We start from the raw sequence: 72089 nt of genomic DNA on the forward strand, positions 1-72089 counted from the left end.
ATTATAGATACCAAAACCTGTATTATAAACATTAAACTTACTAAGAGACTAGACTTGAAGTGTTCTCAACACTAGAAGAAATGATAATTATGTGACATGCTAGAAGTGTTATGCGACTTGATAGAGGTGTTAACTAACACACACTACTGTGGTAAACATAATTGCAACTGTAAATACATGAAAAAAATATCAAATCAGTATATTGTACACTTTAAACTTACACAACATTGTACATCAAATATAACTCAGTAAAAATAATAAAGTGGGTTTCTTGTAGATAACATAGTTTGGTCATGTTTTTTTTTTTGATTCACTTTGACAATGCTTTTAATTATTACATTTAGACCACTGACATTCAAAGTGATTACTGATAAAGTTGGATAAATATCTATTAGATTTGTTACTATTTTGTATTTGTTACACTGTCCTTTGTGTTCTTGCCTTCCACTGTTTTTCTGCTGTTTGTGGTTTTTATTTATTTATTTATTTTTTGTATTTTTAGGGCCGCTCCCGTGGCATATGGAGGTTCCCAGGCTAGGGGTCTAATCCAAGCTGTAGCCACCAGCCTACACCACAGCCACAGCAACGCAGGATCCCGAGCCGCATCTGCGACCTACACCGCAGCTCACGGCAACACCGGATCCTTAATCCACTGAGTGAGGCCAGGGATCAAACCCGCAACCTCGTGGTGCCTAGTCAGATTCATTAACACTGAGTCACGATGGGAACTCCTGTTTGTGGTTTTAATTGAGCATTTTCTGATTCCATTTTCTCTCCTTAGCATATCAGTTATACTTCTTTACTTTTTTTTAATGGCTGCTCTGGAGTTTGCAATATAGAACTAATCCAAGTCCAGTTTGAAATAACACTGTACCAGTTCTCAGGTAGCGCAAGCACCTTACAGTAACAAAATAATCCTAATTCTTTCTTCTTGTCCCTTGTACTGTTGCTGTCATTTCTTTCACTTATATATAAACATAAATGTATGTTTGAATACATTGTTGCTATTATTATTTTGAGAAACCTGTTATATGTTGGATTAATTAAGAATAAGAAAAATTCTCTTGTGGCACAGGGGGTTAAGGATCTGGCATTGTCACTGCTGTGGTGTAGGTTCTTCCCTGGCCCAGGAACTTCCGCATGCCACGAGTATGGCCAAAGAGAGAGAGAGAGAAAAGAAAGGAAAAGAAAAAATAAAGATTTATCTTACCTTCACTTATTCCTTCTCTGACCCTCTTTCTTTGTAAATGCATATCTGAATTTCTGACATCTATCATTTTGCTTCTCTCTAATGAACATTTAGCATTTCTTGCAGGGCAGGTCTACTGGCAACAAATTTCCTCAGTTTTTGTTTGCCTGGGAAAGTGTTTATTTCTCTTTCATTTTTGGATGGTAATTTCACAGAGAAGAGAATTCTAGGTTCGTGGGTATTTTTCTCTCAACACTAAATATGTTATTCTACTTTCTTCTTGTATGCATGGTTTCCAAAGTTTTTTTCCTCCTCTCTTAGGTAAGGTGGTTTTCTCTCCCGCCTCTGGCTTCTTTTAGAATTTTCTTTATCTTTGATTTTCTGTAGTTTCAAAATGTTATGTCTAGATTTCTTTTTCATTTATCTTGCTCAATGTTCTCTGACCTTCCTGGATCTTTTTTTTTTTTTTTAATCTAACATTAATTTGGGGAACCTCTTCATCATTGTTCTTTCAAATGTTTCTTCCATTCCTTTCTCTCTTCCTCTTCTGGCATTCCCATTACACATACGTTACACCTTTTTTGGTTGTCCCATAATCCTTGGTATTCTATTCCAGTTTTTCCATCTTTCCAGTTTTTCCATTTTTTTATCTTTGGTTTTCAGTTTTGGAAGTTTAGCGGTTTTCTTTTGCGATATCCTCAAAGATAGAGCTCATTTGCTTAGCCATAGCCAGTCTACTAATAAGCCCATCAAAGCCAGTCTTCATTTTTCTTAGTTATTTTCATCTCTAGCATTTTCTTTGGTCTATTCTTTGAAGGTCTACCTCTCTGCTTACATTGCCATCTGTTACTGAATGCTATCTATTTCATCCATTAGAACCCTTAGCATATTAAACATAATGGCTTAAAATTACTGGTCTGATAATTACAACATCCTTGCCATATCGAAGTTTGTTTCTAATGCTTGCTCTGTCCCTTCAAATTGTGGGGTTTGCCTTTTAGCACATCTTGTGATTTCTTCTTGATAGTTAAACATGATGTGCTGGGTAAAAGGAATTAGTTAAATAGGCCTGCAGGAATGTGTATGAGATGTGAGCAGAGAGGAAGCATATTGCATGTAGTCCTATGAGTAGGTCTCAGTCTTTTTTCAAGCCTATGCCCCTGGGCTGTGAACTTCATACGTCCTTCTTTGTCCCCCACCGTTGGGAGACAGGTTGGCTAGAGTGGGCTGGAGTTGAGTATTCTTCCTTTTTCCCCAGGTCCGTTTGATTCTGATAAAACTCTAGCAGATTAATCTCTGGTTAAATCCTTTCTCCTAAGGCAGACCTTTTTTTTAAGAAGAACAGAATGGTCTGGAGTATTTGAAAATGTTTTCCAAACACCTGGAAGCAGGAGGGGATTTTTCTCCAATATTCACTGGTAGAGCTTTAGGAGGTAAAACTCACAAAAGTATGGTACTCTTCTGATAAATGGGTATCTGGAGTTTTAAATGCCTCCGTGCCTCCAGCAACATGTCAATTACATTTCAGGTTCACCTAGCCCAGCATGGCTCTCTCAGAAATTTCTGCTCATGGGTTAGGAGTCTCCCTATTTGCTCGTTTGTCTCTCTAATTGGGGGGCAGGATCTAAAGAGAGTTGTTGATGTCTTAGTTTGTTCAGCTTTCTATATGTTGTTATTAGGATGGGGTGGTGATTTTCAACCTCTTACATGCTGGGCCAGAAACATTTTCCATAAACTTTGATAGATGCTTTTATTAAGTTAGAGAAGTTAACTTTTTTTCCTGAATTCCCTGAAGGATTTTTTTTTTCCTGAATAGGGGTTGAAGTTTATTGAATGCGTTTTCAATCTCTCTATATATAATCATATATTCTTTCTGGATCTGTTAATATGGAATACTGATGATGTTGACAGATCTTTTTCCTGTTAAATTGTCTTCGCCTTCCTGGAATAAACTCTATTTGACTATGGTAGGCAGAATTCTAAGATGTCCTCTGTGACTCCTACCCTGTCTTTGTGTAATCCCTCCCCTGAGGTGTGTGTGGAACCTGAAACCTGCCTCTAACCAACAGAACATAGCAACGTGAGGTAAATTTTCAGGTGCAATTAAAGTCCCTTGTCCGTCGACTTTAAGTTAATCAAAAGAGATTATCCTGAATGGACCTGACCTAATGAGACTATTCCTTTAAAAGAGGGTCTTAAGTAGTTAGAGAGATTCTCCAGGTGGCCTTGAAGAAACAAGCCATCCTAAGTTCCACAGCTGCAAGGAAATGAATTCTGCCAATAATCATGTGAGCTTGGAAGAAGTCCCCAAGACTCAAATGATACCCCAGTCCAGGCTGACAGCTTGATTGTACCCTTGGGAGCCCCTAAGCCAATGATTCATTTAAGCTATGTCTGAACTTCTGACCTACAGAAACTGTGTGATAATAAATGGGTGGTGTTTCAAACCAATAAGTTTTCTGATTATTTGCTACATAGCAATAGAAAACGAATACTTTGGTGTGTTTTTTAATATGCATGGTCACTAAGTTAATAACTTAGTTAACAAGTTTTTAGAACTTTAATATCTATGTTGATAAATGAGAATGGTCTATTAGTTTAATTTTTTGCACCATCCCTATCCAATTTTAGTATCGGGCTTTTATTAGCCTCCTAAAATGAGTCCAATAGCTTTCTTTCTGATAATCTGTGGGACAGTTTATAAAATACAGAGAATATGCTCGTGAGAGTTGATAAAACTTGCCTATAAAATCAACTAGGCATGACGAATTTTGAATGAGACATTCAATTTCTTGTTTAATTTTTAAAAATTTTATTGGTTAATTTATATCATCTCCTTTTTGAATTTTTATAATTTATAATTTTAAGAAACTATTTATTTCATGTTTCCAAATATATTTCTATATATTTTCTTATATTTAATGCTAGAAAATACTGTTATGTCATACTTTTTGTTTCTAATATTAGTTATTCGTGCCTTTCCCTTTTTTCAATGTTACCAGAGATAGGTCTAATTTACAGTTGTTTTAACTTTTTACTTTTGTTGATTCTACTGAATTGTTTTCCTCTTCATTTTTACTGCTCTTATCCTCTTTATTCCAACTTATTTTATAGTGTTCGTCCTTTTATTTTTTACTCTAGTATTTATTTTCATAAAAGTTATGTATGTATATATTTGGAAAACATACATTGTTTTATAACAAATAGCACATCTTTTGTCATGTCTCTCCTATTTCTGCTCTCTAGAAGCAACAATTTTCAATCTTTTTAGCTATTTTTTTTTTTTTTGTCTTTTTGCCTTTTCTAGGGCCACTCCCGCAGCATATGGAGGTCCCCAGGCTAGGGGTCCAATTGGAGCTGTAGCTGCCGGCCATCACAACAGCCACAGCAACTCCAGATCCGAACCACATCTGCGACCTACACCACAGCTCACGGCAACGCTGGATCCTTAACCCATTGAGTGAGGCCAGGGATCAAACTCACAACCTCATTGTTCCTAGTCAGATTCGTTAACCACTGAGCCACCACGGGAACTCCATTTTTAGCTATTCTTATGATTGATGTGTGTTAAAAACATGCTAGAGTTCCTGTTGTGGTTTAGTGGGTTAAACAAACAAACAAATGTGCTTAGGGAGTTCTCTTGTGGCACAGCAGGTTAAGGATCTGGCATTGTCACTGCTGTGACTAAGGTTGCTGCTATAGTGTGGGTTCCATCCCTGGCCTGGGAACTTCCACATGCTGCAGGCATGGGCAAAAAAAAAAAAAAAAAAAAAAAGAGAGAGAGAGAGAGAGAGAAAGGACAAAGATACATGTTTATATTGCTATTTCTTGCTTGTGAAGTTTTAAACACTTTCCATTAATTTCCCAATACAGATTGATATCTGGGTTTAGTTATTTTTCACCATTATTCTACCCCCATAATACTCTTCCATGCTCCATGTGTCCTATCCTTCCAGGGCAGTTATATGGTTACTTTGGTCAAGTCATAATCATTTAAACATAATCATAAACTGTTATTAGACTATATAAATGCTATTTGTCTTGGAATCTTATTTCTTGAGTAATTTTTTGTTTTCCTGGCGTTAATATCTTTTTATATTGTTTTGTTGGCCATGTGTCTTGCTCTCAAATTCTGATCTACTGTGTAAATAGCTTCATAATATATTAATATATATTAGAATCTATCAATTTAATTTCCCTGAAGAAGCCTCCTCTGGAAACTACTGGTTGTTCTCTCCCTGCTCTGCAGTTGTCCTTTGGAAATTTTACTCCAACAGTCAGATTGGATATTTCCTTCCCTCTTCCTTGTGTCAGTCCTCATTGCCTGAACCCCAAGTCTTCCTCTTTCTTGGTTTACTCCCTTAAAATGTTTGAGAAACTACACTTTTGGGGGAAAAAATGTCTTTATTCTACCCTCATACTTTTTAAATTTTATTTTTATTAGAGTATAGTCGATTTAGTACTGTATCAGTTTCTGCAGTACAGCATAGTGACCCAGTCATACATACATACATACATATATATACATATTCTTTTCCTCATACCATCTTCCATCATGTTCTAGCCCAAGAGATTGGACATAGTTCCCTGTGCTGTACAGTAGGACCTCGGTGCTAACCCATTCTGCTTGTTAAATCTTAAATTAGAATTATTTTCTCAGGATGATGTTGCTCCATTGGTTTTTTGAGCTTCTTGAGAAGAAGATCAGCACTGTTCTAATTTGTTCGCATTCTTGTTAAACTGTTTCCTTTTCTCCTCTCTGGAAGCTGTAGGGTCTTCAGTGTTGTGAAATTGTATGGAGACATGCTGGATTTGATCCATTTAATTGCGAAACTTGGGTCATTCAGTTATGGGAAATATTCTCTTTTCATTTCATTGGTAATTTCTTTATTTTCTCAGTTCTTTTGCCTCTAATTCTCTAATCTTTTTATCTCTCATTTTCTTAAATTTATCTTTTCACCATTTTATGGGGGATTTTTCTGACATCATAGTCTGATAATTTTTTTTTGGTTTTCTGTCTTTTTAGGGCCACACCTGCGGCATATGGAGGTTCCCAGGCTAGGGTTCTAATCGGAGCTACAGCTGCTGGCCTACACCACAGCCACAGCAACACTAGATCCGAGCCGCGTCTGGGACCTACACCACAGTTCACAGTGACACCAGATCCTTAACCCACTGAGCAAGGCCAGGGTTTGAACCTGCAACCTCATGGTTCCTAATCAGATTCATTAACCACTGCGCCCCAAAAGGAACTCCAATTAATTTTTATTTTAAATTAACTTCTTTATTTTTAATCTTTTAACTTTTAAATAAATACATTTTAAACTATAAATTTCCTTCTAAACGCTGTTTTAGCTACATATTACAAATTTTGAAATGGAGTACTTTCGTTGTCATTCAGTTCTAAATTTTTGTTCTGTGATTTCCACTGTGGTTATCATGTGTTTATCAGGAGTTAGTTCTGAGAGCATTTTTATTTATTTATTTATTTATTTTTGTCTTTTTGCCTTTTCTAGGGCTGCACCCGTGGCATATGGAGGTTCCCAGGCTAGGGGTCTAATCGGAGCTGTAGCCGCCAGCCTACACCAGAGCCACAGCCACGTGGGATCCGAGCCGCATCTGCGACCTACTCCACAGCTCATGGCAACGCCGGATCCTTAACCCAATGAGCAAGGCCAGGGATCAAACTCGCAACCTCATGGCTCCTAGTCGGATTCGTTAACCACTGAGCCACGACGGGAACTCCTGAGAGCATTTTTAAGTTTGCAAATGTTGTTTTTAACCATTTTTTGGGTACTTGATTTCTAATTCAATTTATTGTGACCAGAGAAGAATATGGTCGGTATGACAACAGATCTTTTATACTTTTTAGACATTCTAAAGTATGTGACTAATTTTTGCAAACATTCCATTATATTCAGAAATAATGTATTTTTATATTTATTGACTTCTAGTTAATTTTGTTATTCAAACTTTTTATATTCTTAACAATTTTTGGTCTGTTAGCATTATAAGCTTATGATAGAGATGTTCTCAAATCTCCCACTGTGATTATGGATTTTTGTTATAAATGTCTTCAGGCAACACTGTCAGTTGCACACACATGGGAACTATTATATCTTTCTGGTAGAATTTGAATTATATTATTACAAATTATCTATCTTTATTCCAACTAGTGCTTGTTGCTTCACATCTTAATTTGGTTTAATATAGTTTAGCATCTTTTAAGATTAGTACTTGCATGATATATATTTTTCCATTCCTTTATTTTCAACATTTCTGTGAGGAGTTTTGTAATGTATTCTTATATAGGTGAAGTTTTTAATATTCTGCTTTTTAAGTAAGAGTGTAGTCTGTTTCATTTGATTGCTAATGTATTTGGACTTATTTTGTACTTTCTATTAGCCATTTTTTCTTTGTTCCTTTTTTTTTCATGCCTTCTGTTCAATATATAAAATTTTTTCATTTGCTGATTTGGAGAGCATATATTACATTTTTTTATTTCTTTATTGTTACCTCCAAATTTTAAAATACATATTCTTTCTTAAGCTTTCTAACAAAGATCAAAGTTATTCAATATCTGTATCCTTACCCTAACCATGACAAGGTCCTTAGTCTACTTTTATTCCCAAAAGAACACATTTCCCTGATCTTGATTTTGTTTAGGCTTTAATTCTTTTTGGCCATACCCTCAGCAAGTGGAAGTTCTCAGGCCAGGGATAAAACTTGAGCCACAGCAGTGACAATGCCAGATCCTTAACCTGCTGAGCCACCACGGAACTCCCAAGCTTTAATTTTATATACATTTTAAATACAAAAGTATGTGTCATTATTTAAAAATAACAGTTAATTCAATTTATTCATGTATCATGTGTGGTGCAGCATACTTCCATTAGGAAGCCACATAATGTCTGGCTATCTCTCTTTTTATGCCATTAACAACCACTGGTAATCAATACCTATGTTCATTAATTAAATAAGGGTTACAAAAATGGTGATGTTTTATTTTTGTTATTCCTTCTTCATTTATTAGTTGGAACACTTTTATAGATAGAAACTTGTACTTTTCAACTATTTGTTTACCTTGGGATAGAGTGCATCTAAGAAAGACATAATTAATATAATTTACCCCCTTTATTTGTCAATTCAACATAGTAATTAATTCTCTAATATCATCTGAGAATGAATAAAAAACATTTAAAAATACCCTTATAAATGCATGAATTAAAATGCATGAATTTTAATTTTATGATGTTTGGACAGACCCATCTTTGATCAATGGGAGCCTATTCACATTTGTTTCTGGGTCCTAAAAACACTAGCCTAATATTCCCTGCCAACTTCTTGCTTTGTGATATCACATGGTGTTCAGGCTTATCTCAATTTTCTTGCCCAGGAGCTCCATTCCTTTTAGTGGAAAATTAGAGACCACAATCTTGGTTCGGGGGGGGGGGGGTTCTTTTTACTTCTGTTTTTTCGATTTTTGTCTCCAGGACTTTTTAATAGACAAAGCTAAGATATATTTCTTTTTTTTTAAAAAAATACATCAAGGAATTCCCATTGTGATTCAGAAGGTTAAGAATCTGACTAGTATCCATGAAGATGTGGGTTTGATGCCTGGCCTCATTCAGTGGGTTAAGGATCTGGCGTTGCCGTGAGCTGTGGCCTAGGCTGGCAGCTGCAGCTCTGATTCCACCCCTAGCCTGCAACTTCCCTATGCTGCAGGTGCAGCCCTGAAAAGAGAAGAGAAGAGAAGAGAAGAGAAAAGAGAGAGAAAGAGAAAGAAAGAAAGAAAGAAAGAAAGAAAGAAAGAAAGAAAGAAAGAAAGAAAGAAAGAAAGAAAGAAAGAAAGAAAGAAAAAAATATATTGAGTTCATAACGATGCTTTCGATTCAAAATCCAGGTTTTGGGTTTTACCTACCCTCACTGAACCTGCACCTGTATTTCCCTTCTCCCATGCCCCAAATCCTCATGATGGGAACCAAGTTCTCATTGTTTTATCTGACAATAAACATGCAATAGTCTCGGAGTAAGGATATCAACACTACTATCAACCGTATAATTACTGACTAGTTTTAGATTTTATTTTCCAGGATGTGGGTCATCACTGTGTTTTGTTTTGTTTTGTTTTATTTTGTTTTTTGACCTCACTAAGGACATATGGTCAAATTTCCATGTTCTAAAGTCAATTAGTTTAATGCCTCTCTGTGTGGGGACGCCACCAACCGTATACACATAAACATTCATTTACCATCTAGATTTCAGTTTTAGGAACTGCTTTTTCAAAATCTACTTTTGCTTTGTTAATGTGTAAAATTTTGACATAATTTCAAAGTCAAATATACAAAACTAGGTATATTCAATGAAACCTAGCTTTTATTTCGATCTCTGACCTTACTTTCCCTGTAAAGAACCATTTTTAAATGTTAAAATGTATCACTGCAAGTGCACATGTGCCCATAATTATGCACATATTTATAATTAATATTTCCTAAATAAAAACCAGCATCTGCACTGTTTCTACTTCTTGCTTTTCTTCTCTAAACTGCATACCCTAAGATTACTCCATAGGGATATTCCTTGTTCCTTTTTGCACCTGCATAGCCCTTTACTTTTTAATGCCACGTTTATTTAACCAGTTTCCTCTTAAACAGACATTTGGACCAGTTCCTGCTTTTCTGATCACTATAAATAATATTTCAGTGGATAGCCTTGTACATACACCTTTTAGGGTATTTTTGGACAAGGTATCTTTGAAATGGATACGTAGAAGTGAGATATCTGGGTCACAGGGTACTTGCATATGAAATTTTATCCCTCTGTAGGGATATTTCATTTTCTACTACCACCAGCTATGTTGCCTCATGGCCTCAGCCAACCTGGTAAGTGTGAAATGGTCTTTCTGCACTGTCTGTATTTCTTACATATTGGGTTAACCATCTTGTGTTAAGGTCCCTTTACTTTCTTTTTCTTCTGTGAATTGTACATGTGTCTATTTCAGTTTTCTCTGGGACATATGGTCTTTTTCTTCTCTACTTTTAGTATTCCTTTATCTTTTTCTAGTTTTCACTCCTTTTTTTTTTTTTTTTTTTTTTTTTACTTTACTCATGGTGGGTTCTTGTTCAACGTAATCCGATATATCAGTTTTTTCCCTTACTACTTCTGGATTTTTTTATTTTTTATTTTTGTCTTTTTAGGGCCGCACCCACAGCATATGGAGGTTCCCAGGCTAGGGGTCCAATCGGAGCTATAGCTGCCGGTTTATGCCATAGCCACAGCCCAACGCCAGGTCTAAGCCGCATCTGCGAACTACACCACAGCTCATGGCAATGCTGGATCCTTAACCCACTGAGCGAGGCCAGGGATCAAACCTGTGTCCTCATGGATGCTAGCCGGATTCCACTGAGCCAAGATGGGAACTCCTACTTCTGGATTTTAAAAACATAGTTTTAGGAGTTCCCATTGTGGCTCGGCAGAAACGAATCTGACTAGTAAACATAAGGATGCAGGTTTGATCCCTGGCCCTGCTCAGTGGGTTAAGGATCCAGCATCACAGTGAGCTGTGGTGTAGGTTGCAGATATGTCTTGGATCTGGCGTTGCTGTGGCTGTGGTGTAGGCTGGCAGCTGTAGCTCGGATTCAACTCCTAGCCTGGGAACTTCCATATGCCATGAGTGTGGCCCTAACAAGATAAAAATAAAAATAAAAAAATAAAACATAGCTTAAAGTTTTCCCACTCTCGGGTTATAGAGGAAGTCACCCTTGTTTTCCTCTAGTATTTATATGCTTATTTTCTGTATTCAACTCTCTGATCCATTTAGACCTAATGTATGGTATGAGGAGCAGATCCCATTCTAACATTGTCGGTGATGCTATCTAGGCAGCCCACACCAAGGAAATAAAAATTCCGCTCTTCCCCAATGGCTTGAGACAGCACTTCTGTTGTAAACCTAAATTTCATATGCAGTGGGGTGTTTTCTAGATTTTCTAATTCTTTTCCATTGATGTACCTGTCTATTCATGTACCAATAGAAAATGCTTTTATTTTAAAAGGTATCAAATAAGCTTTAATGTCTGGTCGTGCTAGACTGTTCACTATTATTTTTCTTTTCCAGGTTTTCCTGGCTATTCTTACTTATTTGTGAGTCTAAGTAAACTTTATGATCAAGCTGTCAAGCCTCAGTAAAATAACTGTTGGTATTTTTTTTTCCTTGTTGGTTGTTACAATGGACTGAATGTCTGTTAGCCTTAATTTCATATGCTGAACTCCTACCCCCAATATGAATATGGTTATGAGCATAGAGCCTTCATGAATGGGATCAATGCCTTTATAAAAAAAAAAAAAAAAGAGCTCAGAGAGATCCTTAGCTTGTTCCACCCATGTGGAAACACAGTGAGAAGACGTCCATCTAGGAAACAGGCCCTCTCCAGACACTGAACCTGCGGATGACTTTATCGTGCACTTCTCAGCCTCCAGAACTATGAGAAATAAATGCCTGTTGTTTCTAAGCCATTTACTAATAAATTTAAGGAGACCTGATACCCTTTCATGTTGATTCTTTCAATACAACAAAAAATAAAAATAAAAAGAATATGCTGTGTATTTACATTGATTCCAAGTTTATTTTTGGTGTTGTAAATTTTGCTTATATATTTTTTAAATATTTCTTATTAGGTTTATATTCTAGTATGTTATTTTTTACCATTGCAAAGTTCTTATCCCCCATGAGATCTTCTAACTGGTGTTTGTTTATATATATGAAGGGTCTCAGTATTTTTATACCTTAAATTTCCTTACCCTACCCCCTAAGTTTCAATTATAAGTTTAACTGATAAAAATTATAATCTGAGAGTTATTTTTCCCCCTCTGAGGATGTTACTCCTTTGTCATTAAGTGCAACTGGTGAGATGTCTTCTTTCAACAGAATTATTATCAATATGCAGATAATCTGTCTTTTGTAACTTTTACTGTGATCTTATCATCTTTGAAATTCTTCATCTTTATTATGAAATGTCCAGAAGGTGTCTTTGTTTAAACTGATTATATTAGATGCTGAATGTTTTTTATTCTCCACATTCAAGTTTTTCTTAGTTAAAAAACTCTCAATAATTATATCTTCAAATTATTGCAGCGTGCCATTCTATTTTCCTCTGAAAATCCTACTTTAAAAATGTGGCAGCATCTCATCTATCCTTTGTATCTTTTTCTTTATCTTCAGGAGTATTTCATAATTCACTAATTTGCTTTTTTGATCTAGTCTTTAGATTATTCTATTTAAAATTTTCTGATTCGAGGTCTAATCTCTAAGATTCTAATGGGTTTCTTTTCAAATAGCTATGTATTTTTGTTTCTTAATCCATCTAGTCAAAGTTATGCTTTCATTTCCGTTTTGACTAGTTTCAACACTTTTCCTATCAAATCTTTGTCAGATTATTATTATTCAAAAATAATTTCTTGAGTAGTAAGTTTCTGTTTCAACTGCTTACTTTTGTTGATTATCTTTCATAGCCTTAGATTACTTCTTGCATTTTGGACTTTTGATTTGTAACCTCATTTGTTTTCCCTTTCTCTTATTCGCCTCTGCATTCTTCTCTTTATTTTGGCAGCTCTGTAGCGCTTCTTCTTGGCCTTCTGGGCTCCCAGTCCAATAGTGGGTCTAACAGTGACATCTGGGGGCTCCTGTCTCACAATGGTCTCGGGGAAACTGACAGATCTGGCCAAGCAAGGGGCTTGGTTCCACCCCAGGTTCCAAGGATGTGTGTCTGACCTTTTGCCTTCCTGGGCCTGCAGATTTATTGTAACTAACTTCAGGCAACATTTGAGGTAATTTCTTCAGGCTCCTTCAAGGGGGTGAGTTGGCATCCACATCCTGGCCTCTGGCTTCACACTGTCAACCTGCCCCTGTTTCCCTGACTTATCTGAATCACTCCAGTCTCCTTGGCCATGCAAGAGCTACATCTATTCTTGGGCCCAGAATTCAGTAAGCGCATAGTCTCAGCCCATTTCTTGTTCATGGATATATGTCGCTTGTATTTGATCTCAACTACATCTTTTGTATCTCTACTTTTTATATCTTAGGAATTATTGCTAGGTATTTGGATCAGAGAGGATTTTCAAAGCAAGGATTCACTGAGGACTCCTGATTCTGCTTCTTTTCATCATTTACCCTAGATTGAACACTCACTGTGGCTGCATATGGTTGTCTGAACCCAGGTCACATGCCTGAATCAACGCTTTAAGGGAACCCAAAAAGTATCTGACACTTTCAGTTCCTATAAGGAGAGACAGCTCTGTCTTCCACCAAAACTCATAATGTGGTGATTTCCCAAACTTGAAAAGGGGATACAGATTTAGAGCTGCCAAAACAAAATAACTATCTGCTATGATACCCTGGAAACCAATGAAGAGATAGCCTCTCTCTGACCATTACACACATTTCTTAATTTCTGTACAAAACCACATAACTACTCAAACATCAACAAGCTGAAGTTTAATTTCCATGCACTTCAAAGCTGCAGGCCCTACAGATCAGCGTGACCGCACAAAGCAGAGCTTTTTGTTAAAAGTATGACTCAAATGCACAATGGCCTGATTTTATACTTTATAATAGCTTTTAATCTGCATTGGTTGGAACTCTAGAGGCCCATCTGTTCTAACAGAAGACTTTGTCAACTTTATATTTTTATGGCACTACTGTAATTGCAGGTTTTTGTGATATTTGTAGTGTTCGAGCTGAAAATAATGAGAAAAATAATCTATAAAAAGGTTTGGGATGCCATCGACTTTCTAGCAGTTACCATGCGATCACAGATGCCAGGGACATTTAATGATTTAATTATATGGAACTTGAGGCTCTCTTGCCACTTTCAAAGCTGGTGGACTTTTAGTATCAGAGATAATGGGAAAAAGAAAAAAGAATGGCGTTTCCAGATTCCTTTTCCCCTCACATCTGAGAAAATATATCCTTTGCCTTAGGCCCAGTGGAAAAGATGAACACTCCTTTAGTGCTGTAAGAATCTCCTTTTACTTCTGTATGAAAATGAAGGTGTCCTAGAAGCCTTCTCTTGCGCCTTTGTCAGTGACTCTGTGCATTTTCTTTCATATACGATGTGTGAATTCATATATGGACTTCTCCTCTTCCCTAAGACATGAAGCTGTCTCTGCAATGGTCAAAGCCTGCAGGTTTTCTGGCAAGATTTGAGAGTCAAATTCCCACATGATATTGGGTTTGCTCCCCATACTGATTCCCCTTAATGATGAAGGCATTTCTGACTCTATATGGACACTATATATGACCATTTTAAAGTATCTTCACCCTGGAAGATAACTACCTCGGACAGACGGTGTACAGTCTCCATAATATGCCGATTACTGCTTCAGACTATTCTTAGGGTATCCTTTTTGTCTTCTTGATCTTCATTTTAGGGACACCTTAGAACATGATCAAAAATTCTCTGTGCATTCACCAAATGAGAGACGTGTGGACTGACTGGAATTTGGTGATGTTTTAATCACCTTCTTTGAATAGCTACTCTCTTTTTTTTTTTTTAAATCATGTGATGTCTCTGCTTAGATACATTTTTACTACCTCAAGCTGGATATTGGTTAGGACTAAGTTCTCCTTCTCCTGAATACAACTGATAAGACTTTGACTGGAAGAGGTGAAGAAGGAGGAAGGAGACAAACAGGTCTGGGAGCCAAGCTTGGGAGTGAATGGAGAAATGTGTGTTTTCCGTCCAGGAAAAAAAGTTAAACATGCACCCATTTGCTAGTCTTGTCCTCTCAAGGAAAGGCCCTTGAATTAACTACTGCTGTACCTGTGATCTTTTTTTTTTTTTTTTGTCTTTTCTTGGGCTGCACCCATGGCATATGGAGGTTCCCAGGCTAGGGATCTAATCAGAGCTGCAGCTACTGGCCTGCACCACAGCCACAGCAATGCAGTATCAGAGCCGCGTCTGCAACCTACACCACAGCTCACAGCAAGGCCGGATCCTTTACCCAATGAGCAAGGCCAGGGATCGAACCCACGACCTCATGGTTCCTAGTCGGATTCGTTAACTACTGGGCCACGACAGGAACTCCTGTACCTGTGATCTTCTCCATGGTACACGACATGCTATAAATGTTCAGAAAAGGTTACACTTGGCTTCTCTTTTATACTCTGTTAAATTCAAAATGAAAATGAAAATATAACAAATATAACAAAATATGGTGGGTTTATATTAGACTATTCATTGTGATTGGTTAAGTGATAAAAATTGTATTGAAAGTAAACAGTTGAAGAACACAATTCAGAATTTTAAGACAGAGGAGTTCCCGTCGTGGCACAGTGGTTAACGAATCCGACTAGGAACCATGAGGTTGAGGGTTCGATCCCTGCCCTTGCTCAGTGGGTTACCGATCCAGCGTTGCCGTGAGCTGTGGTGTAGATTGCAGACTCGGCTCGGATCCTGCGTTGCTGTGGCTCTGGAGTAGGCTGGCAGCTACAGCTCCGATTAGACCCCTAGCCTGGGAACCTCCATATGCCGCGGAAGCGGCCCAAGAAATGGCAAAAAAAAAATAGTCATATATTTATTTATTTTTCTTTTTGGCTGTGCCTGCAGCATTCAGAAGTTCCTGGGCCAGGGAATCAAACCTGTGCCACTGCTGTAACCAGAGCCACAGGAGTGACGATGCCAGATCCTTAACCTGATACACCACCAGCGAACTCCTGGTCATGCATTTAAAATGGAATAAATATTTTAAATAATTTATTTAGTTAAACTCCCATATCTGTATGGACCTATTCCTTTTGAAATTATTAGGAGCAGAAATGAGTGCTTTTTATCTGAGAAAGATACATTGTCATCTGGCGTCAACAGACTACTTGTCAAAAAGACTATTGTACCACTGAAATATTATTCCTTGGCATCCAGTCTTTGAAGCAGTGATTACTACAAATTTACATCACACTTGAAGAAAATAACCTAAACACTACACTTGTCACTTTACCTAGTTTCCTCAGAATGAAAATTAAGCTATTTGGAGGGGGATCAGGAAAGAAATAGGTTTGCATGGTGAGATTCACCCCTTGTCTTGTGTTCCGGAGAAGATCCTGGCCATACAACAGTAAAAACGATATCTAAACGAATGAAGAAAATAGGCTAGACTCCAAATCAAGAGTTAATACTGACACAAACGTAACGGACAGGCCAGTGTAGACCTGAAAAGTGATTTTCCATACAACATAGAATGAAAACAAATGGTGACCCCCTTCCATCTCACCCTCATGGCATACTGCTGCTACCTGCCACAAACCAGAGACAAACTTGGAGAAGAACGGATACTTTTTCTAACCCAAGCCAAGGGTGGAGGTCTAGAGATGGCTGGATAAAAAGCTTTTCTTTAAGGAAGATATACAAAGGGTGAAGGAGGAGGTGATGGCTGAGGAGGAGTTTAATGAGGAATAAAATGTGACAGTTTGACAACCCCCTCCTGTAATTCCTGTATAGTCAAACCACCTCTCCCTCCCACCTCCAGCTCCTGGCAACCACGGATGTGTTCTTCATCCCTGTAGTTTTCCCTGTTTCGGAATGACGTATAAATGCAATTATACAATATGTAGCCTTTGTGTCTGGCTTCTTTCACACAGCATCGTTCCCCAGAGATTCATTCATTTTTTTTGTTGTTGCATATATCGATAGTTTACACCTTTCTACAAATGAGTACTATTCCACTGTATGGATGTACTACCGTATGGTTTAACCACGAACCCCTTGGAAGGACGTCTGGGTTGTTTCCAGTTTTGGTCTGATGTAAATAAAGCTGCTATTCATGTACAAGATTTTGCATGAGCATATGTTTTCCTTTTTCTGTGATAAATGACCAAGAGTGCAATTGCAGAGTTGTATGGCAAATACATGTTTGGTTTTATAAGAAATTGTCAGAATGTCTGTACCATTTTACATTCCCACCAGCAGCGTACAAAAGATCCAGTTGGTCCCCATCCTCGACAGCATTTGATATTAAGAGTATTTTTTACTTCAATCATTCTAGTAGGCATGTAATTGTACATTATTGTGATTTTAATTTGTCAAATATTTTTCTGCACCAACTGAAAACATTATGTGATTTTTTCCATCCTTAGTATGTTAATATAGTGGATAATATTGACGGGTTTTTTTTTTTTTTTGATCGAGCAACTTTAAAAAATAAACATTTTTAGGACAGTCTTAGGTTTACAGAAAAGCTGAGTAGAAGCACAAAAGGTTCTCAAGCACCCCCTACCTGCCCCCCAGTACACACAGCATCCCCCACTATCCACATCTCAAAAGCGATACATTTGTTATAATTCATGAACCTACCTTGACACACTGTAATTTCCCAAAGCCCATAGTTTATATTGGGGTTCACCTTTGATTTATATTCTATGGGTTTGAACAAATGTATAATGAAATGTATTCACCACAGCACTATCATACAGAGAATTTTCACACCCTAAAAATCATAGGCACTCTGTCTAATCATCTCTCCTTCTACCCTCAAGTCCTATCGTCTCCATAGTTCAGCCTTTTCCAGAATATCATATAGTTGGAATCATCCAGTATATAGCCTTTTCGGATTGGCTTCCTTCACATAACGATATGCATTTAAGCTCCTCTATATCTTAAGTGTCTTCAGAGCTCATTTCTTTTTATTGTCCAAAAATATTCCATTATACCAAGGTACCACAGTTTGTTCATATAGTCACCTATTGAAGGACATCTTGGTTGCTTCCAAGTTTGGAGATTGGGAATAAAGTTGCTATACACGTTTGTGTGCAGATTTTTGTGTCGATGTAAGTTTTCAACTCATTTCGATAAATACCAAGGAGTGTACTAATGGGATTGTATGTAAGAGAGTTTTTAGTTGATAAAAACTGCCAAACTGTCTTCCGAAGTGGCTGTACTATTTCGCATTCCCATCGGCAATGAATGAGAATTCCTGTTGCTCCACATCCTCACCACTGTTTGGTGTTGTCAGTGTTCTGGCTCTTGGACATTCTAATAGGTATGTAGTGGTAGCTCCTTGTTATTTGAATCTACAATTCTCGAATGACATATGATGTTGAGCATCTTTTCATACGGCTCGGTTGTCAAATGCGTATCTTCTTTGGTAAGGTATCTTTTGCCCTGATAGGTTGTTTGTTTTCTAATGGTGGAGTTTTCAGAGTTCTTTGTATACCTTGGATAAGAATTCTTCATCGTATTTATTCTCTGCAATAATATTCTACCCATCTGTGTCTTGTCTTCTCATTCTGCCACCACATTGATTTGTGAATATTGTCTTTTTTTTTTTTTTTTTCTATTTCTTGGGCCGCTCCCGCGGCATATGGAGGTTCCCAAGCTAGGGGTCGAATTGGAGCTGTGGCCACTGGCCTATGCCAGAGCCACAGCAACGCGGGATCCGAGCCGCGTCTGCAACCTACACCACAGCTCACGGCAACGCTGGATCGTTAACCCACTGAGCAAGGGCAGGGACCGAACCCGCAACCTCATGGTTCCTAGTCGGATTCGTTAACCACTGCGCCACGACGGGAACTCCTGATTTGTGAATATTAACCAATCTTTGCATTCCTGGGATAAATCCATCTTGATCATGGTGTATGATCCTCTTCATATGTTGTTGGATTCAGTAATATTTTGTTGAGAATTTTTACATCTGTTTTCATTAAAGACGTTAGTGCGTAATTTTCCTTTTCTGCAATGTCTTTGTCTGGTTTTGATACCAGGGTAATGGTGACCTCATAGAATGAATTTCAGAGTGTTCCCTCATCTTCAATTTTTCGGAAGATTTTGAGAAGGATAGGCATTAGTTTTTCTTTGTGTTTGGTAGAATTCCCCTCTGAAGCCATCTGCTCTAGGACTTTTGTCTGCTAGGAATTCATTATTATTATTACATATTTAATGTCACTACTAGTGATTGATCTGTTCAGATTGTCTTTTTTTCTTGATTCAGTCTTGGCAGGTTGTATGTTTCTAGATATTTATCCATTTCTTCTAGGTTGTAAATTTCTTGACTTAAAACTGCTTGTAGGAGTTCATGTCGTGGCTCAGTGGTTAATGAACCTGACTAGTACTGGTAAGGATGCAGGGTCAATCGCTGGCCTCACTCGGTGGGTTAAGGATCCTGAGCTGTGGTTAAGGTTGAAGACATGGCTTGGATCTGCTGTTGCTGTGGCTGTGGCATAGGCCAGCGGCTACAGCTCCAATTTGACCTCTAGCCAGGAACCACTATATGCCGGGGGTGTGGCCCTAAAAAGACAAACAAACAAACGAAAAACTGATCATAGTATTCTCTTATGATTTTTGTATCTCTCTGGTATTGGTTAGTATTTCTCCTCTTTCATTTCTTTCATTCATTTGCTTGCTTATCTGGGTCCTCTCTCTTTTCCATTTGGTGTGCCTAGCTAAAGGTTTATTAATTTTGCTTATCTTTTCAAAAAACAAGCTCTTGGTTTCATTGATCTTTTCTATTGTGTTTTTGATCTCTCTTTTATTTATTTTCTCTCTGATTTTTTAATTTCCTTTCTTCTGCTGACATTAGGTTTTCTTGTTTCTTCTTTTTCTAATTAATACAAATGACACATTTGTTTGTATATTTGAGATTTTTCTTGCTTCTTGAGGAAAGCCTGTATCACTATAAACTTGCCTCTTGGAACTGCTTTTGCTGCATCCCATAGATTTTGGAAAGTTGTGTTTCCATTATCATTCATCTCAAGGTATTTTCTGATTTCCTTTTTGATTTCTTCCTTGATACATTGGTTTTTTAGTACTTTTTAGTAGCATGTTGTTTATTTTCCACATTTGTACTTTTGCCTATTTTCTTTCTGTAATTAATTTCTAGTTTCACATCATTGTGGTGAGAAAAAATGCTTGATGTAATATCTACCCTCTTAAATTTGTTGAGAAATGTTTTAGCTTAGTATGTCATCTATTCTGGTGAAAGTTCCATGTGCATTTGCAATGAATATGTGTTCTGCTGTTTGTGGAAGAAATGTTCTGTAGATGTATCTATTTGGTACAACTTTTCTATTGTGTCATTTAAGACCATTGTTGCCTTTTTGATTTTCCGTCTGTGTGATCTGTACTTTGATGTCTGTGGAGTGTTACATTCTCCTTTTATTAATGTATTATTGTCAACTTCTCCATTTATGTCTGCTAATATTTGCTTTATATATTTTTGTGCTTCTGTACTGGGCGCATATATGTTAACAAATGTAACATCCTGTTCTTATATTGATATCTTTGTAATTATATAATGTCCTTCTTTGTCTCTTTTTATAGCCTTTGTTCTTGTCTGATATGAGTATTGCGATTCCTGCTTTCTTGTCATTTCTATTTGCATGAAATATCTTTTTCCATCCCCTCACTTTCAGTCTGTTTGTGTCTTTAGTTCTGAAGTGACTCTTTTGTAGGCAGCATACAGAAGAATCTTGGTTTTGTATCAGTCACCATATGCCTTTTGATTGGAGCATTCAATTCATTGCAGGTATGTATTTGTTGCCATTTTATTACTTGTTTTCCAGCTGTTTTTGTAGTCCTTCTCTGCACTTCTCTTTGTTTCTTCCCTTGTGATTTGATGATTTTCTTTAGCAATATGCTTGTGCTCCTTTCTTTTTAGTTTTTTGTGTATCTATTGCAGGTTTTTGATTTGTGATTACCATGGGGTTCATATATGTTGACCTATAACTCTATCTAATTATTTTAAATTGACATTCATTTAAGTTGAAATTCATTCTAAAAGATCTACATTTTTGACTCCCTCCCCCAATTTTGTTTTAGATGTCACATTTTACATCTTCATTATCTATCCTTTAACTGTTTATTGCAGTTATATAATTGCTTTTACAATTTTTTGTCTTTTAATCTTCACACTAGCTTATTTAAGTGGTTGATCCTCTGTTATTGCTGTATACTTACCTTTAGTATGGGGTTTTCCCTTTCCTATACATGCTTCTTCCTTTTCCACTTGGAAAAGACCCTTTAACATTTCTTTTAGGGTATGTTTTGTACTGATGAACTCTTTTCATTTTTGCTTGTCTATGAAATTCTTAGTTTCTCCTTCCATACTAAATGATCATCTTGTTGGGTAAAGTATCATAAGTTGCAGGTTATTCTCTTTCAGGACTTTGAATATATCATGCCACTCTCTTCTGCAAAGTTTTTGCAGAGAAATCAGCTGAAAGCCTTACATAGATTCCCACATATATGACTCTTTGTTTTTCTCTTGGTACCTTTAGAATTCTTTTTTTTAACTTTTGGCATTTTAATTTTGATGTGCTTGGTGTGGTTCTGTTTGAGTTTTATCTTGTTTGGGGCCCTCTGTGCTTCCTGTACCTGGATATCTGTTTCCTTCTTAAAGTTTGTGAAGTTTTTTTTTTCTTTTTTTTTTGGCCACCCCACAGGATATATAGTTCCCAGGCCAGGGATCAGATCTGAGCCATAGGTGTGACCTAAGCCACAGCTATGGCAACACTGAATCTTTAACCCACTGTTCTGGGCCAGGGATTGAACCTGAATCCTGGCACTCCCACAGTGCTGCTGATCCTGCTGTGCCACAGTGGGAACTAAGTTTGGGAAGTTTTCATTGATAATTTCTTCAATACATTTTCAATCCCCTTCATTCTCCTTTCTTCTGGGATTTCTATGATGAGATTTTTGGTATGTTTAATGTTATACCACAGATATCATAAACTGTTCATTTTTTAAATTTGCTTTTCTTTTTGCTGTTCTGACTGGGTGATTTCCATTATCCTATCTTCCAGATCACAGTGCATTCATTCTTCTATATCACTTAGTCTGCTATTCATTGGTTCTAGTGTGTTTTTTCTTTCCATTATTGAGTTCTTCATTTCTGGGTCTTTTTTTTTTTTCTTTTTTCTTTTTAGGGCCATACCTGTGGATTATGGAAGTTCCTGGGCTAGGAATCAAATCAGAGTTGCAGTTGCTGGCCTACACCATAGCCACAGCAGTGGTGGATCTGAGCTGCAGCTTGAGGCAATGCTGGATCCTTAACCCACTGAGCAAGCCAATAAAACCACATCCTTATGGATACACGTTGAGTTTCTAACCCACTGAGCCACAAGAGGAACTCCTCTGGGTCTTGTTTTGTCGTTCTGTTTTTTTGTTTCTGCTTTTTAGGGCTGTACATGCGGCATATGGAATTTCCCAGGCTAGGGGTCGAATCAGAGCTATAGCTGCCAGCCTACACCACAGCCACAGCAATGCCAGATCCAAGTTAACAGGTTTGGGCAGTGTAATGGGTAGACTCAGCCCAGGTAAATCAAATTTAGGCAGCCCCATCTAGTACTTTTTACCACATCAAAATGGGCACAGACCACTAAAATCAAATTAAGGACCTACATTTACCTCATGAAGAAATGAAATCATTTCTGTATTACTTTAAAATACAGAAAATGGAAACAAAGACTGGATGCTTTTTTTCCTACAGAGCCAGACCCTTTTTTTCCTACAGAGCCAGGACCACATTGTGGCTGGCTATTTGGTGAGAGATGTATTCAATAATTCTATTGACTCTTTTCTTTCTAAATTAATGCCCTACTTATTACTAGTGATCTATTTAGAAGGCCATGGCACATTAAGTGATGTTTGCTAAGCAAATAAAAAGATACATTGTAACACACTTATATTACCATTTCTTGACGTAGCAATGGAGCACAACATGAGAGTTGAATAAATTAATCATTAGGAAGAATCAAAGCATTTGTTCATTTGATGATCTTTGACAGGAATTAGCTTCCATATTTATAAACTGTTAAATCATTTATTTTAGTTACACAAAAATCTTCACAATTACTAGGTCCACTAAAAGTAACCAGGTTCACTTAAAAATTATTTGTTATGATTAATTGTTCTAAATATAAAATATGAATAGAAGTTAATACAATAAACCCCATATATTGTGATCTAGCTTTACCAAATATTAACATTAACTGCTTCAATTATAGCTCATGATTTTCATGGGCACTATTTTCAGTATTATTTATTTCTAAATATTACATACTTCTCAAAATGATTCATAAGTCATTTAAATGTATATGTTGTTTGTGTGTGTGTCTGTTTTCATGCACTGTTTTTATTGTTAATTTCTAACCTAAGTTTCATTATGGTAAACCAACATTGTCTACATCATATTGGTTCTTTGAAATATCTGATACTGCTTTACAACCTAGTATAAGGTAATTCTTTATGGATGTTTCATGTGAGCTTGAAAAAATGTATATTTTCTATCTATTCTATATACCCATTAGATATGTTATTAATTTTTCTGTTTAAAGTTTTAAAAAGTCTAACATTTTTTCTCCTTGTCTCATAGAGGTATATTAAATTCCTTCCCTGTGGTTGTAGACTTAATTTCTTTTTATACTCCTGACATTTTAAATTTTATGTATCTTAAGGATATGTTATCAGGTGGCTACAAGTTCATAATTATTCTATCTTCGGTCATTTTAATGTGTATTGGTATAATGTGTCAGGATAGGCTGTGCAATTCTGTAATGATGAATAATCCCCAAATCAGAGCCTTTCAAGAATATTTTCTTTTTTTTTTTTTTGCTCACATCACACTACATGTTCAGCATGGGTTGACCTCATTGAAATTTTATCTCAATGTCTCACCTGCTTCCATGACAACCACAGCACAGAGAAGGGAATATGATAACTTGTATATTGATTCTTAAAGCTTCCATCCAGAATAACACACATCCCTTCTGCTCATATGTCAAGACCAATTGCATGGCCACACCTATTGTTATGGGGCCAGGGAAATACAATTTTACCATGTACCTGAAAGGGGAAAAAAATGAAAACATCTGATGAACAGTATTCATGACTACAATATTTAATGTCCCACATAATTCCTAGAGAAACCAAAAGGAGTAGCTAGTGAATAGGAAAGGATGAAGAATAAGGAGGGAAAAGAGGCATAGCATCAACCCCTTCTCCATTGCATACTTCTGAGCCTACGGTAGGCCTGAGCCATGGACATAGAAAAATACTTTCTTTAGAGTGTGAAGTTTTGATTTATACTGACTTTTTAATGTCTGAAAATGTGACTTACCTGACGTCAGAGAAAAATCACTGGATCTTCTACACATATCACCTAGTTAGGACAGAAGAGGAAAATTAGAATGGTTCTGAACAACCATGGTAGGAGATTAATAGATTTGCTCCCCAGTAACACATTCGACTTAATTCATTGCTTATACATTTCTAACTATACAGTTTGCTAATAAAGTCTCAAGTTTTTCATCACTTTTATTCTGTTCCAGTCTAGAATCTAGACACTGTTCATTGAACATGATAGGATCTAGGACACATTACTCCCCAAACGTGACACCTTTGCAGACTGAATATTTATTTTATTTTTTTTTTTATTTTTTTATTTTTTTTGCCTTTTCTAGGGCCACACCCATGGCATATGGAGGCTCCCAGGCTAGGAGTCGAATCGGAGCTGTACCTGCCAGCCTACGCCACAGCCACAGCAACTCGGGATCCAAGCTGCATCTGTGGCCTACACCACAGCTCACGGCAACGCTGGATCCTTAACCCACTGAGCAAGGCCAGGGATCGAACCTGCAACCTCATGGTTCCTAGTCGGATTCGTTAACCACTGAGCCATGATGGGAACTCCTGAATGTTTTAAGTTAAAGGAGTTTGAGAAAATGGCAGAAACAGAAAGGTTACTCTGAACGTCCCCCCTGAGGCAAGTCATAAAACCCTTATGTAAGAGGTGCTCTCTATTTATCAAGAGGAAAGGAGTATCCTTATCTCTGAAGACAAAGGGAGCTGAGAAGACTCCTAACAAACAGTCCTAAATTTGGCCCAGTTTACTATATTCATCTCATATGCCTTGACCTATCATTTTTCCGTAACTGTCTACTTTTCATCAATCCTAGCATTAAAATACTCCAGTTTAATTGTTTCTTCAGATTTTCTTTATGAAGTTTCCTCTGTCATACAAAACTTGTATTAAATACATGTGTATGCTTTTCTCCTGTCTTTGTCACTTTAATTTTCAGACCCAGCCAGGGACCCTAAGAGGATCAAGGAAAACTTTTTTCTCCCCTATAAACACCATCCCAATCTGGTTGTTGTTCAGAATTTTGGCTTTACCCTGAGAAAGAGACAGACAAACAAAAAAGAGGAGGCAAACAAAACAACCTAATTTATTTCACGTATCTTTTTTAAATTTGTTCGTTGAATAATATTTTCTTACCCTTGAATGAATAACTTTTCTAATTAGCATTATAACCTTTCTAATTAGTATTATACAATAAAAAGTCTTCCTGCCACAAGAATACATTCATTTTGATACTTCAAAACATCCAATCAGTCTACTATTATAAATCACTTCAGTTAATGCCCACTTGGATGCCCCTGGTGTAGGAAGGAAGCTGATTAGCTGCTTCTAGCTTCCTCACTCATCTCTTCCTATTCATTAATTGTCTAGTTCCTGGGGACAAGAAGAATTGAGGGAAACAGCACTGTCTTAAGTTTTTGGTCCTCTGATTTTAGTCCCTCTAGATGTGGCATATATGCAATTGCTAGCTTTTTCCCTCCTGGAGGTTATGTGGGTTTTTCAGAGACAATCCCACTGGGGACTGCTGACTGCAGTTCTCTTGGCAGAAGTTTTCAACCACGAATGGTTAACACATATGAGTAACTATTATAATTGAACAGATATTTCTCACAATCAATACTCTTCATTGAAAGAATAAAATAAAGTATATTGGTGATATAACTCTACACAACTCATAGGTACTTAACTTGTCTGACATTCTTTTTTTCTTTTTATGGCCGCACCTGAAGCATATGGAAGTTCCCGGACCAGGGGTCAAATTGGAGCTGCAGCCACTGGCCTATGCCACAGTCACACCAACACCAGATCTGAGCCGCATCTGCAGCCTACACCACAGCTTGCAGCGATGCCAGATCCTTAACACACTGAGCAAGGCCAGGGATAGAACCTGCATCTTCATGGACACTATGTCAAGTTCTTAACCTGCTGAGCCTTGTCTGACATTTGGTTTTAAAACTGCACATTCACTTGTAGCTCATATTCTTAGAAATTAATCCATATGCCACAGCTAGAAACAACCAAACTTTTTCAATATTTAATGTAAAATACATATAGATTAAAAAATATTTCTCCTATGTAGATATAGAGTGAAAAAGGAGAGTATTGGGATTTCAGCTCTGGTTAAGAGTTCTTGACATTATCAGCTACGTATTTAGCGCCCTGTGTCATATTTCAAACTATTCTAAGAAAATCCCTTAAGTGACATACACATAATGATTAAAAAAAAAAAAAAAACAAAAACCCACGAGATCACTAGTTTTTAAACCAGGTAAGATCATGGAGTCAGAATTTGGCAAACTATAGTCCACAAGCCAAATCCAGCCCACTACCTGTTTCTGTATGGCCTGCAAGGTAAAGATATTTTGTTGTTGTTGTTTGCTGTTTAGGGCCACACTTGCGGCATATGGAGGTTCCTATGCTAAAGGTCTAATCAGAGCTATAGCTGCTGGCCTACGCCAGAGCCACAGCAATGCCAGATCCGAGCCATGTCTGTGACCTACACCCCAGCTCATGGCAATGCCAGATCCTTAACCCACTGAGCAAGGCCAGGGATTGAACCTGCAACCTCATGGCTCCTAGTCGGATTTGATTCTGCTGCACCATGATGGGAACTCCTAAAGATATTTTTAGATAGTTGAAAAAAATCCGAAGAAAAAGAATATTTAGTGACACATGGAAATTATACGAAATTCAAATTTCAGTGTCCATAAATAGTTATTAGTATGCAGGCACACCTATTCATTTACTATTGTCTATGGCTGCCTTCATGCTACAAAAGCAGAGCCGAATAGCTGTGACAGAGATTGCATGGCCCATAAAGCCTAAGCTACTTACTCCCTTGTCCTTTACAGAAAAGGTTTGTGGACCTTTGGTGTAGATTGTGAGTTTTCTTTAATTGAGATGAAATATCCTTCAAATAATGCATTGATTCAAAACGATCTGCAGAGCTTATGGGAGTAACTCTATAAACATCAAAGTATTTATGCCTACTTAGTCATCCTTACTATGATACCAACCCCTAATGACTCTGTCTTCATGTTCATCCAACCCTATTAGTTGACGATGCAGATCCCTCAGATCTTAGTTCAGTGTCTTTTGGTTGACTTAAACAATTGGCATTTTCATCACTGTGTCCAAGGATTTTTTTTTTTTTTTGCCAGAATTGTGAAAGGCTGCTCCCTCTGCCTACTCATGTATGGCAGGCCAGAAATGCCAGGGAAGTAATATCTTCCCTGCTCCAGTAGATGACGGTAGAAAAGTTCTATTCTGCCATGTTGCTGATGTCACTCCTGCCCATCTTTTGTTTTATTTTTTTGTGGTTTTTTTTTTTTTTTTTTTTTTTGGCTTTTTGCCTTTTCTAGGGCTGCTCCCGTGGCATATGGAGGTTCCCAGGCTAGGGATCGAATCGGAGCTGTAGCCGCTGGCCTACACCACAGCCACAGCAACTCAGGATCCGAGCCTCATCTGCGACCCACACCACAGCTCACAGCAGCACCGGATCGTTAACCCACTGAGCAAGGGCAGGGACCGAACCCGCAACCTCATGGTTCCTAGTCGGATTCGTTAACCACTGAGCCACAACAGGAACTCCTTGCCCCTTTATTTTTAAATAAGACATTGTTTTGGATGAAAATTCTGGGATTTCCCATAGTTATCCCACTCCCATGTGGAGGAGGAGCTGGCCTTCCAGTGATTAATATTCAGGATAAAACATCAAACCTCTGTCCTATCCCAGAGCTTACAAATCTATACTCAAACGGGAGAATACCATGATTTTTGTCATTCATTAGAGACTACAACTTAAACTGTCTGCTATTCATCCTCTGCTGAAAGGTCAGCAAAAAAAAAAAAAAAATCAGGAGTTAGTAAAAACTTGGATTCTTCCAGTTGACATTAACACTTTTTTCCTGGTGAGAATAACCATGTACTTTCCCCAGTTGTCCTCTTTGTTTTGACTTCTAGGAATTTAGACCCAGACTTTCTATTCCCTACCTTTTTGAGGAAAAAAAAATATGTATGTGTGTGTGTGTGTGTGTGTGTGTGTGTATATAAATTTATATATATGTATGTAAAAAAATATATGTGTGTATATATATATATAAATCTTTTTCTCACAAGGGTAAAAAGTATCATGCAGAGTCTTTTAAGCCATTGTAAAAACCTCTGGTTTTATTCTGAGAAAGACTGGAAACTATGGAGAGGTGGGGATATAAATTTCAGAGTGACATTGACATTCCTGGAGTTCTCTTGTGGTGCAGGAGAATGGGAATCCAGAATTGTCACTGCAGCAGCTTGGGTCACTGCTGTGGCTCAGGGCCATCCCTGTCCTGGGAACTTCCACATGCCATAGGCGCAGCCAAAACAACAGCAAAATTTTAAAAATGATATATTTGGCTTATATTTTTCATTAAGTCCTTTTGGTAACTATAGAGGTGCAGTGTAGACACAAAGAGACCACTTAGGAAGCTGCTGCCACAATCCAGGCAAGAGGTTATTAAGACTTGGAACAGAGGGTATAGTAAGTTATCAGTGATCATTCTGGATCTATTTTGAAGGTAAAGCCAACATGAATTGCTGATGGGTCAAACGTGGGAGAAAGAGAGAAAACAAAGAATTTCTCACAGACTAGCTTCTAACAGTGAATCTGGGTACCATTTCATGAGGTGAGCACCATAGATAGGTTCATTTTCTTTCTCTCTTTTTTTTTCTTTGGCTGTACATGCAGTTTGTGGAACTTCCCAGGCCAGGGATTGAGTCTGTGCCACAAGAGAACTCCAATAGGTTCATATTCTGATATGAACTCTGGCCCTGCATGTACATGTCAAGCTCTCTTGTGAGTCAGCATAGCGGGCAGTGGATGTATTCCTAGAAGCAATTCTTATGGCTGCCAATAACTTACTGTATATGAAAGAAACTGTAAATGTAACCCAAACTAGATGTATTCTCAACTTAACTTCCCTTTAGCTAGATCTCAAAATTACCCATGACACTCCGGTATCACTCATGTCAAGGAAAAGTACAATAAAAGGATAGTTGGAGTGGAAAGAGTCAGTAATTTTAACTGTTCTCAGTTAAAATATCTGATTTTTGCAACTCCTACAAGACTAGATGACTATGTGAACACAATGTTAGGGCTTTTCCCAGCACCTTGGAATGGGGCTGTGTTAAGTGCACATCTCGAAAGAGTAAAGCCAGGAGTTCCTGTCGTGGCGCAGTGGTTAACCAATCCGACTAGGAACCATGAGGTTGCGGGTTCGAACCCTGGCCTTGCTCAGCGGGTTCAGGATCCGGTGTTGACCTGAGCTGTGGTGTAGGTCGCAGACACGGCTCGGACCCCATGTTGCTGTGGCTGTGGTGTAGGCCAGCAGCTACAGCTCCGATTCGATCCCTAGCCTGGGAACCTCCATATGCTGCGGGTGCAGCCCTAGAAAAGACAAAAACAAACAAACAAAAAAACAAAGAGCACATCAAACATGAAGGCCTGCAGACAGGACCATGTTCGGCATGTTCAAGAAACAGCAAGGAGCCAGTGTGGAAGAAGGACATTAAGTGAGAGAACATCTGGTGGGAAATAAAGTAGAAGAGGTACTAAGGAGACCAGGTGACATAGGGCCTTGAAAACCATGGACTTGGCTTTTATTTTAAATGAATGGAAGTCACGGGTGGAAAAGAGCAAGGAACAGATATAACTTGATTCATGGCAGAGAAGTGTTCCTCAGGCAAGCTGGACTCAGTGGGGAGCAAACATGGAAGCCAGCATCCAATGATTACTGCATGGACCGGGGAGGCAGAGAGCAGATTTTGCATTTAGTCTGAAGATAGGGCCACCAGGATTTGCTGACTGAATGTGTGAGAAAAACGAGTTAAAGAGGACTCTGATATTTTGAGCAGCCGGAGGATTGGAGTTCCAATTTATGAGATGTAGGAGGCTACAGAAAGAACAGGTTGGGGCAGGGTGTGGGTAGTTAATCACAAATCTGGTTAATGGATGTCATAGCATGGTAATATGCTGACAAAAGTGATGCACCAGAGATTTTTAGAAAATCATGTAGGAGAGAGGAGTGAATTGCTTGAGTGCTATCCATTAGGCAATAGGGGTTGGGATCTAGCGTTGGCCCTAGATAAGGGTGTGAGCACTAGCAGATGTTGCACTGGGGGCTTAGTCCCTGAAACACACTGCACAAACACAAGGCTCTGTTAGACACGTCTTTATTAACTAGACTGATGTATATTTTAGCTCTTGTATTCTTTGGAGTCTAATCATATTTTCCAGTTCAACTAGTCCAGTGAATTAAAAGGTCTAAAAGGCCACAACAGTGACACAGTGCGTATTGGATTTGTGTTCCTCAGAGTCATCCTCAGGCACAGAACTATAATTTAAATATCATCGGCTGGTTCCAAGATTATATTCGTATGTATGGTTTCCCTTTATCCTCAACCTTTAACGATGGTAGGCATTATATGATCTCCATTTCATAGATTAAAAAACGGAGGCTCAAGATCCTAAAGGGTTTACCTAAAGTCACACAGTTTATTAGTGAAAGAATTAGGACTAGAACCCAGGGTTTCTGTCCAACAGTCCAGGGCTCTTCCTAATAATTGGGATATTGGTCGTATTTTGTACCTGCCTTCTAGGCTTTGTCCCTGACCCAGACGAGACACACACAGATTCCAAAGGGGTAATTCCCCAGTCACTGGGCCTCTCGGTTCACCGATTTTCCCTGCCTGCTTTCTTCACCATTCTCATCCTCAGCACAACAGAAAAAAGCTTATAATCTGCTCTTAGGAAAATGATTAATTACGGAGAGAAAGAACTGGCTTTCTGTCAGGATGCATAAGAAAGACCATTTCTCTCTCCTCCCCAGGAAACCAACCAACCAACCAACCTGTTGCCATGGTTCTTTCTGATTTCTGGGCCTAATGCGCCTGGTTTGCACCTGGGGGATTTAAAAGCGGCTTGATTCTCCAGGCAGTTCAGATAAACAGAGATGCTTCCACATGTTCATTTACAGGTTACACTGCAGATTTCACCTCTCTCTCTCTTTTTTTTTTTTTTTTTGTCTTTTGTTGTTGTTGTTGTTGTTGCTATTTCTTGGGCCGCTCCCGCGGCATATGGAGGTTCCCAGGCTAGGGGTCGAATCGGAGCTGCAGCCACCGGCCTACGCCAGAGCCACAGCAACGCGGGATCCGAGCCGCGTCTGCAACCTACACCCCAGCTCATGGCAACGCCGGATCGTTAACCCACTGAGCAAGGGCAGGGACCGAACCCGCAACCTCATGGTTCCTAGTCGGATTTGTTAACCACTGCGCCACGACGGGAACTCCTCTCTTTTATTTCTCTTTTACTTTATTTTCTTCTCTCTCTCTCCCTTTCCCTACTGTCTTTTCCAAATGCGCCTAAAGGGGGCTGCAGAAGTCATACTCTCAACTTGGCAAACACAAACAGATGAGCCAAAAAAAGATGAGGGAAGACAGAGGAAGGAAGATTGGATGATTCTGAAGTCAGATGACGTGTGAAGGCCATAAAGCCCCGGAAGTTTCGAAATAGCCTGCATGCTCAGCTCTGAGTTTCTCAGCAGGCAGATGAACAAGGGGAAAACACGACAAGCAAGATCTCCACACGTGTTCACAAGATTTTCACAAGTCAGTTGCTCAGAAATATAGCTTTTTCTGGTACTAATACATGAGAGACATTTGTCCCATAGGCCGTTGAAAGAGGACATTGGGAAATAGAATAGATGAAGTCCTCGTTGTAGCCTCACAGCGAGTAGTACAGCGTATTTCCTAAGACTATGCTCCAAAAGGAAAGAAAGGAAAAAGAATGCTAAGTTTGATGGTCTAAGGCCTTAAATGAGCTCAATAAAGTAACAGTACCTCCATAAAGAGACACTACCAATGGATCCAGGTGCAGAGCTCTTTGTTAGGCTGGCTTGATGCATTTCTCAAGCTTGATGGTCTCAGAACGGCGTGACACTTTTAAAAAAGTACTGAGGGCTCCAAAGTACCTTTGTTTACGTGGATTGTATCTATCGATATTTACTGTATGAGAAATTAAAATGAAAACTTTGAGAAATATATGTTTATTAGCTTTTTAAGATAATAAATCCATGACTCACGTGTTAATAACATTTTCCAAAACAAATTTCGTGAGTAGAATTATTTCACATGTTGGCACATCTCTTTAATGTCTGGTTTAATAGAAGACAGCTGGGTTCTCAGAGCTGCTTCTGCATTCTAGCTGTTAAGATGTCTTCACTGAAGTATATGAAGAAAATCTGGCCTCACACGGATATGTCACTGGAAAATGGAATCTTCTAAGAGCTTTTTCTGACAGTTGTGGATATTCTTTTCTAATACTACAACGAAATTTGACGAGTGGCTCTTTCTTAAAGGTTAGTTGCTCTGCAGAAGCTGAAAGTATATTAATGAACTTTTCATATGCTGTTGTTACATTGCGACCCATCCCTCTGTCCTTGAATGGATCTTTTACCCCTGCGTGACTTTGTAGCATCACGCATTGGTCATTTGGAAAATACTAGTTCAGTGAGTTAGTGACACATTTAATTATGCAACCAGAAAAATCACATCTGTTAATATCACCACTGATCTCATTAGAAATGCTTTAAGTTTAGAGAAGCTGTCAAGCTCAGAGTAGCAGGGAGAAGTTTTCCCAATTTCTGATTTTCAGTCAAAGCTCAAATCTTATCATTGGCAACAAATACCATCAATGGTTTCCTTCGAAGTGACAGGCTCCTTTTGTTCATTTTGAACAAAACGTTTGCCAAATACCCAAATCTGAATAGCCATAGCTTGACTGCCAGTCGTTCTTTCAAGAAAAAGAAAATAATGTTTGGAGTTCCCGTCGTGGCGCAGTGGTTAACGAATCCGACTAGGAACCATGAGGTCCCTGCCCTTGCTCAGTGGGTTAACGATCCGGTGTTGCCGTGAGCTGTGGTGTAGGTTGCAGACGCGGCTCGGATCCCGAGTTGCTGTGGCTCTGGTGTAGGCCGGTGGCTACAGCTCCGATTCAACCCCTAGCCTGGGAACCTCCATATGCCGCGGAAGCGGCCCAAGAGATAGCAACAACAACAACAACAAAAGACAAAAGACAAAAAAAAAAAAAAAAAAAAAAAAAAAAAGTTTGAAGAAAAAAAGAGTTCAGCTCACAACTCAGTTGCACAAGTGCTTTTCTGAGAGAAAATGATTGTGCTTCTCTGTGCACTGGAACTGCTTTATTCATGCTTTCCATTTCATCACACAGAGTATTATTCTATTTGAACGTTGAGATTGAATAAAATTAATAACGTTTACCCTAGCATTAAGAACATTTTTTCTTAAAAATGTTTTATTGAAGTATAGTTGATTTACAATGTTGCATCAATTTCTACTGTACAGCAAAGTGACCAGTCATACATATACATATACATAATTTTTCTCATATTATCTTCTATCATGTTCTATCACAAGAAATTGGATATAGTTCCCTGTGCTATACAGTGGGAACCAAGGACATTCTTTTTTATTTTTATTTCTTCTCTTTTTAGGGCCACACCCACGGCATATAGAAGTTCCCAGGCTAGGGGTTGAATCAGAGCTGCGACTACAGGCCTACACCACAGCCACAGCAATGCCGGATCCGAGCGGCTTCTGAGACCTACACCACAGCTCACGGCAACTCGGGATCCTTAACCCACTGAGCGAGCAAGGCCAGGGATCGAACCCGCATCCTCATGGATACTAGTCAGATTTGTTTCTGCTGTGCCGCAAAGGGAACGCCCCAAGGACATTCTTAAAATTTGCTTTTTGTTTTTGTTTGCTTGTGTTTCTTCTTGAGTTGCTTTGTTTTCTACTGTGAGGGTGTGGTAATAAAGAAGAAAAGGATGAGCTCTTTTAGTGTAACTGGCACCACTGCCTTGATTCATGCTAAGGCCCTCGCGGTTTACTACGGCGTCTGCACCATTCTCACAACACGGTGAAAAAGGCAACATTCGTAATTTTAGTATCAACTAGTATCATCACACATATATTTAGAATAATGTCTTTGTATTAATTTGCAAATAAAATCCATCTTGTAAACCCTCTACAAAAGTCTCTTTAATTAAGCACTCTTTGTGAACTTCTGATCTAGAGGAAACGATGGGCTGTGTATTCACCAAGTAATAAGTTTTACATACAAATTATATATAGGATATATTAACAACATTCAGATGATACAAAATAATGGGCTTTTAAATGTTTAAAAATTGAAGTAGAGTTGCTGTACAGTATTTATGTAAGTTACAGGCGTACAATATAGTGATTCAGAATTTAATAAACTGACAAACTCTTTTTCCAGAATGGCTGTACCATGTTTCATTCCCACCAGCAAAGCATGAGTGATCCACTTTCTCCACCTCCTTGCCAGCATTTGGTGTTTTCACATTTTTTTTTTTCCTTTTTCAGCCACACCCGCAGGAGCATATGGACGTTTCAGAGCAAGGGAATGGGATCCGAGCTGCATCTTCGACCCACGCCACAGCTGCGGCGATGCCAGGTCCTCACAGGGATTGAACCGGCAGCACCACAGAGACAAGCCAGATCATTAACCCACTGCGCCACGGTGGCAACTCCCATAATTTTTTATGTTAACCATTATATAAAGTTCATAGTGGTATCTCGTGTTTTAATTTACATTTCTCTAACGAATAAAGATGCTGAACATCTTTTCATGTGCTTATTACAATCTGTGTATCTTTGCCATCAAAATGCTATTCACATCTTGCTCATCTTCTAATTGGGTTGTTTCTTTTTTTTACAATTAAGTTCTAAAAATTTTTTATAAATTCTAGACAGCATGAAACTTAGGTTGGGATTAATTTTCTCCCTGTAAGTGTACTAGGGCTTATGTGTTCCATTTAAATTTTTGAATAATCTGGTGTATGTCTACAAAAACTTTGCTAAAAGTCCATCAACCTACAGACCAATTTAGGGAGAATTGGCATCTTTACTATGGTTTGTCTTTCCAACCCAGGAACACAATGAATCTCTCCATTTCTTTATTTCTTCTCTGATTTCTCTCATCAGCATTTTGTAATTTTCACAATAGAAATACTGTAAGTTTTTCTCAAGTTTTTCCCAAAGTATTTCTTTTTATTTACAAGAGTTATAAATGGTATTGTGTTTTATTTTTGGTTTCTACATGTTCATTGTTTACATATAAACATGAGACTGATTTCTGTGTTTTCATCTTGCATCCTTGACCTTGCTAAACTCACTTATTTCAGTTTTTTGTAGAGTCCTCGGGACTTTCTATACAGATGATCATGTAATTGGCAAAACAGGACAGATTTTTCCTTCCTATTCAATTGCTGTCTCTTCAAGTTCTTTTCCTTGTTGTATTAGAGTGTTTAAAACTTCCATTGCTATGTTGAATAAGAGTAGTAAGAGTGGACATTTATCTCCTTGTTCCCAATCTCACAAGGAAAGCATTCGACACTTCACCATTAAGTATGTTGGCTCTAACTTTTTTGTAGATGTTCATTATCAAGGTGAAGAAATTTCCCTCTATTCCTGGTTGGCTGAAGGTTCTTAATCATGAATGAATGTTGGGTTTTGTCAAAGAGTTTTTTTTTGCATCAATCGATATGCACATATGGTTTTTCTTGTTTACCTTATCCATGTGCTGGACTATATTGACGGATCTTGGAAGGCTGAAAAAAAACTGTATAATAACAATAAATCCTAATTGGTGATGGTGTGTAATTCTTTTTATATACTAATGGATACAATTTGCTAGTATTTTTGTTGAAGATTTTTGCCTTTAACTTTAGGAGAGATATTGATGTGTAGTTTTCTTTTTTTTCCTATCATCTTTTTCCAAATTTGGTATAAGTAATACCAGTCTCATAAAATGAGTTGAGAAGTGGTCTCTACTCTGACTTTCTGGAAGAGTTTGTGTAAACGGGTGTTAATTCATTTTTAAATGTTGGTTAGCATCGCCAATAAAATCATCTGGGCCTAAAGATATCCTCTTTGTTAGCTTTTTAATTACAAATTCAATTTAATGTTTGTAGGACTATTCATATTGTGTATTGACTCTTTCTTGAGTTTTGATAGTTTGCTGTCTTTAAGAAATTGGCCCATTTCTTCTAAGTTGTCAAACTTACGAATGTAAAGTTAGTTGTAGTATTCCCTTATTTTCCTTTTAATGACTACAGGATCTGTTTTAATGAAAACACATTGGTGATTTGTGTCTTTTAATTTTCTAGAGGTTTATCAACCTTACTGATCTTTTTCTGAAAGACAATTTTTGTTATATTTAATATTTTGTTGTTTTCATTTCATTAATTTATCCTCTTACCTTTGTTATTTCCTTCTTTATGCCTGCTTTGGGTTTATTTTACATTTCTTTTCCTAGTTTTTTTGAGGTAAAATTTAGATTATTGATTTACAAACTTTCTTCTTGGACTTCCCATCGTGGTGCAGAGGAAACGAATCCGACTAGGAACCATGAGGTTGTGGGGTTCGATCCTGGCCTCGCTCAGTGGGTTAAGGATCCAGCCTTGCCACGAGCTGTGGTGTAGGTCGAAGACACGGCTCGGATCTGATGTTGCTGTGGCTGTGGTGAAGGCCGGCAGCTGCAGCTGTAGCTCCGATTAGACCCTACCCTGGGAACCTCCCTATGCCGCGGGAGCAACCCTAAAAGGACAAAAGACCAAAAAAAAAAAAAAAAAAAAAAGAACTTTCTTCTTTTACAATGTATTTAGTGCTATAAATTTTCTTCTCTGCTTTACCTATATCTCAATTTTTTTATATGCTGTGTTTTTATTTTCATTTAGTTCTATGTATTATTTATTTATTTATTTATTTTGTCTTTTTGCCTTTTCTAGGGCCGCTTCCCATGGCATATGGAGGTTCCCAGTCTAGGGGTCGAATCGGAGCCGTAGCCGCCAGCCTACACCAAGCCACAGCCACGTGGGATCCGAGCCACATCTGCAACCTACACCACAGCTCATGGCAACGTCGAATCCTTAACCCACTGAGCAAGGCCAGGGATCGAACCCGCAACCTCATGCTTCCTAGTTGGATTCGTTAACCACTGAGCCACGACGGGAACTCCCTATGTATTTTTTAAAATTTCCTTTGAGCCTTGTTCATTGGTCAAAGGAATATTGGGGCTTGTGCTGTTAATTTCTAAGTGTTTGGATATTTTTCTGTTATTTATTTCTAGTTTGACTTCATTATAGTCAGAGCACATGCTTTGCATGGTTTCAAGTCTTTTAAACTTGTTGAGACTTCTTTTAAGGCTCAGCATATGAACTATCTTGGTGATAGTTCCATAGACACTAGGGGGAAAAATGTATATTCTGCTGTTTTTGTTGGAGAGTTCTATATATGTCAATCATATTCTGTTGGTTGGTGATAGTGCTCAGTTCTCCTGCATCCTTGCTGATTTGATGTCTAGTAATTCTATCAGTTGCTGAGAGGGAGTTACTGAAGTCCTCCAGCATAATTGTGGATTTGTTCATCCTTTTAGCTCTATCAGATTTTGCTTCACATATAGTGCAGCTCAGTTGTTTGATGCATACACATTTAGGATCATTACGTCTTTCTTGTGGATGGATTCTTCTATCATTATATAATGTAACTCTTGGTGGTCATGATTTTCTTTGCCCTGAAATCACTATACCAGATATTTCTAAATATAGCTACTCAGGCTTTTTCCCATTTAAACTTTTTATTTTATTATTTTTAATTGGTGATTTTTCCAGCTTCGTTGAGGGATAATTGACAAAAATTATATATACTTATGGTGTATGACCTGACGTTTTGAATACATCTACACTGTGAAATAATTACCAAAATCAAGGTAACTAACATATCCATATGTCCACCACCTCACGTAGTTGTCTTTCTGTGTGGTGTGTAGGCAGGAACATTTAAGATCTATTCTCTTAGCACATTTCAGGTATGTAATAACACCGTATTATTAACTATAGTCATTATGCTGTATGTTAGATCTCCAGAACTTGTTCATCCTGTATAACTGAGACTCTGTACTCTTTGACTAACGTCTCTGCATTTATCCCTCTCCCCAGTTCCTGGCACCCGCCATTCTACTCTCTGCTTCTGTGAGTTTAACCCTTTTAGATTTCACATATAAGTGATACCATGCAATATTTTTCTTTCTGTGCCTGTCTTATTTCACTTAGCATAATACCCTCCAGTCTCATCTAAGTTGCCTCAAAATGACAGAATTTATTTTTTGAGCCTGAATAATATGCCATTGTGTATATAGACCATATCTTTTTATTCATTTATCCACCGATGGACACATAGATTGATTCCATATCTTGACCATTATGAATAATTCTGCAGTGAATACAGGAGTGCAGATATTGCTTCAAAATGCTGATCTGATCTCCTTTGGATTCATACCCAGAAGTGGGATTGCTGGATAATACGGTGGTTCTATTGTTAATTTTTTGAGGAACTTCCATACTGTTTTCTTCTAGTTTTTGTAGTTATAGGTCTTATGTTAATTCCTTTGGAGATGACTTCTGTATATGGTGTGAAATAAGGGTCCAACTTCATTTTTCTGCATGTGGATATTCAGTTATCCCAGCACCATTTATGGAAGAGACTGTCCTTTTCCCATTAGGTGGTCTTGGCGCCTCTGTCAAATAGCAATCAAACATAAACATCTGAATTTATTACTGGGCTCTCTATTCTGTTTCATTGGTCTATATTTCCGCTTTTATGTCAGTATCATGCTGTTTTGGTTACTATAGATTTGTAATGATATAAAAACCATACTTTGAAATGAGGTAGTGTGATGCTTCCAGCTTTGTTCTTTTTGCTCAATATTGCTTTGGCTATTCAGGGTCTTTTGCAATTCCATATGAATTTTAGAAATTGTTTTCCTATTTCTGTGAAAAATGTCATTGGAATTTTGATGGGGGTTGCATTGAATTTGTAGATCTCCTTGAGTATCACGGACATTTAAACAATATTAATTTTCCAGACCATGAATGTGAGATATCTCTCCATTTATTTGTGTTTTCTTCCATTTCTTTCATCAGTGTTTTATAGATTTCAGGGTACAGATCTTTCAGCTCCTTGGATAAGCTTATTCATAAGCAGTTTAAAAGATATTTTCATAAATTGGATTGATTTCTAGATTTCTTTTTCAGATAGTTTTTTGTTAGTATACAGAAATTCAAACTAATTTTTGTACGTTGGCACAAATCCTGCAACTTTACTGAATTCATTTATTAGTTCTAACAGCTTTATTTTTTGGTAGTCTTTAGGGTTTTCTATATAGAAGACTATGTTATCTGCAAACAGACAATTTTATGTTTTCCTAATTTGGATGCCTCAATTTTTTTTCTTGCTGAGTTGCTCTGGCTAGGACTGCCAGTGCTATGTTGAATAGATGTGGTGAAAGTGCACGTCCTTGTCTTGTTCCTGATCTTAGAGGAAATGCTTAGTCAGGTCTGCTGTTGAAGCTCTCTATTGAATTCTTCTGTTCAGTCATCGTGTTCTTCAGCTTCAGAATTGTGTTTGCTTTCTCTTCATGGTTTCTATCTCCTTGTTGAACTTCTTTTGTTCATGTCTTATTTTATTCACTTCATTTAGCTGTATGACTGTGTTCTCTTTTAGCTCACTGAGCTTCTTTAAGACAAATTTTAAAAATTATTTGTCAGGCAGTTTTGTGTAGGGAGATACCCATTTGTTTTGTGTGGGCAGGTTCCCTTTGCTCCACACCCTCTCCAGCATTTACTGTCTGCAGACTTTTTGATGATGGCCATTCTAATGTGAGGTGATACTTCACTGTGGTTTTGACTGGCATTTTTGTACTAACAGGTGATGTTGAATATCTTTCCATGTGTTTATTTATTTATTTATTTATTTTTGGCCATCTCTCTGTCTTCTCTGGGAAAATGTCTATTTAGATCTGCCAATTTTTTTATTGAAATTGTTTGGTTTTTGATATAAAGCTCCTTGAGATGTTTGTATATTTTGGAGATGAATCCCTTGATCCTTGTAGTGTTGTGCTGGGGTCTGCACATTTGAAGAAGTAAGCACCTCTTCCTTTCCTTATGGAATGACTTTGGCTAAGAAAGCCCCTTACTGGTCAGCCTGTCAAGAGATTCTAGGTGGGTCATCTGGCAAGGGTCTGTGGGCAGGCTTGCGGCTGTAGTCTCCAGACAGATTGGCCTGGTGCCTGGATCTCTATAGGTGGGCCTGGAGTCTGAGTTCAGCGTAGCAAGCATAGATCTTGTGTCCACAGGGACTGTCCTGAAGCCTGTGTCTATGGGGGCTGACCTGGCCCTGGGGCAGGCCTGGTGCCTGAGTCCAGGTAGATGGCTCTGGTCCTGAGTCCATGGGGACTGTCCTGGCACTAGGGTCCATAGAGTGGACCTGGCACGTGGGTCTAATGGGACAGGTCTGGCACCTGGGTTCACAGGGGTGTTACTGTCACCTAGGACTGCAGTGTTGGACTGAAGCCTGGATCCACGGCGACGAGTCTGTGTTCTAGGTCTTCAAGGGCAGACCTAGAGCCTAGGTCATGATGGCTGGCCTGGTACCAGGTCCTACTGGGGCAAGCCTGAATTCTGGGTCCACTGGAGCTGACCTGGACCCTGAGTCTGCTGGAGTCACATCCATGGAGGCTGCGTTTGAGTCACGTCCATGGGGACTGGCCTAGGGACTGGGCTCATAGGTGTGGGCCTGGAACCTTAGTCTCCAGGGTCCAGCCTAGAGCCTTGAGCTTCAGGTACCAGCCTGGCATTGGGACAGACTTGGAGGCTTGGGTCAGTGAGTGCTACCCTGGAGTCTGGGTCCACGGAGGCCAACCTGGAGCTTGGGGTCCATGGTAAAGTCAGGTGCCCACTCTACTCACCTTCTCCAATGTGAAGTTTACCTCCCTCTGCTGTGTGCTGTCAGGACTTGAGGGAAGGATGACATGAGTGATGTGGAACTATCCTTATTACTCTCTTCAATGCATCTTATTTCTGTGCTCCACCTAGGTTCTATAATCTCCCACCTGAAATCCTCAGCTCTTGAGAAGGTATTTTTGTGCATGGAGAGTTGTTCAAATTGATGTTTCCCTGAGGTAATGAGCACTGGAAACTCCTAGTCTAACATCTTGCTAATGTCACTTCCCCACCTACGCTTTTTTAAAATTAATGTTTGCATGGTGTTATGGACTGAATGTTTGTGCTCCCTCCCAAATTTATCATATGCTGAAGCCCTGTCTACCAACATGATGGCATTTGGAGGTGGGCCTTTGAGAGGTAGTTGGGCTTAGGTGAGATCATAAGAGTGGGGCCCTCATGATGGAATTAATGACCTTGTAAGAAGATATCAAATCTCATTCTCTCTCCACTAGGTGGGGGATATAGAGAGAAGGTAGCCATCTAGGAAGAACCCCCACTAAGAACCAAATCTGTCAGCACTTTAGTCTTAGACTTCTCAGCATCCAGAACAATGAGAAATAAATGTCTGTCATTCAATCCACACAGTCTATGGGATTTGTTATAGCAGCCCAAGATGACTAAGGCACATAGTATATCTTTTATCATCATTTTGTTTGCAATTTGTTATTAATTTTCTAGGGCTGCTGTAACAAAGTGCCATAAGTTAAGTGACTTAACAGAAATCTAATCTGTCAAAGTTCCAGAGATTAGAAGTACAAAATTAAGGTGTTGACTAGGCCACGCCCGCTCTCTAAATCCTTGAGGGGAGTATCCTCTTTGTCTCTTCCAGCTTCTGGTAGCTCCAGGCTTGCCTTGGCTGTGGTAACTCTAATCCCTGCCTTGTCTTTACATCCTGTTCTCCCTGTGTCTTTGTCTTCACATGACCATATTCTTATCAGAGCACCCATCTATTGGATTAGAGGCCCATCCTATTCCAGAGTGACATCATCTGAACTTACTTCTGCAATTACCCTATTTCCAAATAAGGTCACATTCTGAGGTACTGGGGGTCATGGCTTCAACCTAACTTTTTTGAAGAGATACACTTCACCACAACACCTACTCTGTCACTGCCTTTGAAGTAAGTTTTTTAGAGAGAGTTTAGAGCTTGATCATTTTTTTAATTTTTTTTTTTTGTCTTTTGTCTTTTTGTTGTTGTTGTTGTTGCTATCTCTTGGGCCGCTCCCGCGGCATATGGAGGTTCCCAGGCTAGGGGTTGAATCGGAGCTGTAGCCACCGGCCTACGCCAGAGCCACAGCAACGCGGGATCTGAGCCGCGTCTGCAACCTACACCACAGCTCACGGCAACGCCGGATCGTTAACCCACTGAGCAAGGGCAGGGACCGAACCCGCAACCTCATGGTTCCTAGTCGGATTCGTTAACCACTGCACCAAGATGGGAACTCCTGATCATTTTTTTTAAATCACCTCTACCGATCTCTTTTAATTGTTGTATTTAGATCAGTTACATCTAAGCTATTTATTGATATTCTAGGGCTCAAGTCTCCATTTTATTATTTACTTTCTGTTTCTGGTTTGTCGTTTTTTGTTTTTTTGTTTTTTGCCTTCTTCAGGTTACTTGAACATTTTTTCAGTATTCCATCTTGATTTATTTATATTATTTTTGAGTATATTACTTGTATAATTTTCTTAGTGGTTCTGCTAAGGATTACAAAATACACATGTAATTTATCAGTCTATTGGCATCTGCTTTTTACCACTCTGAGTTACACGCAGAAAACTTAGTTCCTCTACTCTCCCCACCTTTTAAATATGATTTGTCTTAAGCATTTCCTGTACATACATTGAATACTATATAAAATAATGTTATAATTTTTGCTTCAACCACCAAATGTGATTTAAGAATCTCATGAAAATGGTCCATTATATTTCCTTCTTATTTTTTTTTACCCATGCCAATGCTATTTCTTTTCTTACTGACATTCTGATCCTTCTGTTATCATTTTTTCTTTCTGTTTAGAAGAATATTTTTTAGTCATTCATCAAGGGTATATTTGCTAGTGTCAAATTTTCTTAGTTTTGATTTCCCTGAGAATGCATTTCTCCTTCATTCCTGAAGGATGTTTTTTAGAGATATGAAATTCATAGTTGAGAGTTCTTTTCTTTTGGCATTTGAAAAATGTTGTTCCACATCATTTTGTACTCCATGGTTTCAGATGACAGATCCATTGCTATTCTAATTAGTGTTTGCCAATGAGTAATGCACTGTTTCCGTCTGGTTGCTTTCAAGATTTTCTCTTTGCCTAATTTTAGAAGCTTAATTATGACATGTTTTGGCATGGGTTTGGGGGAGTTTATCCTATATGGGATTGACTCAGCTTCTTGAATCTGTGAGTTTATATCTTTCACCAAATATGGAGAGTTTTCAGCCATTATTTTCTCAAATCCTGTTGTTGTTGCATTTTCCTTTTTCTTTTTAGGGCCACTGTGGCATATGGAAGTTCACAGGCTAGGAGTCAAATTGGAGCTGCAGCTGCAGGCCTACAGCGCAGACACAGCAATGCCAGATCCAAGTTGCATCTGTGACCTATGCTGCAGGTTGCGGCAATGCTAGATCCAAGCGAGGCCAGGGATTGAACCCACATCTTTACGGATACCAATCAGGTTCTTCACCTGCTGAACCACAATGGAAACTCCTCAAATTCTCTTATAATCTTACTCTGTTTCTCCTCCCCATCTAGGATTCTAATAATACAAATGTTAGCTTTATGGTCATTCTCCCTGAGATTCTGTTCATTTTTTTTTCAGTCTGTTTCCTCTCTGTTGTTCAGAATGGGTAAATGTTATTGATTTGCCCTTAAATTCAATGATTCTATCCTTTGTTATCTCCACTCTACTATTGATCCCACCCAGCGAGTTTTTATTTGCTTATTGTATTTTTCAGTTCTATAAACTCCATTTGGCTCTTTTTTATAACATCTATTTCTTTATTGAGATTTTCTATTTTTTCATTTGTTTCAAGAGAATTCATAATTGATTGTTCACACATTTTTAGGATGGCTGTTTTAAAATCCTTGTCAGATCATTCCAACATCTGATTTATCTTTGTATTAGAGCCTGTTAATTGTGTGTTTTCACTCATTTTGTGATTTTCCTGATTCTTTCTATGACGAATGATATTTGTTATACAAAATATCCTTTATATTTAGGATGTTATAAGACTCTGGATCCTATTTAATCATTGTTTTGTTTGCTTCTTTTTAACAAGCAGTTCCCCTGTTGACATGTAGCAGGAAAACCAAGTGGGTGTGTGTGTTCTGCCTGCCACAGATTTGCACTGGGCCCCACTTACAGCACCCCAGCAAATATGAAGTGCTGACTCATAGTGGCTTATTGAAGATGGGTGAAGCGGAAGTTCAGTTCGTCTCTTAGCCCTGCAGACATCTTCCCAGTGAAAGCAGAACACTAACTCACACTGTCTCCAAGTGCGGGTATAAGCTCAGTTCCTTGCTGGGCCCCATTTACCAGGATGGTGGGAAATGCAGTACCAACTAAGATCTCCTACAACCTTGTTTGGCCTTGTTGACCGGGGAGGGAGGGGGGCGCTCACCACTGGGCTCTACTGATCCTACCCCAGCTGGAAAATCAATAAACTCCCTGGTTTCACCAAACAGGGATAGAGTATCAGCTGCCTGCTTAGTCCTGCTGACACTCTCTCAACAGGGAACTTGGATCACTGCTACCTGCTTCTGCTGGGTAAAGCATGGGGGAAAATCAACTTTGCTTGGCTAATCAATACCAGCATGGCGATCAGAGTGTGCTTTCTGCTTCTGCCAGGTTCGGAAGTGGGGTTGGGTGGAATGTCATCTTCCTGAGTAGGATGGGTATTTCCTAAAAGATTTTTTGTTGTTATATCACTCTTTTACATGTACTTTGGCTAGAGAAAACAGGCTTTTCTTGGCTTTTATTTGTCTGAGCCTATGGCAGTCCTGGGTTGGAGGCTTCTGCAATGCCCTATCCAGGATATATGGAAGGCAACAAGAAAACCCAGGGAACTCACCTCAGTGAGTTGTTTCTCAAATTCTAATGTCTCTAAGAAGTGTGCCAGCTTTGTTCCACCTTTCAGAGTCTGCCTCTGCTTGCTTGTTGTGTTATGTCCAGGGATTTTTAGTTGTCAATATATTGAAACTGAATCTCAAATGTTTCTTGGTCTCTACCAATTTACATCGCCTGGAAAGGACAGGCTAATAGCTTGTTGCTCAGGCTCCTTTCCTTATTAAGAAATTTTAGAGGGTGTTATCCAGCAAAGAGCTTTAAATATTTTTTTTCAAAGTGCAATATGAATGCACAAAAGTACACAAACCATCAATGAATTTTCACAAAGTGAACACACTGAGATAATTAGCACCTAGATCAAGAAATAGACTATGACCAGCATCTTCAATGCATCCTACCTGCTTTCAGTTATTACCTTCCCTAGGGTGACCATTAATCTGTCTTCCAAAAGCATAAACTAGTTTTGCTTCCTCTCTTTTGCATCTGGAATTTGGTATTTTTGTTCAAACTACGTTAGGAGATCCAACTGTTTTATTGCGGGTCCTTGTAATTTGTTCATTCTCATTGCTATACAGCAATTTACATTGTAACTATACCTTAATTAAGTAATCCATTCTACTTTTTTTTTTTTATCTTTTTGCCATTTCTCGGGCTGCTCCCGTGGCATATGGAGGTTCCCAGGCTAGGGGTCGAATCGGAGCTGCAGCCGCCAGCCTACGCCAGAGCCACAGCAACACGGGATCTGAGCCACGTCTGCAACCTACACCCCAGCTCATGGCAACGCCGGATCCTTAACCCACTGAGCGAGGCCAGGGATCGAACCCGCCACCTCATGGTTCCTAGTCAGATTCATTAACCACTGTGCCACGACGGGAACTCCCATTCTATTCTTGATGGGCATTTGGGTGCTATATTAGGGTTTTCCAGAGAAACAGACCCAACAGTATGTGTGTGTATATATATATATACATTGAGAGAGAGAGTATAAGGAATTGGCTCACATAATTATGGAGACTGGCGAATTTCAAGATGTGCAGTTAGCTCAATAAGCTGGAGACCCAGGAGAGCCAATAGTGGAGTTCTTCTAGTTCTTAGTCTGGCAACATCAAGAAGTTCCAGGAAGAGCCAATGTTTCTGTTTGAATCTAAAAGGCAGGGGAAAAAAAAATCAATGTCCTAGGGCAAGGCTTTCAGACTGGAAGAATTCTCTCTTGGAGGAGGGCCAGGCTTTTATTCTATTCAAGCCTTCAACTGATTGGATGAGGTCCGCTCACATTTGGAGGGGTAATCTGCTCTATTCAGTCTACTGATTTAAATGTCAATCTTGGAGTTCCCACTGTGGCTCAGTGGTTAACAAATCTGACTAGGAACCATGAGGTTGAGGGTTCGATCCCTGGCCTTGCTCAGTGGGTTAAGGATCTGGCATTGCCATGAGCTGTGGTGTAGGTCACAGACATGGCTTGGATCCCACGTGGCTGTGGCTGTGGCGTAGGCCGGTGGCTACAGCTCTGCTTCGACCCCTAGCCTGGGAATCTCCATATGCCATGGGTGCAGCCCTGGAAAAAGACAAAAAGACAAATAAATAAATGTTGATCTTATCCAAAAATACCCCTATGGAAACACCCAGAATAATGTTTAACCAAATATCTGGGTATCCTGTGGCTCAGTCAAGTTGACACATAAAATTAACCATTGCAGGTGTTTTCTAGTTTGGGCTATTATGAGTATGCTGCTATGACCAATCTTGACTATATCTTTGGGTGACTAAATGTGTACATTTTTGTTGAATATGTATCTAGGAGTAAAATGACTGTCTCACAGCATAAGCATATGCAGCTTTAGTGGATACAGCCAAACAGTTTTCCAAGGTGGCTGTGTAAGTTTACACCCCCAATCAGCAGTGTGCAGGAGTTCTGGTTGTTCCACATCCTTGCAATGCCATGACACTTGACATTTTTGTATTTTTCATCTTATCCATTCTGATGAGTGAGTATAAACTTTGTATGGTAGCATCAATTTGCATTTCCCTGATAAGGAGATGGAACTCCTTTTGCTGCCTTTTGGCCCCTTCATTTTCCTCTTTTGTAAAATGTCTGTTCAAGTCTTTTGCCTACTTTTCTATTGTGTTGTCTCTTTCTTAGAAATGTTTAAGAATTCTTTATATAATCTAAATATGAGTCTTTTGTTGGATATATGTATTTTAAATATCAACTCCCAGGCTGTGACTTGCCTTTTACTTTCTTAATGACAGCATCTGATGTACAGAGGTACTAATTTTTTTTTTTTTTATCTTTTTGCCATTTCTTGGGCTGCTCCCACAGCATATGGAGGTTCCCAGGCTAGGGGTCAAATTGGAGCTGTAGCCACTGGCCTGTACCACAGCCACAGCAACGCAGGATCCGAGCCACATCTGCGACCTACACCACGGCTCACGGCAATGCCAGATCCTTAACCCACCGAGCAAGGCCAGGGATCAAACCTGCAACCTCATGGTTCCTAGGCAGATTCGCTAACCACTGAGCCATGACGGGAACTCCAGAGGTACTTAATTTTTATACAGTTCAATTTATCGTTTTTTTTCCCTCTATGGTTAGTTCTTTTTGTGTCCTGCTTAAGAAGTGTGGGGGCTCTTCTTTTAACATTTCCTTCTTTTTCCCAGAACAATGGTTGCTCAAGAGGGAATGAGGTTTCTTCTCACAGGGAACTATATCCAATCTCTTGGGGCAGAACATGATGGAAGATAGTGTGAGAAAAAGAAAGTGTGTATGTGTGTGTGTGCATATATATATATGACTGGGTCACTATGCCGTACCACAGAAATTGGCACAACGCTATAAATCGACTGTACGCTAATAAAAAAAAATTTTTTTAAGAAAAAAAAGGAGGTGGCTGAACGAGTGGGAGGCTCATCCTTGCTTTATTCCTAAAGCCACAACCACCTCTAGCAGGCAGAACTTTGTGCTAACGCAAGGCTACCTTCCTTAACTTTGCCCCTATCTGCAGTGATTCCTCTTTCTAATGGCAGCGCTGCTATTTCTCATGAATTCTATTCATCTCGTCCATCCTCATTTCATCATATATGTCTGTACGTGTTTAAACCAGAGCTCTTTGCCATTGAACTCCTGAGATGCAGGACAATCTTGAAATGGTGTATGTGTCTAAATGTTCTTGAGCATGGCCTTGAAGTGAGGAAAAACTTTATCCAATCTAGGTTATTGAGGACTTGGGGTATGTGGCCTAATCTCACAAGCTACCATATTTAAGTGCCAGCTCCAGGCCAACCAAGATACCCTCGTACACATATCTATATCATGCTGTTTTTCAAATTTAAAAATTATCTTTTTATTGTTTAAAGAATAGCACGCTGTTTTTCATTTTTAAAATATCTCTGTATTGTTTAAATAAGAGCATAAGCAGGACTCTTAAGCTAACATTTTGGATGTGGCAGTTCTAGAAATGCCAACTGATGTGTCAGTTTAATTAGGAAGTAAGATGAGAAAGCATTATGATGACAATATTTCAGTAATTATGATTAAATATTAGAAGTTCTCAACTTGCCAGTGATCCTTGGCAAAGAGCTAAATGTTCGGAATAAGGTGGGAATGAAAGAACAAATTCACACAAAAGGGAAAGAGAGAAGAGGAAGGGAGGGCTTAGAGGAATACTATCAAAATGAAGTTGTCTTCCGAAAGATCATGTAAAAATATGTGGAAATTGGGGAGTTCCCTGGTGGCCTAGTGGTTAGGACTCAGCACTTTCACTGCTGCAGTGCAGGTTTAATCCCTGGTCTGGGAACACATCCCACATCAAGCTGATGCATGCGATGGCCAAAAAAAAGAAAAACAATTGGAAAGTAATGCATAATCTCTGGACGTAAAAAGTTAGATAAAGTAGTGCAGTGTCTAGGGTAGCTTACGAAAGTTTGCTTAACCCACAATGTACCAGGAGTCATCCCAGGTCTTGCCCTTCATGCCAAGTTACCCCAAGGTATCTACATCCCAATCCTTGAGCCTGAACTCATCTAAGCTCAGCCTCAGAGCTTGAGGTTCAGAGAGACCTGAACCCAGACAGTAACTGCCTATGAAAGAGGAGGATGTGGGAAATGTAGCTTCATGGCAGGAAGGGGCTAAAGACTTCTGTAGCTGGGAAATGGGAAGAGAGGCGACTTGAGCCTGAGATGTCCCCAGATCTGCTATAAGTAGTGGGCAGCGATGCCATGGTCCCTCAGAAACATGAGTGAGGGCTGCAGTAAACCAGCCATCATTGCTTGGCACAGACAGCTGTGGTGGGAACATGGACAGCAGCACATACCTATGGGCTATTTGGAAAATATCACTATTTGGCACTTCTCTGTAGTCTCGATCTAGTTTGAAGGGACTGAGCATCAGAACGAAATCAGAGCCTGACAGACATTGCAACGTCTCTAGTTTATTAATTCTATGGTGATTTAAAGCGAATTTACCAAAAATCTTAATTAGATTCTTGAAATTCCAAAAGCACTAGGCAAAAACTCAGTCTTGGCAAAAACACATTAGTCCCACCCACATCCCCTTCTGCACACCCAGCTGCCAAATTGCTTAAATCTCTAAATAATCACTTTCTAGATTAAATAAATTAAGCTCATTCATTTGGGCTTAAGTTTTAAAACTGAACTGAACACCCTTGCTCCCAAAGTTTGTTATCAGCAAAATAGCAGTACAGTTTGTTTGATGTTACACACACACACACACACACACACACACACACACAATTAGTAAGATGGACTTTTAAACAATTTTATCTACATGTCAGAAAGAACCAAATCAGTGAATTTTTAAGTCTGTAATAAAATTGAAGTTTCTTTTACCATCCATGGCAGAATAAAAGGGAAAGAGAATTATTTATCCTACATTTCTCACAAGCGTGTAGACATGCTTATCATCTGTAGGATTATACACAGTACAGGCTATAGTAATAGATGATCACTTATAAAGAAGAATGCCTACACAAGATGAAAGAGAATATGAGAGAGGAAAATGTATGCCATTCACCTCAGGAAGAATTAGGAGGTGAATGCTGCAGTTAACATTTCTGAATAAAAAAAAAAAAAAATCCAGTGTTTTGGGTTTTTTTTTTGTTTGTTTGTTTTTTGTTTTTTGTTTTTTTTTTTTTTGTCTTTTTGCCATTTCTTGGGCCGCTCCCACGGCATATGGAGGTTCCCAGGCTAGGGGTCCAATCGGAGCTGTAGCCACCGGCCTACACCACAGCCATAGCCACGCAGGATCCAAGCCGCGTCTGCGACCTACACCACAGCTCACAGCAACGCCGGATCCTTAACCCACTGAGCAGGGCCAGGGATCAAACCCGTAACCTCAGGGTTCCTAGTCGGATTCGTCAGCCACTGCGCCACGACGGGAACTCCTCCAGTGGTATGTTTATGAACTAGCTTTCCTAGGTCCTGCTCCACCATCAGGTGAGGGGCCAGAGGACAGCCCCTCCAGAGTAAGGCTGTCTCTCCCCATCATCCAGTCCAGCAATTCTCTAAGTGTGGCTCTTGGACCACTACCAGCAGTAGCAGCATCTGGGAACTAGTTAGAAACACGAATTCTTGGATCCGTCCTTGGATGTTGTCTCAGGAATTTGTATTTTAAGCCATCCAGGTGATCCCGAGGCATGCTAAAATCTGAGGACCACTCATCTTGGAGCCTTTAAATTAAATCTGTGAAACTTTAATTAGATGGCATTTAAAACTGACAGTTTACAGATTCACCAGAAAATTTTACAGAGCAACTGAGGAGCAGTCAAGGCCTGGGTTTGAATTGTGGCTCAACCAATTGAGGCAGGGTCACTTTGGGCAAGTAACTGCTTAGCAGTGCACTCATTTCTTTACCTGTAAGTGCAAGCTCGAGGAGGTGGGATAAGGTCTGGAGAAAATATAGGCCTAGGTCTGACACATTCATTGGAATTGCCAGAAACCACTTATGAAGCAAGCCATGGTTTTGGAAATGTTTCTTTCTCACTCTTCTCCACCATCTGGAAAGGCAAAAATAATGTGGATCTGGAAAATACCACCTTAAATGAGATACCTGTCCAATCAACTGGTGGACACAGAATATGGACACAGACCCTGTTCTTTCCAGGAAGGATGAACTAAGACTCACCAAGCATTGCCAGTTTTGTTTTGTTTTCATTATTTTGTCTTATACAGGCAATACAAGCAAATAAGGCAAACTTCAAAAAGGTTTAGAGTGAAAATCAAGCCTCTCCCTCAATATCTTCCTCCAGACACACAATCCAGAATTTCTTGTGTCCCTTTCTAGTGCTATCCTATGCATACACAGGCATATAAATATGTGTGCATATTTTTACAGAAATGGCCCCATAAATTATTCAATATATTCCCTTCCTTTTCACTTAAAAGTATGTCTTTGAAAAGGTGCTTGACATCACTAACCATCAGGGAAATGCAAATCAAAAATCACAGTATCACTTGTTAAAATTGCTGTCAATGAAAAGATAAGAGATAACAAATGTTGCTGAAGGTGTGGAGAAAAGGGAACCCTTGTGCATTGTTGATGGAAATGTAAATTGGTACAGTTACTATGGAAAACAGTATGGAGGTTGTTCAAAAAATCAAAAATAAAACTACCATACGATCTATCAATTCTACTTCTGGGTATATATTTCATAGGAAGTGAAAACCAGATCTCAAAGAGCTATCTGCACTCCCATGTTTATTGAAGCGTTATTCACAATAGCCGAAATATATAAACCAACCTAAGTGTCCATCAACAAATGAGTGGCTAAAGAAGATGTGGAGTGTGTCTCTCTCTATATATATATTTTATATATATATATATATATAATATATATAGGAATATCATATATATTTTATATATATATATAATATATATAGGAATATCATATATATTTTTTTATATATATATATATACACACACACATACACACACATAATGTAATATCATTCAGCCATGAAAAACAAAGGAAATTGTGCAACTTGCAACAACTTGGGTGATCCATGACAGCACTGTACTAAGTTCAGTAAGGCAGGCAGAGAGAGAGAGATAATATATGATTCCACTCATATGTTAGATCTTAAAAAGCTGAACTCGGAAGTTCCCATGTGGTGCACTGGGTTAAGGATCCAGTGTTGCCACAGTGGTGGGGCAGTTTGCAACTGTGGCATAGGTTCGATCCCTGGCCCAGGAACTTCCATATGCCATGGGTGCAGCCAAAAAAAAAACAAACGCTGAACTCAGGGAAATAGAGGGTAGCATGGTGGGTACCAGGGAATAGGGGTGGGGGAAGTGAGGAGATATTGGTCAAAGGAAACTTCCAGTCATAAGATGAACAAGTTCTGGGGGGTCTAATGTGCCGCATGGTGACTAGAGTTAATAATACCGTATCATATGCTTGAAAGTTGCTGAGAGAGTAAATCTGAAATGTTCTGACCACAAAAAAGAAATGTGGTAGGACAGAGGTAGTAGGCTAACGCTACGGTGGTAATCATTTTGCAATATATAAAAGTATCAAGTCAGTACATTTCACACCTTAAATATACACAATGCCAATTATATCTCAATAAAGCTAAGGAGGAGTATATCTTAGAAATTTTTTCATATCCGTTCATATATGAGTCCTTCTCGTTTTTAAATGGTGGCATAGCCTTTTGCCACACAGATGTATCATACTTTTTTTTCTAATGAAATCCCTACCGATGGATATTTAAATTGTTTCCAAACTTTTGTTAATACGGGTAAAGCTATGATGAATATCTTTAAATATATATCATTTTGCCTGACAGTATGCACGTCACATAAATTCTTAGAGGGTAACTGCTGATTTTGTGTTAGGTGATTTTACTAGATACTCTCAAATTTCCACCAGAGAGGTTTTGCTAGTTATCTTCCCATTAGTAATGTCTAAGAGAGAGTAGGAGTTTCCTTGCTCTCATCTTCAGCAGTGTTGTTGAACCTTGACAAACTAATGGGTTGAAAATGGTACCTAGATTTAGTTTTAATTTCTATTTCTCTTATGATAATTTTTTCTTAGTAGTCTGACCATACGCCAGATTTCCATGAAGAACTTGGCACTAAAGTGCTTATACAGGGACTGAATCCTTGACAAAACTCCACTTCAGCAGTATTTTATGAGCCGAAGTCACTGGAGACAGGGAAGATGGGCAAGAGAGTTCAGATGATTTGCCAACTCTATGCAGCTGATGGCCCATCAATAGCATCATCAACGCAGATGAAGGACTGTATCATTACTGGTAACAATGAATGTAAAGAGATAACTAATTTAATCTATACTCTGCTGAAGAGTGGTGTTTATGAGGGAAAATGGATGAGATGAGCAGATTCTAGAGAGGTCAAAAATGAACACTGCTAATTATTATGTTTAATTTATTTTTATAAGATACTAACTAAGAAGAAATGAGGTAATCAGAAGAAACTTCAACTGAAATAAATGTAATAATCTCAGACTATCCTTTAAAGCACAGAGGACCTGGGCCTCTTTTATCATTAGTTAATGTTAGTATCTCTGTATAGTCACTAATTATTGGGAAAACTTGTCAATATTTAAAGCCTATCAGAAGATGGAAACTGCAAAAAGAGGAAAAAATCCATGATCAAGATACATATGTATGTGTGCATCTCTCTATCTCACACACACACACACACACACACACACACACACACACACACAAAGTAAAGCTAGTAATGGCCATGTACTTTCAACAGCCTTAATGTTTATATTCCCTGAAAATAATCAGTCAACAGTTTAGATGGGAGTAATATACTACATTGACATTACAGGTAATATTTACTCTAAAGGACAGACTAGACTCTGGGTACTCAAATTTTACTATAATTAATCTAGAACTGTTAAATTCAGCTGAATCATTTCTTGAATGTACTATCAGTACATTTATGTTTTTTCTCTAATAATTAATACTTTGAGGAGAGGGTACAGTTAAGATCTTTATGAAAGTTACTTATTTATCATTTCGGTGATATACTGTGTTTTCAGGGATCAAAGTCAGTTGAGAATTATCAATGCAATTAGACAGAAGATGAAAGAGCTGATCATGCCTTGTTAGGAATTCACTTAAAATGATTCAATGGTGGCTAAGGGTAGTTTACATTTTAACTTGTAACCATTTTTTGAAACTTGCAACATATTAGGTAGCAGACTGGAGAAACGTCAGAAATGAAAATAATAAACTTTTTAAATGATATTAGGTCCATTCATGATACCCATTCCCTATCATGCTTATAAAGTAACTCTAATGCTATTAAAGATGAGAACATGGTACATCTGAGCAGCTTATTAGATTCATTTGGAATCTAGAGATAATGATTTTAATGTTTAGCATATAAAATATGAGTTCAAATTAATGAATATTTATTGTGATCCCACAATATGCAAAACAATACCTGTTTGTATTGTGATCCCACAATATGCAAAAAAAAAAAAAAAACCTGCTTACTTTCCTGAAAAGAATTGTAATTTAATTTGGAACAGTCCCAAGGGAAAAAGAATCAATTTATTGAAATAGTAATTAAGAAAAATTGAGAGTCAGCTACCATCATCACTGAAGTATCAAAAATCTTAGGCCAAAATGACTAAAAATTACATTTACTTATAGACCTTCAACATCAAGTGAAAATCTCACAGGGTGAGGAGCTTTCACTTGCACACTGGAGCTAGCTCATATTGGCCACAAGAGCCAGTGTTTAAATTTTCAGGACTTTTTTGAAACAGATGGAAAGACACATTATTAAAACTTAAATTATACAAATTACATACAGCTAAACAAATTATACCAAAAACAAAGGTAACAAATACTTGAAACTCATCACTTGCTAATTATTTCACTAAATTTTTCTATGATAGATTATCTATTTTCTTGATGTTGGTAACATCCATTATATCTGTGTGGTGGGACCAACACGCGATGGTCGCTACCATATATCTCTTCCCAACTCGGCATTCAATCTTGTTATGATGGTTGAAATCGGCTTGATGTGAGTATTGGCAAATGCTATAAATTACTGCTTTTTGTTTGAGAGAGCCAGTTGCTAAGCATCTATCAGCACACTATTGCTCAAACAGCACATTAGGCTGGAATTCTAGGTCTGAAGAAGACTTGAAAATTAGATACAAAATATCTCATCAAGCAGGTGAGTAGGATGTCTCTAAAAGTGCTTTGCACAAGAAAATTGGGCAAGATAGAGCTCCGGATGAGTCAGGCCTCATGATTACTTGGCATCCCAATGATCAGGCACTCCATTTCCAGCAGGGCATGTCAAGAATTATTTTTGAAAAGTGTATATAACACATCTTTCCTCCAGAAGATCAGAAGTCTATGTTGTGATTCTCTGATTGGGTATTACTACAAACTCTGAACAAATTTTCCCACTGCTGATAGCTCTAATAACATAGAGTCTGCTGGGTCATATGGTTCAAACAACAGAGCTGCTTACATCACAGCCTGGACCTGCTGCAGAACGTTTTCCAGCTCTGAGCCTTACTTAAAGCTGAAAGACTTTCGTGTCACTCAGTGTATGGGTCATAGTACTATTTGAAGATGCAAGCACTTTTCCAGATACCCTTAGAGCCCAATGAGACCTGTGAAGTGATGTGCTTGTGGTGAGAGGGGCAAGATGCAAAAATATTTCCTTTATTGTTGAGGGGATGCCCTAAAATTGTTGTTAATTTTGTGGTAGTCCCTTATATTTCCATAGGCTTTATCGCCTACTTTCTAGAGTACGTGAGTCTTGACATTGGAAAAGTTCCAGACATTTATTTATTTATTTATTTATTTGGCATGGTGTGATCAAGAGAGTGGATCGTTATGATGTTCTCTGGGATGTAAGATCTATGTTTCTTTGGACTCTTTTAATTAAGACAGAGGACAGTTTAAGTCCTGGGGCAAGACTGTAAATCTATTCCATGGTATGTTCTCAATGAACAAAATTTCTGATAAGAATGGAATTGGATGCATTCTTCAGATCAACAGCCACATACCACGTACATACCGTGTGCCTGAGATCATGTTAGTTTCATCTAGCAAAGATATGACGCCTGGTGCAAGCAGCTGAAATTGGAGCTATTACTTGGTTTGCAGTAGTCTGACTTTTTCAATAGATTTTATTAGGGCATAGTTGACTTAACCAAGCTGTGTTAGTTTCAGGTGTACATGCAGTAGTCCACTTTAATCTTCCATGATATGTCCAGGTTTCACAAGGACCAGACTGATTACTCAAATGGAGATATGATGATGACTACCACCAATGCGTCCTTGAGAGTGGCATTAATTTCTGCCATTCCCCTTAAGATTATATATTATTTTTTTATTTACTATCTTTGTAGGTTTGGGGGGGGTACAATTTTCGAGACTGCCACTTGGCTTTCCCTACTATCATAGCTCTCATCCTGCCAACCACTAAGGATGTCCATTTCAATTATACATTTAGGACCAAAGAAATGATTACTGGGTAGATCTGTAGATCCATTGGAATCACTGTGATCCAGATCTGAACTGTGACTCCATTGATTATTTGGCCCTCCCTTCCCCTCACTCTAATAGAGGGTCCATAATGATACTTTGGGTATTCAGATATCAATGTCAAGTTGGGTCCAGTGCCCAATGCTTCTCAAAATATTTGGCTACTACCTCTTCTTAAGGGTACAGTTACCTAGGTAAATAGCTATAGGTCCTTCTCAGGATGGACTGAGGTAATCATTACTAGTATACTTACCATAGTGTTGCAGGGGTCTTTCTCCTAGTGACTTGCTTTTTCAGTTAATAGGTTCTGGTTCCAAAAACTGACTCACGTCCAGAACTGGGCAAGAAATAGGAACATTTATTGGAGTAATTGTGCTTAGCTACCTGATGAATTCTTTATTTCATTTGAATATATGGATTGAGTAGCTGCCTTCTATTTTTCTTCTAGTGATACCATGTTCAGTTACACATCTCCATTACTCTCTGAAGGTCAGGGACCCCTGACTCTTGCTCTAAACTTATTGCTCATCACTACAACTATATTGACCTGGCTTCTAGTGGTTATATCCCTCGAACTTGGTTTCTATTACCCCCATTTCTGTCAATGAGGCCATTTATAGCAGCATACCTTAACATCACCAAGGCCAACCATTAGAGGATCACTGGTAGAGGACTACTATTATAAAATGTTTTTCTGGTATGAGTCCTCTCTTACCATCACCTTTCTGGAAAATGTGATTGTAAATGGTTTATCTTCTTAGTCTTCCCAATAAATACAAGCCTTCCAGTGGGTTTTCTGGACTTAGGTAGTATGTCCACTTTAGCATTCCCACTTCTACCACATAGTCTTCCACTACCTACCATGGCAAGTCTCATGTTTCCACCTAATTTAGGGCAAACCATTGCTTTGCCTATGTTTGGAAGAGGAACCACCCTTGGAATCCTTTCCAAGGAGTCAATCCTGTTTCCTGGAAGTGTGCTCCCAAATCAATAAAATCTCCTTTTCCGACTTTATATTCTGCCTCCCTTCCCTGCTAGATTAAGTGCCTCAGAATCCAGTCTCACACATATTCCCCTGACTCATGCCAGTACATATTAGCTGGGAATTGCAGAACTTTTGAGGTAGAGTCCCTTTTCTACCTTATCAGGCCATCATTTCCCTGGCAAAGCCATGATATGTCTTAACCCTGGTTATTAGCCTAGTGACCAGAAATGGTGATGGGTCATATCTTGGAGTAGGGGGTTGGGCAGGGAACACAGATTGTCTTACGTGGTAGAAATCTCTGCATCATATTCAAACAAGTGGGGAGAGCTATATTTTTGCACAGAAGAAGGTCCAGAGGGTTCAGAAGAACCTGCATATTTAAGATGCTGAGACTATCAACCCAGCTGTCTCCATCCTTTGTGTCAGCATCCTATTCTTTCCCAGGACAGTTTGTGAACTCGGCATAATAGAAATTTTTTTGTCTTTTTTTTCCTTTTGTCTTATCAGGGTCACACCCACGGCATATGGAGGTTCCCAGGCTAGAGGTCCAATCGGAGCTGTAGCTGCCAGCCTATACCACAGCCACAGCAACAGCAGATCCAAGCCATGTCTGTGACCTACACCACAGCTCACAGCAATGAGGTCAGGGATCGAACCCGCAACCTCATGATTCCTAGTTGGATTCGTTTCTGCTGTGCCATGATGGGAACTCCGTTTTTGCTGTTTTTTGGGTTTTTGGCTTTTTTTTTTTTTTTTTGAGAAAATTTTTTTTTGAAATTTTATCTTCTTTGGAGCTTTTACTCATAAAATTAAGTCCCAGTCCTAGTCTTCAGTTTCTACTTAATTCACTGTCCTTATGGTTACCCTTTCCTTCATATTTCTTAAATGCCAGAATCATAGCATCAGCTAGAGTATTCCTTTCCACCAGTACACCATTCCATTTCACTAGCAGTGAAAGTTTTAACAATGGCACTGGTGGCTTGTGCCAAAAGCTCCTTCTGTTCCACCTATCACCAGTGATGGGATTCTCAGTTGGGTAGCAGGTGATACAGTCCCTAACTCAGTTCTCAGCATTTGCTTTGTTAGGTCTGGCACCAAGTGTCGTAGGTCAGGTACCTGGGAAACAGACTCGGAAACAGAGCTTACAGTGCAATAGGATTATTAGGGAGTGCATTGGGACCAACACTTATGAAAGTGTTGAGAAAAAAAATTGGGAGGAGAAAGAGGTTAAGCTGTGCTTTCGAGTCAGTGGAGGTCTCAGGTGACCCTACAAGGAATTTTAAAGCTTAGCTACTTCTTTGGATTTACTATGATTCGAAGTGAGATGATTAGACCTTTATATCCCTTTTTGAATTAGTCATTAGGTGTAGGCTACCCTGGGAAGGGAACGTGACCTTGGGTAAGGCAATTCCTGCAGCTGAGGCAATCTCTCAAGAAGATTGAGAGCTGAGGGCTATCTGTCGGCAATATTCCCAGAGGTTAGCCAGAGTGGGTGGGGAGGATTTTTTTTCCCCTGCAGGAGGATCTAGGTAGCACATCACAGCCTTTATCAACTATGACAGCAAAATATCTTTGATAATTTCTGGATTTCCAACTTCCAAAGAGTGTAGAACTGCCTAGAGATAGATGTGGTAAACAAGTGCAAATGTTATTTACTGATCTGTTAAGTTGAAGAATATGACCTTGACATTTCTGTAGGTCAAAATGATTGAATACCTGTAATTTCATACTGTCCAACCTAACTGTAGAATAAACAGGGAAGAAATGTGCTTTGGACATGTGGTCATATTTAAATGTTTATGCATTCTAAAATAATCTGTTAAATAGCTGCACCTCCCACACAATCCCTATACCCTCCCTATCCTCCCCATTTTGGTTATACTCATTAAAAACACTGCTATTAAAGCATTTGATGTCACCCACAGCCAATGGTAAAATAATACCTCATAAATGCAATGGGAACCTATCTACTTCTATTCAGCACTTTCATTCCACCTCTGAGTCTTGACTCTTGTTCCTCTCCTCACTTGGAATGCTTCTTTCGGCACTGCCCCAAACTGAAAAACAACAACACCACCCTTTTCCAAACCTACCTCCTCGTTATAGCCTCTTTTGATGACACTAGGTTCATCATAGCTTCCCTGAGTTTCTTTAGCACTTAAGGTCAGTTCAACATAATCTAGGATTTAATAGTTGTGTGGTGTGTCTGATGGAAGGATTCTGTTTTATGTGGATTACCTTTGTTTCACCAGATAGGTGTGAGTCCTTTGAAGATGGAAGTTGCAACATTTACTTCCTCCATTTTGCCCACATCCTAGCAGCCAAATGGAAACTCACGACTGAGAATCATGTGGTCTATAAAAACCTTTGAATACAAATATTTCCTATTCTCCCACTTTAACTATCCTTGGAAAGTTATATATATATAAATAAATTAAATCATTCATAAGCTCTCAAACAGCTTGTACATACTGAGGAAAGAGAGCAAGCATCCAAACAAAAAGCAGCTCTCATGCCAAAAATAAATAGTAAGCCTTCACAAAATACCCAGGGGCACTCTCACATATAAATAGCCCTCCAAATCTACAGTAGTTCTTTTCCCTAAACTCACAAAATAAGAAAAGTATAAGCAAAATGAAGACGCTCAGGAACCATTCCCAATTAAAAGAACAGAAGAATTCACCTGAAGGAGCAAACAATAAAACAGACCTCTGCAGTCTAACAGACAACAAATTCAAAAAGGAGACAGTAAAAATACGGAAGGAATTAAGAGTGAATATGAAGGAATTAAGAGCAGATATGAACAGTAATGCAGATTACTTTAGAAAGGAACTAGAAATATAAGGAGGAGCCAAGAAAAATTAGAACATTCATTTGCAGAGACATAAGCTGAGATAAAGGCACTGAAGAGCAGAATAAATAATGCAGAGGAATTAATTAGTGACTTGAAAAATAGAATAATGGAAATCACTCAATCAGGACAGCAGACAGAAAACCAAATGAAAAAATATGAAAGCAATATAAAAGATCTATGGGATAATATGAAGCAGACCAACCAACACATAATAGGCATTCCAGAAGATGAAGAAAAAGAAAAGAGGATTGAAAATACATTTGAAGAAACTATGGATGAAAACTTTCAAAACCAAAAGGAAACATATATCAAGATACAGGAAGCACAGAGGGCCCAAACAAGTTAAACCCAAACTGGCCCACACCAAGACATATTATAATAAAAATGGCAAATATTAAAGATAAGGAGAGGATTCAAAAGGCAGCAAGAGAAAAATAAAGACTTAATTATAAGGGAATCCCCATAAGGCTGTCAGCTGATTTATTTACAGAAACATTATAGGCCAGAAGAGAATGGTAAGATATAGTCAAAGTTCTAAAAGGGAAAAATTTGCAGCTTAGAATATTCTACCCATAAAGAATATCATTTAAAGCAGAAGGAGAAATAAAGAATTTCTCCAACAAACAAAAACTAAAAGTACAGCACTACTAAATCCATTCTAAAAGAAACAGTGAAAGGGCTCCTCTAAATAAAAAAGAAGAACAACTAGGATGGAAGAAATCACAATTGGAAAGTAATCACTTAAAAAAAAACAGTATACAGATCTAAAAGGGAAAAAAAAAACCTACTGTAAAAGAAACAATAAACACATGGAACAGCAAAAGGATAAACATGAAAATGTTAAAAAAAAAGGACATTAAAATCATAAAATGTGGGGAGGGAAAGTAAGAAAATCTAGACTCTTTTTTTCTAGGATGTGTTTGAGCCTATATGACTACCAGGCTAAAGCAACAGATATAGGAAGGGGTTAACATACCTGAAAAACAGGGCAACCACAAATCAAAACCAAAAAATACATTCACAAAAACTAAAAAGAGGACACAAGCATAAAATAAAAGGAAATCATCCAACCCAAAAAAGAAAGGAACCAAGGAGAAAACGTAGACTCAACAAGAAAACAAAGTTTAAAATGACAATAAGTACATATTTATGAATAATTATCTTAAATGTCAATGGACTGAATGCTCCAATCAAAAGACAGAGTGGCAGACTGGATTAAAAAAAAAAGAGCCTACAATACACCTCCTACAAGAAATTCCCCTTAGGGCAAAGGACACACACAAATTGAAAGTGACGTGATGGAAAAAGATGTTTCATGCAAATGGAAGTGACAGGAAAGCAGGAGTTGCAATACTCCTATTGGACAAAATGGATCTTAAAACAAAGGCCATAAAGAAAGATAAAGAAGGATACTATTTAATGACAAAAGGATAAATTCAAGAAAAGGATATTACATAGGTTAATATATATGCCACTAATATAGGAGCACTCAAATACATACAACAAATACTAACAGACATAAAAAGAGAAATTGATAGGAACACAATAATAGTAAGAGACTTTAACACCCCATTCACATCAATGAACAGATCCTCTAGACAGAAAAGTCAATAAGGCAACAGAGATCCTAAATGACACAATAGAAAAGTTAGACTTAATTGACATTTTCAGGATATTACATCAAAAAAAAAAAAACCCAGAATATGCATTTTTGTTCAAGTGCACATGGAACATTCTCAAGGATGGACACATAATGGGGCAGAAAACTAATCCTTGACAAATTTAGAAGTACAGAAATTATTTCAAGCATCTTCTTTGACCACAATGGCATGAAACTAGAAATCAATCACAGGAAAAGAAATGAGAAAAAAACTGATGACATGGAAATTAAACAACATGCTAGTAAAAAAAAAAATGGATCAATGAGGAAATCAAAAGGGAAATTAAAAAATACCTCGAGACAAATGATAATGAAAACACAACCAATTGAAATCTATGCGATGCCACAAAAGCAGTTCTTAGAGGGAAGGAAGTCCACAGCAATACAGGTGTTCCTCATAAAAGAAGAAAAATCGCAAATCAACAACTTAACCTACCACCGAAAAGAATTAGAAAAAGAAGAACAAACAAAACCTAGTCAGTGGAAGGAAGGAAATCATAAAAATCAGAAAAGAAAGTGATAAAAAAAATAGAAAACAATCAATAAAACCAAGAGCTGGTTCTTTGAAACGGTAAACGAAATTGATAAACCTCTGGTCAGACTAACCAAGAAGAGGCAAGAAAGAACTCAAATAAAAGAAGAAATGAAAAATGAGAAATCTTTTCTGCAGAAATACAAAAAAAAATTAAGAGAATACTACGAACAATTTATATGCCAACAAATTTGACAACCTAGAAGAAATGGACAATTTTCTAGAGACATATAACCTGCCATAACTGAATCAAGAAGAAATAGATCAATTGAACAGACCAATCACTAGAAATGAAATTGACTATGTAATAAAAACATTTCCTACAAACAAAAGTCTAGGACCAGATGCCTTCGTAGGTGAATTCTACAAAACATACAAAGAAAAACTTATATCCATCTTTCTTAAACTTTTCCAAAAGGTTGAAAAAGAAGGAAAAAAAAATCCCAAAGACATTCTATGAAGCCACTATCACCCTAATACCAAAACCAGACAAAGATACCACCAAAAAAGAAAACTATAGGCCAATATCTTTGATGAATATAGATGCAAAAATTCTCAACAAAATTTTAGCCAACCAAATCCAATGACATATAAAAAAGATCATACACCACAACCAAGTGGGATTCATCCCAGGTTCAAAGGATGGTTTAACATACACAAATCAATCAATGTCATACACCACATTAACAAAAGAAAAGTCAAAAACCATATGATCATCTCAAAAGATGCAGAAAAAGCATTTGACAAAGTCCAACATCCATTCATAATAAAAACTCTTACCAAAGTGGGTATAGAGGGAACATACCTTAACATAATGAAAGGCACTTACTCAAACCCACAGCAAACATAATACTCAGTGGAGAAAAGCAGAAAGCCTTCCCATTAAAATCTGGAACAAGACAAGGATGCTAACTCTCGCCACTTTCATTCAACATAGTATTGGAAGCCCTAGCCACAGCAACCAAACAAACGAAAGCAATAAAACGTTTCCAAATTGGAAGAGAAGAGGTAAAACTGTCACTGTATGCAGATGACATGATACTATATATAAAAAACCCTAAGGACTCAACCCAAAAACTACTCGAACTGATCAACAAATTTAGCAAATAGCAGGATATAAGATTAACATTCAGAAATCAGTCGCATTTCTGTATACTAACAATGAAATATTAGAAAAAGAATACAAAAACACAATACTTTTTAAAATTCCACCCCAAAAAATCAAATACCTGGGAATACACCTGACCAATGAAGTGAAAGACGTATATACTGAGAACTATAAAACATTAATCAAGGAAATTAAAGAGGATTCAAAGAAACAGAAAGATATTTCATTCTCCTGAGTTGGAAAAATTAAAATTGTAAAAATGGCCATACTACCCAAAGCAATCTACAGATTCAATGCAATCCCTATCAAATTACCCATGACATTTTTCACAGAACTAGAACAAACAATCCAAACATTTATATGGAACCACAAAAGACCCAGAATCGCCAAAGCAATCCTGAGGAACAAAAACCAAGCAGGAGGCATGATCCTCCCAGACTTCAGGCAATATTACAAAGCTGCAGTCATCAAGACAGTGTGGTACCGGTTCCAAAACAGACGTACAGACCAATGGAACCAGATAGAGAACCCAGAAATAAACCCAGACACCTATGGCCAATTAATCTTCGACAAAGGAGGCAATAATATAAAATGGGGAAAAGACAGTCTTTTCAGCAAGTGGTGCTGGGACAACGGGACAGCTGCATGTAAATCTATGAAACTGGAACACACCCTCACACCATGCACGAAAATAACCTCAAAATGGCTTAAAGACTTAAATGTGAGACAAGACACCATCAAGCTCCTAGAAGAGAAATAGGCAAAACATTCTTTGCCATCAACCTTACAAATGTTTTCTCAGGTCAGTCTCCCAAGGCAACAGAAATAAAAGCAAAAATAAACCAATGGGTCCTATTCAAATTGACAAGCTTTTGCACAGCACAGGAAACCATAAAAGAAAAACAAAAAGACAACTTACAGAATGGGAGAAAATGATGCAACTGATGCAACTGACAAGGTCTTAATCTTTAAAATATACCAACAACTTACACAACTCAACAGCAAAAGATCCAACAACACAATTGAAAAATGGGCAAAAGACCTGAATAGACATTTCTCCAAGGAAGATATACAGATGGCCAACAGGCACATGAAAAAATGCTCAACATCCTCGATTATTAGAGAAATGCAAACCAAGACTACTATGAGGTACCACCTCACACCAGTCAGAATGGCCATCATTAATAAGTCCACAAATAGCAAATGCTGGAGACGGTGTGGAGAAAAGGGAACGCTCCGGCACTGTTGGTGGGAATGTAAATTATTACAACCATTACGGAAAACAGTATGGAGGTACCTTAGAAAACTATACATAGAACTACCATATGACCCAGCAATCCTACTCCTGGACATATACCCAGACAAAACTTTTCTTGAAACAGACACATGCAGCTTTTGCACACCAAAGGAAACCAAAAAGAAAACAAAAAGACAACTTACGGAATGGGAGAAAATAGTTTCAAATGATGCAACTGACAAGAGCTTAATCTCTAAAATATGCAAACTACTTATACAACTCAACAGCAAAAAAGGCAACAACCCAATTGAAAAATGGGCAAAAGACCTGAATAGACATTTCTCCAAAGAAGATATACACATGGCCAACAGGCACATGAAAAAATGCTCAACATCCCTGATTATTAAAGAAATGCACATCAAAACTACCACAAGATACCACCTCACACCAGTCAGAATGGCCATCATGAATAAGTCCACAAATAACAAATGCTGGAGAGGGTGTGGAGAAAAGGGAACCCTCCTGCACTGTCGGTGGGAATGTAAGCTGGTACAACCACTATGGAGAACAGTATGGAGGTACCCTAGGAAACTATACATAGAACTACCATAGGACCCAGCAATCCCACTCTTGGGCATATATCTGGACAAAACTTTCCCTAAAAAACACACATGCACCGCATGTTCATTGCAGCACTATTCACAATAGCCAAGACATGGAAACAACCTAAATGTCTATCGACAGATGATTGGATTAGGAAGATGGGGTCTATATACACAATGGAATACTACTCAGCCATAATGCCATTTGCAGCAACATGGATGGAACTAGAGACTCTCATACTGAGTGAAGTAAGTCAGAAAGAAAAAGACGGAGTTCCTGTCGTGGTGCAGCAGAAACCAATCTGACTAGGAACCATGAGGTTGTGGGTTTGATCTCTGGCATCTCTCAGTGGGTTAAGGATCTGGCGTTGCCATGAGCTGTGGTGTAGATCACAGACATGGCTCGAATCCTGCATTGCTGTGGCTGTGGCTGTGGCCAGCGGCAACAGCTCTGATTAGACCCCTAGCCTGGGAACTTCCATATGCTGTGGGTGCAGCCCTCAAAAGACAAAAAAAAAAAAAAAAAAAAAAAGGAAAGAAAAAGACAAATACCATATGATATCATTTAAGTCTGGAATCTAATATATGGCACAAATGAGCCTTTCCACAGAAAAGAAAATCATGGACTTGGAGAATAGACTTGTGGTTGCCAAGGGGGTGGGAGTGGGGTGGACTGGGCGTTTGGGGTTAACAGATGCAGACTATTGCCTTTGGAATGGATTAGCAATGACATCCTGCTGTGTAGCATGGGGAACTATGTCTAGTCACTTATGATGGAGCATGTTAATGTGAGAAAAAACAATGTATACATGTATGTATAACTGGGTCACCCATGCTGTACAGTAGAAAATCGACAGAACACTGTAAACCAGGTACGATGGGAAAAAAATTATATAAAAAGGAAAAAAATACATATAGTGCATTTGATTTGGAGAAACATTAAAGTATGGGTCATTCTTGGGGAAAAAAAGAAAGAAAAAGACACATGCACCCGTATGTTCATTGCAGCACTATTCATGATAGCCAAGACATGGAGACAACCTAACTGTCCACTGACAGATGAATGGATTAAGAAGATGTAGTATACATACACAATGGAATACTACTCAGCCATAAAAAAGAACAAAATAATGCCATATGCAGCAACATGGATGGAACTAGAGACTCTCATATTAAGTAAGTCAGAAAGAGAAAGACAAACACCATATGATATCACTTATGTCTGGAATCTAATATATGGCACAAATGAGCCTTTCCACAGAAAAGAAAATCAGGGACATGGAGAAGAGACTTGTGGTTGCCAAGCGGGAGGGAGTGGGGTGGACTGGAGTTTGGGGTTAACAGATGCAGACTACTGCCTTTGGAATGGATGAGCAATGAGATCCTGCTGTATAGCACTGGGACCTATATCTAGTCACTTATGATGGAGCATGATAATGTGAGAAAAAATAATGTATATATGTATGTGTGACTGGGTCACCTTGCTCTACAGTAGAAAATTGACAGAACACTTTAAACTAGCTATAATGGAAAAAAATAAAAATCATTAAATAAAAAGGACCATAGGCCTAAATGCAAAACCGTTAATAGATAAGCAACAAGGATATGTTGTATAGCACAGGGAATTATACCTATTATCTCATAATAACTTATAATGGAATATAATCTGTGAAAAACTGAATCACTATGCTGTATATCTGAAATCAACATAAGATTGTAAATCAACTACACTTCAGTTAAAAAAAATTTTTTTAAACCGTAAGACTCCTTGATGATAACACAGGACACATCTATGTGACCTTTAGTTTGGCAATGACTTATTTTATTTTATTTATTTTAAGGCCACACCTATGGCATATGGAAGTTCCCAGGCTAGGGGTCAAATCAGAGCTGAAGCTGCTGGCCCATGCCACAGCCGCAGCAATACTGGATCCAAATCGCGTCTGTGACCTACACCACAGCTTGCAGCAATGCCAGATTCTTTAACCCTCTGAGCAAGGCCAGGGATCGAACCCACTCATGGATACTAGTCAAGTTCTTAACCTACTGAGCCACAACAGGAACTCTTGGCAATGACTTTCTAAATATAACACCAAAGGCATAATCCATGAAGAAAAGAATTGATAAGCTAGACCTCATTAAAATAAAAAATTTCTGCTTTGTAAAAGACACTCTCAAGTGAATGAAAAGACAAGCCACAGACTGAGAGAAAATATTTGAAAAAGACATTTCTGGTAAAGGACACATCCAAAATATACAGATAACTCTGAAAACTCAACAAGAAGAAAACAAACAACCAATTCAAAGTGGGTCAAAGATCTCAAGAGACGCCTCACCAAAGAATATACCAGATGCCAAACAGCATATGAAAAGATGCTGTACATCAAGGTATCAAGGGAATGCAAATTAAAACAACAGTGAGATACCACTACGCACCTATAAGAATGACTAATGTCCACAACACCGACAACATCAAATGCTGATGAAGATTTGGAGAAATAAGAACTTACATTCATTGCTGGTGGGAAGGCAAAATGGTACAACCACTTTGGAAGTCAGTTTGGTAGCTTCTTACAAAACTAAACCTACTTCTGCCATATAATCCAGCAATTGTGTTCCCTGATATTTACCCAAAGGAGTTGAAAACTTATGTCCACACAAAAGCCTGCACACACATTTATAGCAACTTCATTTATAATCGCCAAAACTCGGAAGCAAATATGTCCTTCAGTGGGTGAATGGATGAATAAACCATGGTATTTCCAGACAAGGGAATGTTATTTAAGGCTAAAAGGAGATGGACTATCAAGCCATGAACAAACATGGAAGAAACGTAACTGCACGTGACTAAGTGAAAGAAGTCAATTTGAAAAGGTTGCATACTACATGATTTCAACTACATGACATTCTGGAAAAAGCAAAACTATAGACAGTAAAAAAAAAAAAAAAAAGATCAGGTTGCCAGGGATTATGGGAGGGGGGAGGGATGAATAGGCAGAGCACAGATAGTTTTGGGGGCAATAAAAACACTCGGTATGATATAATGATGTACACATGTCATTATACATTTGTCCAAACCCATAGAGTATACAACACGAAGAATGAACCCTAATGTAAATTATGGAATCTGGAGGATGATGGTGTATTTCTGTAGGTTCATCAATTGTTATAAATGTTCTAATTTGGTTGGAGTATTAATAATCTGAGAGACTACGCATGTGGTAGGTACAAGAGGCATATGGGAAATCTCTGTACCTTCCCCTCAACTCTTCAGTGAACCTTACATTGCTTTAAATAAAGTCTTATTTTGCAAAAGAATGTATTTTGTCCTCATTCTCCAAAGATGTTTTCTCCTTGTATACAATTCCGATCAGTAGTTACTGTCTTTCAATTCATTGACCATACCATTCACTTCCTTCTTCCTTCCGTTGCTGCTGTGGAGGGATCAACTATTAAGCCTAAATGTTACTCCTTTGAATGCCATCTGTCTTTTTGCCTTGACCTATTTTCCGTTTTCCTTTCGTTTTTGCTCTTCTTCATTTTCACTCTAATGGATATAGGTAGGAATTCTTTTGCTTTTCTTACTTGAAATGGCAGGACTTCTAAAATGGTAGGTTTACATATTTCATCAGCTCTAGAAGTTAATGGCCATTATAGCTTTATTCTCTCTCTACTGTCCTTTTGAGATTCTAACTAAAATATTGTTAGACCCCTTCCCTCTATCCCTCATGTCTCTTAATGTCTCTTTTGTAGTTTCCATCCTTTATTCTCTCTGTAGTGCATTCGGGATCATTTTTTTCTGACTTATCTTCAAATTCACCAATTATCTTTTTACTCATGAATAGATTTTTTACTTCTATGCATTGATCCCCAACATAGCCATATGCGTGTATGTACATATATATATCCATATATATAGATATATATCCATCTATGAATATATTTATATTGACCTATTTGTCTATATACATACATTCATTTCTAGAAGTTCTAACTGGTCCTTTTCTAGATCTGATTTCACTTTATAAGTTTTCCTGTTTGCAAAGATATTTTCAGTTTACCTTGTATTAAAACATTGAAAGCATAATGTTTTGGGTTTGTTTGTTTGTTTGTCTTTTGTCTTTTTAGGGCCATAACCACGGCATATGGAGGTTCCCAGGCTAGGGGTCGAATCGGAGCTACAGCTGCCGGCCTACACCACAGCCACAGCAACGCCAGATCCAAGCCACGTCTGCGACCTACACCACAGCTCACAGCAATGCTGGATCCTTTACCCACTGAGTGAGGCTAAGGATCAAACCCGCAACCTCATGGTTCCTAGTCGGATTTGTTTCGGCTGCACCATGACGGGAACTCCAACACAGTGGTTTTATAAGCCTTAACTAATAACTCCATATCCAGAGTCTTTGTGGATCACTTTCTGTTGTCTGTTCTTTCCGCTTTTTCTCATGCACAGTGCCTTTTTTCTTGTGGTCATTGGCACTATTAGCTAAATATTTGAAAATTATTTATAGGAATAATGTGAGCTCTGTTATGAAAGGTATAAAAATATACAAAAGAAAACACATGTTCAGTTAAACCAAAGGTCTAGGGACACTATCTGTTAATGCTAGACAGTAGTTTTCATGTTTTTTTGTTTGTTTGGATTTTTTTAGGTAGTCCATAAGATGTCCACATCAGCTAAAAATACATTCAAAGGCCAATTTATTTCTTTTACTTCTGCTTTATATTGACCCTAAGAGTTTAAGCCCTTTAGGATTTCCACTTATAATGGGGAGCATCTCCTCTTAATTTCCCACCTTGGGCAGACCATATCAGCCTGGCTGTTAAAACTAGAGTTCTAATTTTTCCAGGTTGATAAGGACCTTCAGTGGCCTCTGAGCTCTCACTTTACCTCTCTGGATTCCCATTTTTTTTGTCCCCCTCACCCTGAAATTCCTCATGATCTTGTCAGTTCTTCAATGTTTCTTTCTTTTAAATTTTTTTTTCATTTTTTTTTTGCACTTCATAATTTTTAGTTGTTTTTCTGAAAAAAAAAAAATTGGTCCAAGTAACATAGCTTGCTTTACTAGAAACAGAAATGAATTAATAATGTTTACAAGAAAAGTCTCATTCTAGATTAGAATCGTATGGGTCCAGATGTGACATGGCTGTAATATTTTTATTTATTTTCACTTCACTTTTGTGGGAAGGGGTTGCCCATTCCAGTTTCTGCACACAGCTATTTTCTTTTAGGGGTAAAAAATGAAGTATTCAGTAGGAGTCTTTGTCTTTTGGTGTCAGCAACGAACAGACTATCTTCTCCATCTGTTAGCAGAGGGAGGGTCAAAAGCATTTTCTTTTTCTCTATAATTTTCTCTTTTCAGACATACTTATATAATTGCACAATTACCTTTATTTACAGAATATTTGTTAGCACTTCTCAAATTGGCCTTTCTTAGTTTTTGCTCAAAAGTCTTTGTTATTTTTTTCTTGCCTTTCTCTTATTTGTATGAGAACGAGGGTCAGGATTTGTAAGTTTCATTTCCTGGGTATTTCTACTGTTTTGTTTTGTTTTTTGGTAGGGGTGAGTAGGTGAGGGGAAACTAATTTTTTTGTCTTACTTGAACTCTTGTTATCCTATTTTCCTTTTTAAAATTTGTTTTAATCCACTTTATTTTTCTTGGCAACCTATGAAGTGCTGATAAAGAAATTTCTCTAGGTTTTATGGTGATGGGATTGGATTCAGAAAGTTTTTCTAAATAAATAAGAGAGGATTATAAGAAGTTTCGAAGAAACTACAAGTCAGACTTTCTGTAACAACTGGATTATCTCATCTATTAATAAACCCAACTTCATCAAGCAATAACTTGCTGCTCTCTCATTATAATCAATGCTTAAAGTGTTCCGAGTCATTCATGAGTCACCACCATTGGAAGCTGTACCTACCTAGGGGTTTTGTGAAGAAGGGAGACTCCACCCTTACACACCCACACTGAGTAAACCAAGAGTTGATGCTTAAAAACATAAAAGATAAGTAACAAGCCAATAAAATAACAGAGGCTAATGAAAATAAAAGATAACAAGTAAAAAAGAATTAGATACATAAAAATTAACAATGATTTGAGGTTATTACAGACTTAAAGATCATGCCATCAGTTCATCACAAGATGTGTATGTCTTATAAATAACCTAGGACCTCCAGTTATCCTCATTGTGGACACTCTTGATGTCCCCTAAATTCAGTGATCCTTTATTCTGATGGTGCCTTAGAGGACCCATTTTCACAGAGTCATTTAGAAAGCCGGTAAGAGGTATCATCAGAAATGA

The sequence above is a fragment of the Sus scrofa genome, chromosome X (assembly GCF_054392235.1).
Source record: "Sus scrofa isolate SSC_HxYL_T2T_F1_AM1 chromosome X, Sscrofa_HxYL_maternal_Yorkshire_Landrace_v2.0, whole genome shotgun sequence".
Taxonomy (NCBI): Eukaryota; Metazoa; Chordata; class Mammalia; order Artiodactyla; family Suidae; genus Sus; species Sus scrofa.